We start from the raw sequence: 66,685 nt of genomic DNA, 5'->3' as shown, positions 1-66,685 counted from the left end.
TGGACCCAAAATATCAATGTTTTGTTCCCCGTACCACTTCGTTATCACTTTTGCCTTATGGCAAGGTGCTCCATTTTGCTGGAAAAGGCATTGTTCGTCACCAAACTGTTCCTGGATGGTTGGAAGAAGTTGCTCCCGGAGGATGTGTTGGTACCATTCTTTATTCATGGCTGTGTTCTTAGGCAAAATTCCCTTGGCTGAGAAGCAACCCCACACACGAATGGTCTCAGGATGCTTTACTGTTGGCATGACACAGGACTAATGGTAGCGCTCACCTTGTCTTCTCCGGACAAGCTTTTTTTCCGGATGCCCCAAACAATTGGAAAGGGGATTCATCAGAAAAAATGACTTTACCCCAGTTCTCAGCAGTCCAATCCCCGTACCTTTTGCAGAATATCAGTCTGTCCCTGATGTTTTTCCTGGAGAGAAGTGGCTTCTTCTTGACACCAGGCCATCCTCCAAAAGTCTTTGCCTCACTGTGTGTGCAGATGCACTCACACCTGCCTGCTGCCATTCCTGAGCAAGCTCTGTACTGGTGGTGCCCCGATCCCACAGCTGAATCAACTTTAGGAGACGGTCCTGGTGCTTGCTGGACTTTCTTGGGCGCACTGAAGCCTTCTTCAAAACAATTGAACCACACTCCTTGAAGTTCTTGATGATTCGGCCCAGCTCATGGTGCAGCACTTCTTCGGGATCCATAGACTTCCGGTTGACATGGTCTCCGATCGCAGCCCTCAGTTCTCGTCCCGGTTCTGGAAGGCGTTCTGCACAATCAATGGGTCATTGGCCAGCCTGTCATCCCCAGTCTAACGGCCAGTTGGAGTGAGCCAATCACCACCTGGGGCCAGCAACGTGTGTGGGTGGAATACACCCGCAACACCCTACCCTGCTCGGCCACTGGTCTCTTGCCCTTTGAGTGTTCCTTGGGATATCAGCCCCCACTCTTCCCCGAGCAAGAGGAAGAAGTCAGCATACCCTCTGCTCAGATGTTTGTCCGCCGCTGTCATTGTACCTGGAAGAGAGCCCGGTCCGCTCTTCTCAAGACCATCTCCAGATATTACTGACCTCTTTCTGCCCTTGACCTGCCCCCTGTGTTAAAATAAACCTTCTGAGATTCTAACTATCCACTTCCTGTGTCTGCATCTGGGTCTTATCCTGAGTCGTGATAATTTCCTTTAATAAAAGGTAGGCCTATGGCATACATACCCTTCATACCCCCTAAATTCGAGTGGATATAACCTAACAGCCCTTCACTGATATGGAGGTAGGCTATTTAAGGAGTGCATGGTGGGTGAAGAAATTGACCACAAATCTAAAGTCTAATTTCATCTTTCAAACAGGTAGGCCTACCTCTTATTTCTTAAATAGGAAGAAATAGGCTCCAACACAAAGCCCCCTTGTTGTTAGTAAAGTTTAATTAAAATGAAGACATTGAAATGAATTATGCCTACTCAAATGTGCCTAATTTCAGCACCAGGAGCTGCTGTTTTCCGATTGATTGCGCTGAGGCTGCTGCTTCAAGTTTCAGCCACACAATGTAAGTTACTCGAATCTGGCTTATTGTGAAGTCAATAACTGTGATACATACATTATGGGCAAGAAACATACTGTTTTTAATCAAATCAAATATAGTAGCAAGCTATCAAAATGTATCTCCGGTCCTACCGATCTTCGCACGCTCCTCAAACTGAACATAGTCTTTTGTAACGCTATTCAACTCTTAGGTCTGTAACCTGCTGGTTTTCTGTTCTACCTGATAATTAATTGCACCCACCTAAATCAGTCCCTGATTAAATCAAATCAAATCAAATTTTATTTGTCACATACACATGGTTAGCAGATGTTAATGCGAGTGTAGCGAAATGCTTGTGCTTCCAGTTCCGACAATGCAGTAATAACCAACAAGTAATCTAACTAACAATTCCAAAACTAATTTCTTATACACAATGTAAGGGGATAAAGAATATGTACATAAAGATATGAATGAGTGATGGTGCAGAGCAGCATAGGCAAGATACAGTAGATGGTATCGAGTACAGTATATACATATGAGATGAGTATGTTAACAAAGTGGCATAGTTAAAGTGGCTAGTGATACATGTATTACATAAGGATGCAGTAGATGATAGAGTACAGTATATACGTATACATATGAGATGAATAATGTAGGGTATGTAAACATTATATTAGGTAGCATTGTTTAAAGTGGCTAGTGATATATTTTACATCATTTCCCATCAACTTCCATTATTATGAAGTGGCTGGAGTTGAGTCAGTGTGTTGGCAGCAGCCACTCAATGTTAGTGGTTGCTGTTTAACAGTCTGATGGCCTTGAGATAGAAGCTGTTTTTCAGTCTCTCGGTCCCAGCTTTGATGCACCTGTACTGACCTCGCCTTCTGGATGATAGCGGGGTGAACAGGCAGTGGCTCGGGTGGGTGTTGTCCTTGATGATCTTTATGGCCTTCCTGTAACATCGGGTGGTGTAGGTGTCTTGGAGGGCAGGTAGTTTGCCCCCGGTGATACATTGTGCAGACCTCACTACCCTCTGGAGAGCCTTACGGTTGTGGGCGGAGCAGTTGCCGTACCAGGCGGTGATACAGCCCGCCAGGATGCTCTCGATTGTGCATCTGTAGAAGTTTGTGAGTGCTTTTGGTGACAAGCCGAATTTCTTCAGCCTCCTGAGGTTGAAGAGGCGCTGCTGCGCCTTCTTCACGATGCGGTCTGTGTGAGTGGACCAATTCAGTTTGTCTGTGATGTGTATGCCGAGGAACTTAAAACTTCCTACCCTCTCCACTACTGTTCCATCGATGTGGATAGGGGGGTGTTCCCTCTGCTGTTTCCTGAAGTCCACAATCATCTCCTTAGTTTTGTTGACGTTGAGTGTGAGGTTATTGTCCTGACACCACACTCCGAGGGCCCTCACCTCCTCCCTGTAGGCCGTCTCGTCGTTGTTGGTAATCAAGCCTACCACTGTTGTGTCGTCCGCAAACTTGATGATTGAGTTGGAGGCGTGCGTTGCCGCGCAGTCGTGGGTGAACAGGGAGTACAGGAGAGGGCTCAGAACGCAACCTTGTGGGTCCCCAGTGTTGAGGATCAACGGGGTGGAGATGTTGTTGCCTACCCTCACCACCTGGGGGCGGCCCGTCAGGAAGTCCAGTACCCAGATGCACAGGGCGGGGTCGAGACCCAGGGTCTCGAGCTTGATGACGAGCTTGGAGGGTACTATGGTGTTAAATGCCGTGCTGTAGTCGATGAACAGCATTCTCACATAGGTATTCCTCTTGTCCAGATGGGTTAGGGCAGTGTGCAGTGTGGTTGAGATTGCGTCGTCTGTGGACCTATTTGGGCGGTAAGCAAATAGGAGTGGGTCTAGGGTGTCAGGTAGGGTGGAGGTGATATGGTCCTTGACTAGTCTCTCAAAGCACTTCATGATGACGGAAGTGAGTGCTACGGGGCGGTAGTCGTTTAGCTCAGTTACCTTAGCTTTCTTGGGAACAGGAACTTTGGTGGCCCTCTTGATGCATGTGGGAACAGCAGACTGGTATAGGGATTGATTGAATATGTCCGTAAACACACCAGCCAGCTGGTCTGCGCATGCTCTGAGGGCGCGGCTGGGGATGTTGTCTGCGCCTGCAGCCTTGCAAGGGTTAACACGTTTAAATGTTTTACTCACCTCGGCTGCAGTGAAGGAGAGACATGTTTCCGTGACTGAGCTGGATTTCTTCTTGTAGTCTGTGATTGACTGTAGACCCTGCCACATACCTCTTCTGTCTGAGCCATTGAATTGAGATTCTACTTTGTCTCTATACTGACTCTTAGCTTGTTTGATAGCCTTACGGAGGGAATTGCTGCACTGTTTGTATTCGGTCATATTACCAGTCACCTTGCCCTGATTATAAGCAGTGGTTCGCGCTTTCAGTTTCACGCGAATGCTGCCATCAATCCACGGTTTCTGGTTAGGGAATGTTTTAATCGTTGCTATGGGAACGACATCTTCAACGCACGTTCTAATGAACTCACACACCGAATCAGCGTATTCGTCAATGTTGTTGCCTGACGCAATACGAAACATGTCCCAGTCCACGTGATGGAAGCAGTCTTGGAGTGTGGAATCAGCTTGGTCGGACCAGCGTTGGACAGACCTCAGCGTGGGAGCTTCTAGTTTTAGTTTCTGTCTGTAGGCAGGGATCAGCAAAATGGAGTCGTGGTCAGCTTTTCCGAAAGGGGTGCGGGGCAGGGCCTTATTTGCGTCCCGGAAGTTAGAATAACAGTGATCCAAGGTTTTGCCAGCCCTGGTAGCGCAATCGATATGCTGATACATTTTAGGGAGTCTTGTTTTCAGATTAGCCTTGTTAAAATCCCCAGCTACAATGAATGCAGCCTCAGGATGTATGGATTCCAGTTTGCAAAGAGTCAAATAAAGTTCGTTCAGAGCCATCGATGTGTCTGCTTGGGGGGGAATATATACGGCTGTGATTATAATCGAAGAGAATTCTCTTGGTAGATGATGCGGTCTACATTTGATTGTGAGGAATTCTAAATCAGGTGAACATAAGGATTTGAGTTCCTGTATGTTTCTGTGATCACACCACGTCTCATTAGCCATAAGTCATACGCCCCCGCCCCTCTTCTTACCAGAAAGGTGTTTGTTTCTGTCGGCGCGATGCGTGGAGAAACCCGCTGGCTGCACCGCCTCCGAAAGCGTCTCTCCAGTGAGCCATGTTTCCATGAAGCAAAGAACGTTACAGTCTCTGATGTCCCTCTGGAATGCTACCCTTGCTCGGATTTCATCAACCTTGTTGTCAAGAGACTGGACATTGGCGAGAAGAATGCTAGGAAGTGGGGCACGATGTGCCCGTCTCCGTAGTCTGACCAGAAGACCGCCTCGTTTCCCTCTTTTACGAAGTCGTTTTTTTGGGGTCGCCGGCTGGGATCCATTCCGTTGTCCTGGTTGAAAGGCAGAACATAGGATCCGCTTCGCGAAAGTCATATTCTTGGTCGTACTGATGGTGAGTTGACGCTGATCTTATATTCAGTAGTTCTTCTCGACTGTATGTAATGAAACCTAAGATGACCTAAGATGACCTTGGGTACTAATGTAAGAAATAACACGTAAAAAAAACAAAAAACTGCATAGTTTCCTAGGAACGCGAAGCGAGGCGGCCATCTCTGTCGGCGCCGGAATGAAAAACAATGAAAAAACGAAGTTGAACTGACTTCGAGGTCCAGAGTTGAGTTTGATGGGGCTATAGGCTAGTCCGCCCGCGCACCGTTTATGGAAGAAGCCTTTGAGTATCCTGTACTGCCATGGTAGGCCTACACAGCACAGCCATTGGTTAGGCAGCACACAAACATGCTTATGATCAGCAAGAGCAGAGCCCACCGGGAATCAGGGTTGGAATTTCCATTACAGTGTGTAATGCATCCTAGTTTTATTTATACCATCCCACCAGCTATCCCACAAATATACCTTTGTCCCGTGCTTCTCCGAGCATGCACTTTGTAGCCTATAGGCTATGGATCATTTGATTGAGGTCACACTAAATAGCCTATCGGTGCACTTGATGTTACATGCTCAGCGGAGAATCAGAGGTGAGGGGCGGCATCGGACACAAATGGATATTTAGCCCAATAAAAGCAACTAATTCTAAAACTAACTCTAAAATGAGAAATATTGAAATGTCATCAAGTACAAATTACATGAATCTCCACTGGACTAGATTGAAAAAATTTGAATCCCTCCCCTTGACTGAAATTGAAAAAGCATGACCCTCCCCCATTTCCTCCTAGTAAACATTCTGTTAATCTCAATCCATTCCTTAGAATAAAAATATATAATCAGTTGAGGTCCAGATTTGATAAAATGTAAAGTAATTGCTAGAAAATATTGGGGAAATTCAGCGTTTTATTAATTGCAGTATGAGAGTATACCACAGGGTGTCACTGGTGTCTTGCAATCCTTAAATCTAGTATAGGGCGCACTGTAGCCTAGACCTACTGAAACAGCGGTGATACATATACTTTTTTTTCTCCAATGCAGAATAATAATATTGACATCCGTTGTTAAAGACTTTTAAGTCTTCAATAGCCGATTTATGTCATGGTTATTCGTGCATTGTATTTTCTCACTCTCAATTGATAGCCTATGCCCAGACAGCATATACCGATGCTTGAATTAAAATCAATACCAGACCGTTACCAATAAGCATTTGATAATAGTATAGCCGGTGAAACAATATCCCAATAAAGACATGTACAATTCTGTTGAGGATGTCATACAGAGACAAAAAGTCCCCATATGTATTTATATTAAAATAGTTAAAGTCTTGAGTGTTCTCAATAATGATCTAATTAGGCTACAAAAGCACAAACACACGCATACAGACACGTGCTACATTTAATCCAGGAGCACATAAATAACAACGTTTGGCCTACTATTTGGCCTTGTTGAATTTATAATAGATCATGGAGTATTACCCATATTTAGGTATATCTATGGCTTAATGCAGAGACATATATTTAGATACATGGCCAAATGCATATCTCAATAAACTATGCAGCTTCTTTATTCATTAAAATGTTATTTGTCACATGCGCTGAATACAACAGGTGTAGTAAACCTTACAGTGAAATGCTTTAGCCTACAATTCATGTGAATGAATATGGATGGATAAACTACATTTGGATCTAGTAGTCTATGTCACATGATGAGCAACAAACTAAAACTGGACAGTTTTATCTCCATCTCTTCCTTCAAAGACTCAGTCATGGACACTCTTACTGACAGTTGTGTCTTCTTCTCGTGATGTATTGTTGTCTCTACCTTCTTGACTTTGTGTTGTTGTCTGTGCCCAATAATGTTTGTACTATGTTGTGTTGCTACCATGTTGAAGTCATGTTGCATTGCAACCATGCTGTGTTCTCGTGTGTTGCTGCCATGCTATATTGTTGTCTTAAGTCTCTCTTTATGTAGTGTTGTGGTGTCTCTTGTCGTGATGTGTATTTTGTCCTATATTTTTATTCCTAGCTCCGTCCCGGCAGGAGGCCCTTTTGCCTTTTGGTAGGCCGTCGTTGTAAATAAAAATCTGTTTCCTAGTTTAATAAATGTTAAAAGTAAAATGTATTAATTAAATGAGCACATGCAGATGTCCCTTTATCTAAAAAAATAGATATAGAATGGACTCGATTGATTCCGTTCCTTTTGTGTTTAATAGCGATTCGGATTGCAACTGTTTGAACGTGCAAATCAAAGCTATGATGGCCAGCCAATGAGGACACACTCCTAAATCCTGTTGGCTCTTACACTTCACACACTGCGCACGTCACCGTCGGATTACCCAATCGCAACATAAACACCTCATCTACTTTCTGTTTACTCTCAAAGTTTTTACTTTTGCGGCGAAAGACACACGAAAGTGATGATAATGTTTTATTATCTTAAAGATCGTCTTATGCATCGGAATGAAAGGGTAGCTTTTTATCTATAGATTTCAAACATTCAACAATATCAATTTCTCTAAAGCAGTCTGCTCAAATCAATGAGGACAACTTCGGAAATTCATCCTATTTGAACAACTTCATTCCCAAGATTTACAAGGTTGAAGAAGAGGATCCCTGTAATAATAACCTTTGAATATCTGCGAAATTAATCTGGGATTTCATTTTGCCATGTTTTAGTTTTAAAATAGGACATTTTCATTTTAGATAGACCATTTTTAAGGCGTGCACATTTTGAAGATTTGGGCTAATATAGGCCTACCCCAAAGGAAACGTGTATTGTTTTGTCTGTTGGTCGATTTGAGCAAAACTTTGCATTATTAGGCGTCTTGAGAGCGTGAGCATTGAGGATATTTTTTTTGACTAAACCATCACATTTACCTAGTCTCGGTTATGTTAGCAGTGGGGCAGATGGACGGGTCCCGACAGAGCGCTTTCCTCCTAAGCACCGCACCTTTAGCGGCTCTGCATAGCATGACGGAGATGAAGACCCCACTCTACCCAGCCTACACATTATCTTCCACCGGTCCGGCCTCTTCTACCTCACCTATTGCCACCTCTCCAAACCCCGGTGGCATCCCGATGTCCTCACCGGGGATCAAAACATCCTCCGGAATGTCATCTCTCGGATCGCTCCATCAATGCATTGCGCTAGGCACACCTCATGGAATAAACGACATCCTCAGTCGTCCTTCGGTCCTTGCCCCAGGAGCTGCTGCTGCCGTTGCTGCGTCCTCTTCTGCCGGCATCTTGTCCGGACTGCCCCGCTTCAGTAGCTTGAGCCCCCCGCCACCCCCTGGACTCTACTTCAGCCCCAGTGCTGTGGCAGTGGCTCGCTACCCCAAGCCCTTGACAGACCTTCCAGGCAGGACCCCGATATTCTGGCCAGGAGTCATGCAAAGCCCACATTGGAGAGACGCCAGATTCGCATGTTCACCGCGTAAGTTACTCGTCCACGTTTTTGAGCTATCTGAACTTCAATTTATCGTATTTTGATGCATGATGTAGGCCTATAGCTGGAGGGTTTATTAATTATTCCCCAGTAGCCTATGATATTTCATCCTAAAAACTGAAGCAGTTCTGACTTGAATGTTTAGCTGCAATGTGCATTAAAATGGACTAACAAAGGCTTATTTTTGAACAGCTCAAATTAAGTTGATTGTGATATTATAATGAGAATAGCCTAACAGTAGGCCCATCCCAACATCAAATACATGTTAATAGCCTAATATTGGCACTTTATATCAATGCATAACAATAGGCGACATTTCCTTTAATGAACTAGAAGCTTTATGTTTTACATTTTCAGATCAAAATTCTATACTGCTTGACAAAGATGGAAAAAGAAAGCACACACGTCCCACCTTCTCTGGGCAGCAAATATTTGCCCTAGAAAAGACTTTTGAACAAACGAAATATCTGGCTGGACCGGAGCGAGCACGACTGGCCTACTCGTTGGGAATGACAGAGAGCCAAGTAAAGGTAAGACCTATTCTGAAATAGTCTTTATAAAGTCCAATAAGATGTATAATATTGTTTAATAAGTAAACTCGTTAACCTCTCACTAAGGAGGAGCACAAAGGCCTCTTGCATCGTCTCTTCTACTCAATTAGAATTTGTCTCACGCTTTCCATTAATGTGCCTCATGCATTTTAGACAGTAATGTTTCTTTCGTTTCAATATTCATAAATATATAGATATCGCCTACACTTAAAGTCGAATAACAGTTGTCAAACAAATCTCAATTAAATCTCAATCTCAAATCTCCGACTGTATTGCATTTAATAATACATCTTTAAAGATAATTCCCAAATAATTGTTGTCATATTCACAACTATAAATATTTCTAACATATTAGTATGTATAACTAATAAATGAATAATACATTACACTATAATTTAACCAGACAATTTGTTAATTTATGTCATGGAAATGTGGAAATAATGGTAGCAAAGTCTTGCACAGCAGTATATAGAAAATGTGCATGTTTGCAAACAACATGGAAGGAGGCAAGTTAAACCTATGTTTTCTCCTTAGAAAAATATTGAGTCCCTCTTTCTGAATGCATTATTAGAATGACATATAACCTATTATCTGTTGACTTCACGTGACTTAGACATATGCCCTTTTACTTTGGCAGGCCAAGGCTACATTCATTATTTGTAAATGTCTGGTTGTTAATCAATATCTTTGCAATAGAGTCATGTGTAATCATATTATTTGTTGATTTCATGTAATCAACGAATATTAACCTTTTAGGTGTGGTTTCAAAACCGAAGAACGAAATGGAGAAAACGCCACGCGGCTGAGATGGCTTCGGCAAAGAAGAAGCAGGATTCGGAGACGGAGAGGCTGAACGGGGCCTCGGAGAATGAAGAGGATGATGATGATTATAACAAGCCGTTGGACCCTAACTCAGACGACGAGAAAATAACACAATTACTGAAAAAACACAAACCAAACTCCTCACTCCTTATTAATACATCAGAAAACGACAGTTCGTAGACAGACACGGGGAAAAATTCGTTTGATGAAACATTTAATCGTGGAACTGGTGCAGGTTGTGTCCCTTTTTTCGTCAACATTTTTAAATGAATAAGTTTGCACGAGGACGGAGGATCAAAGGAATAGACGCAATTGTGTAGTCTGCAACAGTGGCCAAAACATGGACACAATTTATAGAAGTTTGAACATTACGAAGATGATACTTACTTGTAAATAGAAACGTGAGTTGTATTCAATAGAAATTATATTACTGTGAATATTTATGTGTAAAAAACGTTTTTTTTGTATAGAAAGCACTGCTGAGTCTCTTCCTCTTAGTTGTTCTGACGTCTGACATCGTTACAGCTTTGTCAATTGCAAAAAGCATAGCCTATATTTTCATGTTTAGTTTTGTTTTTGAAACTTGACATATACATTGCATTTCATAGTGAAGTAATAAGATCCACCTGTTTGTAGGGACCAATTTTCAACCATTAGGGCTTCCAAAAAAATATCAGAACAAGCCTAACAGGCATCCCCGTTGGTTCTGTGGACTATACGAATCTTTTTTTTATATATATATATATTTACAAAATAAATGGAAATGAAATTAGCCACATATTTTAAGTGTAAAGAATACCGGTTGTGACGCAATTGAAGTACATTTGTAAAATAAATGCACATTGTGTGTTTCTCTAATGGTAAAATGGTTTCCCCTCACACTTTACTTAATTTATATAATATTTTAAGTTTGTAACAGTGATTGAATCCTGCAAAAATGTGTATCGCGGGTTCATATGTAATGCACTTTTTGAAAAAAAATAAAAGGTAAGATTAACGTTGCTTTACTCTGGATATACATAAAACAATTCAATTGCGTTCTTGGCAGTAATCACCTGATGGAGGACATAAAGGGGGAAAGAAGCATAGGAGGAAGCTCAAGTATTTGATTTAATTTCGTTTTATTTTATCTACCTATCAATTTCTATTTGTGCATGCTAACGAAAGACACCTGAATGTAAAATATGAATATGTAAATATATCATATTTGGAGATATGATAGTTACTATTCATCTTATTTGAGGGGTTATCTTTCTTAGCAGGGCGAAGTAAAGTGTGTTTCTATTTGTTTATGCAAATATTTCATATGTATGTATGATGATTATGATAATTATGATTATTATTGGTGATGATTATATTATGCCTCTATTCCTTCCAAGACATGCGATGATATAGGAACATCTATTGTTGCCTATAACCAATCTATAACAACAACAATAATGATTATTATTATTTATAATTATTAATATTTATAATAAAACCATAATAGCATCCACTCTCCAGTGCTTTTATCAAAAAATATTCTTCCCACTTTCCCTAGATTACTGAATCACAAAATAGAATTTTGAATTTCGAATCGAATAAGTAAGCCTTGACCACAGAGGGTCTGACTAGTAGCCTATTGTCTTGCATTTACAGCATCGCATATCGTCGATATTAATGAATTCAAATTGTGTATCTGGTTGAAATGGTTCTTTGTGTGATGGGGTGAAGATATATTCGATGGACAGAATGTGTTTCAACATTCCCAGTTAAAACATGGCCTGAAAAATTCATAATTAATTTATCTGGCGCGGAATCTAGAAAATTCATTCTGCAGTGTCTGTGCGTCTACAGATTCGCGTGATTACATCAGCATGTTATTTAAAATTGGAAATCTCACAACCGATGTACAAACATATCCAGTAAATATTTAATTGATCAGATGTGGATCGAAGATGCGGCATAGGAGACTCACTGTTGGTAAATACTGGATTTAAGACTTTAGTGAGCGGAGTCTGTGAATAGTGTCATCAAAATGTGGTCTTTATGATAGGTCTAGAGACAAATGCTAATTTCTAAATCTAATCTGCAGTTGTATTGTACATTTGCAATATAGTAGGCCTAATAGCAGGCCTACATCTATACAATGACAATTTTGAGAAGAAAAAAAAAAGTTCATGAAACTGAAAGAATACAACGATTTCTCAGATAGATATGTTTTCGAATGCAGAAATAATTAGTTGCTCCAACGTAAGCCTCTACGAAGTACTTGCTACCAGACAGAAGGACCTGTGGTTTATGGATGATACAGTACACTACTGAGGGCAGTCACGCAGTAAAAGGCATGTAGACTTGAAAGTTAGGCCTATGCGCACCAGTAGTCTGCTATTTGTATCATCACTTTATTCCGGGTAAGCCTTCATTGACTTTCCTAGTTAAATAAAGGTAATATATATATATGTCAGATCAAAATAGATGTATTGAAATCCTGCAGTTGTGCTACATCTTCAAGAGAGCGTGGACAGAGTGACAACTTAGTAAGCCAAAATACACTGCCACCACATTTTTAACACGATGTTGATTGATACAAGTAGACTGCAAAAGCCGACAATTATGATTTGTCTGTCTCAAACGAGAAATATTATTGTGGCATATTTAAGAACATATTTTAGAATTGAACTCCTGTGTATATTTAATGCCATTTATTAACAGCACTAGAGCATAACAGGAATGCAATAGTTCCAATCTTCATGTTTCTGTTTCACGCATGCACCTCTCCAAGTATTATAGGCCTACTTTTACAGATGTTCGGTCGTGTTGGCGGAATAGTCAAATAAAAATTGCACAGGTAAACATGGTTTTATATTTTCACTGAAATTATGTCACGGTCAAATGACAATTACCATGAAGACGTGAAACATCGGGGCCGTTCAAGAGTCGTCACTAGTTACCACAGCTTCAAGTCATAAACCCCGCTCATTTCGACAATTTCTCTAATTAAAATGTGATTTTAAATATAAGTGGATTTAACAAGTGACATCAATAAGGCATCATAGCTTTCAACTGGATTCACCTGGTCAGTTTGTCATGGAAAGAGCAGGTGTTCTTAATGTTTTGTATAATTGGTGTATATATAAACCCAGCAAAAAAGAAAAAAAGTCCTTTCACTGCCAACTGCGTTTATTTTCAGCAAACTTAACATGTCTAAATATTTGTATGAACATAACAAGATTCAACAACTGAGACATAAACTGAACAAGTTCCACAGACATGTGACTAACAGAAATAGAATAATGTGTCTCTGAACAAAGGGGGGTCAAAATCAAAAGTAACAGTAAGTATCTGGTGTGGCCACCAGCTGCATTAAGTACTGCAGTACATCTCCTCCTTATGGACTGCACCAGATTTGCCAGTTCTTGCTGTGAGATGTTACCCCACTCTTCCACCAAGGCACCTGCAAGTTCCTGGACATTTCTGGGGGGAATGGCCCAAGCCCTCACCCTCCATTCCAACAGGTCCCAGACGTGCTCAATGGGATTGAGATCCGGCCTCTTCGCTGGCCATGGCAGAACACTGACATTCCTGTCTTGCAGGAAATCACACATAGAATGAGCAGTATGGCTGGTGGCATTGTCATGCTGGAGGGTCATGTCAGGATGAGCCTGCAGGAAGGGTGCCACATGAAGGAGGAGAATGTCTTCCCTGTAACGCACAGCGTTGAGATTGCCTGCAATGACAACAAGCTCAGTCCGATGATGCTGTGACACACCGCCCCAGACCATGACGGACCCTCCACCTCCAAATCAATCCCGCTCCAGAGTACAGGCCTCGGTGTAATGCTCATTCCTTCAACGATAAACGCGAATCAAACCATCTCCCCTCGTGAGACAAAACCGAAGAGCACTTTTTGCCAGTCCTGTCTGGTCCAGCGACGGTGGGTTTGTGCCCACAGGCGACGTTGTTGCCGGTCATGTCTGGTGAGGACCTGCCTTACAACAGCCCTACAAGCCCTCAGTCCAGCCTCTCCCAGCCTATTGCGGACAGTCTGAGCACTGATGGAGGGATTGTGCGTTCCTGGTGTAACTCGGGCAGTTGTTGCCATCCTGTACCTGTCCTGCAGGTGTGAAGTTCGGATGTACTGATCCTGTGCAGGTGTTGTTACACTTGGTCTGCCACTGCGAGTATGATCAGCTGTCCGCCCTGTCTCCCTGTAGAGCTGTCTAGGCATCTTACAGTACGGCCATTGCAATTTATTGCCCTGGCCACATCTGCAGTCCTCATGCCTCCTTGCAGCATGCCTATGGCACATTCATGCAGATGAGCAGGGTCTCTGGGCATCTTTCTTATGGTGTTTTTCAGAGTCAGTAGAAAGGCCTCATTAGTGTCCTAAGTTTTCATAACTGTGACCTTAATTGCCTACTGTCTGTAATCTGTTAGTGTCTTAACGACCGTTTCACAGGTGCATGTTCATTAATTGTTTATGGTTCATTGAACGAGCATGGGAAACAGTGTTTAAACCCTTTACAATGATCTGTGAAGTTATTTGGATTTTTACAAATGATTTATTGTTATCTCTGTTGCCATGCACCTGCAAAAAGTCCTGTCACTATTAAAACCAATTTTTACCTTTGTGACTGTGCTAGTTAGTGGAAACCCTGTTCAAGTTAGAGGCCTTAACATTTGGCAATTTCTAAAGATTTGGCCAACAGTCCTACTAAAGATGTTTATGTTTGTAGGCTATCCCAATATAACTGGCATGCATTTTCTAAATGTCCTGGAGTCAAATACAGGCCACATAATGCTTTTTTCTTTGCAAAAGCCAATGTTTGACTTGATCCTTTTTACTCAATTACCCCCATTGCTCCTATCACTGTGCTCTTATTCCCCTTTTCTGTTCATACTGGCAGTGAAAATGAATTTCTTTGCACAAAACTGTGACTTCCTTGAAGGCATCCTATTAGTGGAAACCACCTCCAACCCAAAGTGTGATGCACGAGGACCATGCAACCTGAGAGAGAGCTCATGAGACCAGCAAGATGGTGACCAGCGTGAATAGTGGTTAGGATGACTAGCTACTCCGTTATTATTAAATTGAGTAGCTAGACCTTCTGCAGTGGCCACACTCAATGGAATTATTTTAGATGGAGGTTGCGGTATGGCAATGTCATGTCATGGCGCTGGGGAGATAGCTCCTCTATGTACCTGGCATTGCACACTGCCACATGGGTCAGTGCAGTGTGTGCTACTTGTCATTCTAAGCTGCTGCTACTTTTCAATTTCTTTTTATGGCTATAATATCAGTCAGCACAAAAAGCACTCAAAATGAGCTTTGTCCTGTCCACCTCCTCAAATGGATTTTGAATGAGTAATGAAATGCGGACTCACTCTGGGTGAGAACTAAAGAGTGCATGTTTTATTTTAAAAAATCGAGTTATTCTGAAAAGCAGCAACCAAAGTGGTTATCACTGGACATAGTTTTCATTTTGGCACGAAGTGGCCTCTCAATAAAACTGGTGGAAGAATAAGTGTTTGCACCCAAAATATTCTGACATTGGTGATTTTATTATTGTGAGATTTTTTACAAGATGTGATTTCTAGCACAATATGAGTGCTAGAGTGCTAAATATGAGCTGTTGATGCGCTGGTGAATGCTGGTTCTGTGGGTTCCAGGTGTCGAGATCACTGGTTCTGTGGGTTCCAGGTGTCGAGATCACTGGCTCTGCGGGTTCCAGGGGTGGTGAACACTGGTTCTTTGGGTTCCAGGGGTGGTGAACACTGGTTCTGTGTGTTCCAGGTGTGGAGAACACTGGTTCTGTGTGTTCCAGGTGTGGAGAACATGATTAGTTTTCCCCAGGGACTGGCAGCAGCATCTGCCGACTTATTGCTCTGCCAGCCTGCCTGCCAGCCTGCTCTCTGACAACACTCACCTACACCACTCTGCCAACCATGGCTGTCCTACTAGATCTGCCAGATGCTACTGGGTCTCCAGCTTCCCCAATAAAACACACCCTGGAGGAGAGGTTAATTGGTAGAGAAATAAATGCCCTGCTTCTAAAGAAGGCGTTTGTACACTCTGACCTATACAGTTTCACTATGCCTCAGCCCTTGTCTCAATGTACAGTGTATTATTGTTATATCAGAAAGTGAATATGTGGTAAAAAAAAAACATTTAGCTTGGAGCAATGTAATGTCATGATGACTAACTGCATGGTTCTGAAAATAACATTTTTTGGGAAGCTTTTTATTGAGGTTAAACAAAAAACCCAAATGGATTCATCATAATACCCAAAATATACAATACCATTTATGGTTTTAATTATGTTTTCATATCCCTACCTGTTGAAACCCCAATAAATAATTTGTTATTTAGTGGTCTGACTAATGTGTTAGCCTTAGCTTGCTATCTTCATAAAGAGCCCGTTGATGGGGCTCTCAGTTGACCATGTTCTACAAGAGATTGCACACAAAGACATGTGTCACAGGAGGCTGTGGATCCCACTCAGCTCACATTTGCCTGCAACCTTATCTCTCCCTTCTCCCGTTTGGAGGCTTGTGATAAGGAGCACCTTGGGAGCCCCAATTATACAAATCTATCCGGCCACACAGCAACCGACTGTCAGAGAGGACCAAAACAGGGGCTTTTCACAGTGTTCACATTAGAGACACATTCTCATCTTTATGTTATTATCTCTCCCCTGTTTCTTCACATTTATGCTTGAATCAAACCACAGTGTGTCCTAGAGCTCTGAATACACCTCGTTCCATAAGAATGTAGCTAATTCATTCTTGCAATGTTACATTGCTCAGTGAGCGTAGTAATCAGTGGCCCATAGAGTCTGGAAATAAAGTCAATGTTAATTGCTCTGTCTGCTTGAGCAAATAAATGGCAACTTATGTTGATGATTAACTCGATCCCACGATAGACAAGGGTTTATGCAGGTGGCAGGTGCCTTCACCTGGTGTGTGTGTGGTGTGTGCATGTATATTTCATCGATCAGATAACATCTACAGTCCTTAGCCTTTGTGGCCTTTTTAGTGTTGTGCCCACGTCCCCTGACTGTCTTCTGACTCTGTGTCTGGGGAAGACACACTGGGTGGGATGTTTTCTCAACGTCCCCTGACTGTCTCCTGACTCTGTGTCTGGGGAAGACACCCTGGGTGGGATGTTTCTCAAGTAGTTTTTCTGAGATAATCTCCTCCTCTCTCCTGTCAATGCCATCACTCTTATACTGGCTTATGAACAGATGTAGTTGCACAAATAGAGAGTTGTAAGTAAGCATGAAAACCATACTTAAAGCTAGGATCGTTAATTGAAACAATAACAAAGAGGACACTCCGCCTCAGTTTTGGTGAAAAGCTAAACGATGGGCCTGGAGAAATGTAAACACTCTCAAATTCATAGACAGAGGCAAAGACTGACCATCCGTGATATCAAAATGATAGTTTTAACCATGTTTTGAGACTAATATATATATGCATTGTTCACAAACATTAGAGCAAAACAAGCTTATATTTTGGGTTCTGATGGGGTAAGACAGTTTGAACTGAGCTTATGAGGCATCTCTAATCAAATCAAATTGTATTTGTCACATGCACTGAATACAACAGGTGTAGACTTTACTTACTTACGAGACCTTTCCCAGCAATGCAGAGTTAAAAAGTAAGATAAATTAGAAAAAAAAGGAAATAGTAAAACAATAAAATAACAATAAGTAGGTACTGAGTCAATATGTAGCGGTACAAAAATCAATGGGTATATATATTATTTAATTAATAAGTCCAAATATTGACGTAACAAGCAACTAAGGATTAAAGCTAATCCTTACTCAGTCAGATGACAACACAGGTTGTAGGTGTACTACTAATAACTCATTCTCAGACTGTTCTGTCTCTGAGCTTATGCTATTTTTAACACTGCTCTTATCAATGTTGCTTCTTATTAAAAAAAGGGACGTAAACTGTTGTGATTGATGAGGAGACTAAAGTTGGGAATGGCCTTGTTCAAAGAGCTCTGCGCAGAAGCTCGATACTTGATTAAAGACTTTGTGTCATTTCTCCTGCTTTGGAATAGAGGAATGAAGGCAGGGGGAAAGCTGGGCTAAGTAATGACAAAATGAGCACCTTCAGTGGACTGGCTGCGAAAAAACCTGCCCTCATCACCCAAGTCTTTCGCTCTGAATATTATTAGCAATAGCCGTGCTAATATAACCTGTTAACACTTATCATAGTCCACCAATAATAACCTCCTCAATCATATTTTAAAAGTCACGTCAAGCCAAGTGTAATTCATCTCTATGCAAATACATCAGTGCTCGCCCATTAGTGTATTGCTAAGGGGTTTTATTAAAATGCATTCTTTCCCTCTTCGTTTTTTACTAAGGACCAATAAAACACTAGCCCCTACTGCTCAAGAATTATAGCAACTATTACATGAACATATGGACAGCATGCACTCTGAAAATAACAAACAACAGATAAAGTGGCAGGGTCATGGTGGGGTGAAAACACTTAGGAAAATGGTGGTGAATTAATAGATTGTGCCCTGGCGTTCTGAGGAGGCCTTAGCCGAGTCTGCCATAGCGATCAAAGCCTGATTATACATTCATTTGGGGCTGGATCCCTGACGTAGGATACAAAGCCCTCACTCACCAAGGTGGAGTTATTGCCACCAAAAAGTGTAATGTGGTAATTAATAAATAAGTGATGAAGTGCATTCATAATGTGTTATGCCCTTAATTAATGGAATTAAAGCAGCAGTATGGTGCTGGATTCCTTTCATGTACTGATGGTCTTATGGAGTGTATATTATCTAGGTGTAGAGGGTGGAAGGAAGGGAATGAAAGTGTCCATTGGTTGGTGAAGGTTGAATCAGTTTCATGCAGAGTTCCCAGCAGTCTGGAGTTGTTAATTAGAGGTGTAATAGGAGTATTAGCTAAATTGATACATGTGTTGGAGGAGCCCAGGTAGGGGGGATCTGTTGTCTTCTGGCTGTCTGTTGGAATGGTCACACAATGCTGTTACAGTATGAGACTGCTCTTGTTTCATGTACTGTACATAATGATTGATGCTCAGTTAAACTATGAAATGGAATGACCCAGCCCAGTAACTGTCCTCCAATTGGTGATTGAGTTTCAGTGATTTAACGTGTTGTTCTTCGTGACTATGCTTCACGTTGGGCAGAGCTGCACAAATATACAGGATATTTGCATGCAACTCTGTTATTTCATGTCACAACAACATTACACACCAGTTTAGCAAACAATAACATTTTCTAAAACAAATAGCTTGATCTAATAAAGAATAAATGGTTTCTTTTCCATTTTATTGTTTTTTGAAACATTTTCATTGAGTAAGGCAGCTCCAAAATGCAACTGTTTCAGCCTCGCTTGGTGTTTTCTTTAGAGGAGGGGCAGACAGAGAAGTTACAGTGTGTAGGCATCGTTGATCTTCTCTGGTTGCACGTGATTGGCTCAGGGTAGGGGACACTATGTCCCCTATGACCTGCTGGGAGAGCTGGCCAGCAAAAGCCCATCTTCGGTGTTCCATTGATTTACAGTAGAAGTGCCCACCCAAGAAGGCTCATTGTCATTGGCCACAGATAAATCAACGTCTTATGCCCGGTAACTTTAATTGGACTGATCTGTCAACTTTATAGATAGAGAGTTGTTTACCTTGCACTGTTATCAAGTATTCAAGCAAGGTAGCTTAGCTAGATGAAACATGGCGACTTGCTTAGTTTTTTCCTAGCAAATAATTTTCAAACTTAGCGTTATGAAGGAAATGTAGAGCTAAAATGTATTGGTGCTCATAAGCCACCTACACGTTGAAATATAGACATCCATTAAAATAAGTAGAGTGGTTGGTGGTGGTTCATGGACATCTGTTTTGAGGTAGGCTAGCTATAATATCCATGCCAGTTATATAATCCAGGCTATCCATAATATCAGGTCTAGCTATATAATCCAGGCTAGCCATAATATCCAGTCTAGCTATATAATCCAGGCTAGCCATAATATCCAGGCTCGCTATATTATCCAGCCTAGCCATAATATCCAGTCGAGCTATAAAATCCAGGTTAGCCATGATATCCAAGCCAGCTATAATATCCTACTGTATAGGCTTCATGTACAGTGTCTTTGGAAAAATTTCAGACCCCTTGACCTTTTCCACATTTTGTTACGTTACAGTCTTATTCTAAAATTGATGAAATAAAAAAAATCCTCATCAATCTACACACAATACCCCATAATGTCAAAGTGAAAACAGTTTTTTAGACATTTAGCACATTTCTGAAAAAAAAACAGAAATAACTTATTTACATAAGTATCCCTTTTCCATTGATCATCCTTGAGATATTTCTACATCTTAATTGGAGTCCACAAGTGGTAAATTGAATTGGAAACCAAGGCATGAGGTCGAAGGAATTTTCCGTAGAGCTCCAAAACAGGATTGTGTCTAGGCACAGATCTGTAGATGGGTACCAAAACATGTCTGCAGCATTGAAAGTCCCCAAGAACACAGTGGCCTCCATCATTCTTAAATGGAAGAAGTTTGGAATCACCAAGACTCTTCCTAAAGCTGACCACCCTGCTGAGCAATCGGGGGAGAAGGGCCCTGGTCAGGGAGGTGACCAAGAACCCAATGGTCATTCTGACAGAGCTCTAAAGTTCCTCTGTGGAGATGGAAGAAACTTCCAGAAGGACAACCATCTCTGCAGCACTCCACCAATCAGGCCTTTATGGGAGAGTGGCCAGAGGGAAGCCCCTGCTCAGTAAAAAGCACATGAAATCCTGCTTGGAGTTTGCCAAAAGGCATCTAAAGACTCTCAGACCATGAGAAACAAGATTTTCTGGTCTGATGAAACCAAGGTTGAACTCTGTGGCCTGAATGCCAAACGTCACATCTGGAGGAAACCTGGCACCATTCCTACAGTGAAACATGGTGGTGGCAGCATCATGCTGTGGGGATGTTTTTCAGCGGCAGGGACTGGGAGACTGAAAGATGAACGGAGCAAAGTACAGAAAGGTTCACCTTCCAACAGGACCCCGACCATAAGCACACAGCCAAGACATCACAGGAGTGGCTTCGGGACAAGTCTCTGAATGTCCTTGAGTGGCCCAGACAGAGCCCGGACTTGAACCCGATCTAAAATCTCTGGAGCGACCTGGAAACAGGTGTGCAGCAACGCTCCCCATACAACCTGACAGCGCTTGAGAGGATCTGCGGAGAAGAATGGGAGAAACTCGCCAAATACAGGTGTGCCAAGCATGTAGCGTCATACCCAAGAAGACTCGAGGCTGTAATCGCTGCCAAAGATGCTTCAACAAAGTAAAGAGTCTGAATACTTATATAAATGTGATTTTTTTGTTTTGTATTTGTAATAATTTTGCAAACATTTCTAAAAACCTGTTTTTGCTTTGCCTTTATGGGGTATTGTGTGTAGATTGATGAGGGAAAAAAATCAATTTGTTACATTTTAGAATAAGGCTGTAACGTAACAAAATGTGGAAAAAGTCAAGTGGTCTGAATACTTTACGACGGCACTGTATTGTTGTTGTTTGATGGCAGACTGTAATACCCTTGGAACCACGTATAGAAGAAGGGTTAGTAATAAATATATCTGATGAATTTGGAAATGTGCAGTAACGTTACAAACGTTGCATATTGTTAACCTGGCCCCTATGTAACAGGTAGTCAGACACACGCAGTGTCGCAATATTGTCGACCAATTACTAGCTAGTTTACTCTATACAAGTATGCTCGACTACTGTGGTCTTCTGTGCAATAAGAGCTAAAAATATAGAAAATAGCCATAAACTGGTCATTACCCAAATGTTCTAATGTTTGTATGTGTGGCTCAAAACTCGTTTCTGGGATTGGTTATTAGTGCATTCAATGTGTATCCAGTGTAGTGTACTGCCGGTTTCGATGAATATCATGAGCTTTGTTGATTGAGTTTTCCCTCCCAATATTGTCATGTTAAAATCAGCACGGGTTATTCTAAGATCGAGGTATGTAATCCAGAACAGTTTCCCAATGCATGTGATCTCTGATTTATAGAGACATGAGCAAGTTTCTCATTCAATATCCAGAATTTTTACTTTAATAGTACATTTATCTTGGGGGGTGTTGATGGGGCGGGATTATCTGATTATCTGTCATTTAATGGTTGATCAAAGCCTCAAGATCCTGTCATAGCTGTGTGAGTGGTGAATTTTTCTTTTTTATGGAGTCATTCATTTAATCCGGATCATTAGCTTCTATACAGATCCTATGTTTTGACAAATGCAGCCTGTGAATTATGATACTGTGCCTCCCTCCCGGCCGTGACACCGCCGTCGTCAGTCTCCCTTCCTATCCCGCCGAATGCATCACATGATAAACAGGGAACTGCCCCGCCATATTATCTAAACGTGTTTCAGGGGGTGTCTCTACTCAGGCCCGTCCCTCCATTACTGTAGACGTCTCACTCAGTAGCGACCGCGGTGTCGCTGTGACACATGGCCAATGACAGCATTTTCATTGTGACTGTCGGTGCGTTTGGGGGAAACAGCATTAAATATTAGAGGCCCGGAAGAAAAATGAAGAAAAGGTGAACATCCCCAGTAGCCACAGAAATATTATTGTCACATCTGGTGCTGCTTTACATGTGCAGTGATGTTCTGGGAGGAATAAGAGATTCCCAAGATGCATTTGGTTGGTTTTAAAGGATGGCTAGCAATTTGTGTGTAGTCCCAAGGTTGCCGCTTCTACATGGATAACTGCATTTTGAAAATGGTGATTTAAAAATTAATTTTCTACAATTCTCTCTGTCCCCAAAGTATTATTGGTCTAATGTCTTTAGAGGGGCAATCAGCAGTAGAACCAATAACAACATGCCTCCCAGCCCCTGTTTCAGTAAAACGCTGAGGGATGGGGCTGGAGAAATGTAACCACTCTCAAATTCTTAGACAGAGCTTTGGATGCAAAGACTGACTGTCCATGATATAAAATTAGAGTTTTTTGAAGCTCCAGAATTTTGAATTTTGAAGCTCCAGAATATAGTGATTGTTTACATTTACTTAGTTTATAAACATTTGAGTACAACAAGCTTATATTTGGGGTTCTGATGGGGTACAACAGCTGAACTAAGCTCATGAGGCATTTATATACTGATTATACCAAACATCAGGAATGTCTTCCTAAAATTCAAATCAAATTGTATTTGTCATATGCGCTGAATACAGAATGTGTAGACCTTACAGTGAAATGCTTACATACAAGCCCTTAACCAACAATGCAGTTTAAGAAAAATACCTACAAAAAATAAGAAATAAAAGTAACAAATAATTGAAGAGCAGCAGTAAAATAACAATAGCGAGGCTATGTACATTGAGTTGCCCCCCCCCCCCCCCCCCTTTGCCCTCAAAAGAGCCTCAATTCGTTGAGGCACGGACTCTACAGCGTCCCGGTGGAAAACGTTCCACGCTAGCCGATGTTGACTCCAATGCTTCCCACAGTTGTGTCAAGTTGGCTGGTTGTCCTTTAGGTGGTGAACCATTCTTGATACACAGAGAAAACTGTTGAGTGTGAAAAACCCAGCAGCGTTGCATTTCTTGACACAAACCGGTGACCTGGCACCTACTACCACAACCCATTCAAAGGCACTTACTGTAAATCTTTTGTCTTGCTCATTCACCACCTGAATGGCACACATACACAATCCATGTCCCAATTCCCAAGGCTTAAAAATCATTATTTAACCTTTTACTGCAGTGTGCTAAATCAGGGTTACACAGAGTGTTTCTTGGTCGTCTTAAAGAAATCTACTTTGAAACAAAAGTATATACCTCACACACATGGTTATGAGCTTATAAATAGGAGGAGAAAAAAGGAGACAACTGAGTTTGTATCCCAGTATTACATTTTATATACAGTATATCACAGAACACTGAAATACAACAAAAGTGTTTGACATAGAAACACAGTATTTTGATCATTTTTAAAATTTGTATAATCTTTATTAATTGTAAAATTATATAAAAAAACATTAATAACATTCAACCCATGAGGCCAAAGAGGGCGCTTTTGGAAAGGGCTTCATCTACACTGATTGGAGTGGATTTAACAAGTGAAGTCAATAAGGGATCAGAGCTTTCACCTGGATTCACCTGGAAAGAGCAGGTTTTCTTAATGTTTTATGTACTCAGTGTAAATTACAGACATAGGATCTTGATTTGAGCCAGTTTGCTACAGCAGGAAAATAATCCTGCACAACAGCAAATGTGATGTGGATTATAATAAATGTACATTTTTTGTAGGGGTTGATCAAAGCAAATTAAGGGTACACTACATATCATTCATTTATAAATCCTAAAATGGATGTAGCAATTGATAAGTGCCCCTTTAAGAGTCCCTTTTACTGTGAAGAAGTCATCCCGACAAGTCCGGGTATTTTCAGGATGTAAATGGAATTGCCTCTACGCACCTCTACCATGTTATTGAACCAGCGGTGGAGACGATTTTCCTAATGTTCTATTTTTTGGCGACTTAAGGTAAATGTGGATGATTCACCCGTAGTTTTTCAGAGTTTATTGCTCTGGTGAGAGCTTAAGTGAGAGGCAGGAGCATGAACTCCAGACAGCCTCACTTTGTCAAGCGCTAATATCTAAAATGGTTCTTATGACCTACTTATGAAGTCAATCTGGGAGAATCTATTGATCTGAATGCCAAATCATAGGATGTCTGTCCATGCCAAATCAGGCCGGACCAAGGAGAGAGGGGAACTTAAGTACATGGTCCTGACCTCCTGGCTCTCCTCCCCGCGACTCCCCTCATGACCACTGCTCCAGACGCTCCCCAGTATCAAAGGGCAAAGGTCAAGAAACCCGCCCCAAGGTCACACGACATTAACATTTCTGAGCAGGTAATTTAATTTTCAAGACAACAGAGTATATACACAAAAATTATATGATTTTTTAAACAGTGGTGATTTCGTGTGGTGAGGGGGAGAGGTACATCTAATAAAACTCTGATTTAACTGCCAAAGTCTTTTCTCTGTTGCATTTAATCAATACTTAAGACTCGGGTCACCGGGAGAGACATTTCCATAATCAATGATAAGAGGTTCTCTAGTTCAGCAGGTTATTGTGCTCTCCCTACCTCCTCATTTTTCATATAGTTATTTATTGTCAGGCTGCCTGTCAGAGAAAGACTGCTGAGGAATCAAGGAGGTATCTCAGAGGACACTCAGCTGTGCCAGTTGCCTGGGAAACCAACCACTCACACTGTGTGTGTGGCCCTCTCAATCAGAGGTCAGGGTGAGATCACTGGTGCTGTGGACCTTGGATCTGGCGTAGTGAAGGCTTGTGATGACCTCATCTGACACTGAGCTTCTATGACCTCTCACTGTTGTCAAAGTAGCCATGTTGGTGGGACAGTTCTCTCTCAAACCAATGAATGGACAAAGCGGGTTTTGGCCAGAGGGTTAATGGTACCCAGGTAAAGCCACTCCTCTGCTAGGCACTTTAAATGTTTACATTTTAGTTATTTAGCAGATGTCATTTATCATGAGCAACTTGCATGAGCAATTAAGGATAAGTGCCTTGCTCAGATTTTTCAACTCGTCTTCTTGAGGATTCAAACCAGCAAACTTTTGGTTACTGACTCAACATTCTTAACCACTAGGCTACCTGCCTGTAGTGTGCCTTTGTATACGGCCCAGTACATCACTGGGGCCAAGCTTCCTGCCATCCAGGACCTATATACTAGGCGGTGTCAGAGGAAGGCCCAAAACATTGTCAAAGACTCCCGTCACCCAAGTCATAGACTGTTATCTCTGCTACCGCACGGCAAGTGGTACCGGAGCGTCAAGCCTAGGACCAAAAGGCTCCTTAACAGTTTCTACCCCCAAATAATAAGACTGCTGAACAATTAATCAAATGGCTACCCGGACAATTCACATTTACATTGACCCACACTTTACCCCTAGCTACCTGTACAAATGACCTCGACTAACCTGTACGCCCGCACATTCACTCAGTACAGGTACCCCCATATATAGCCCTGTTATTCTTATTTCATTGTGTTACTTTTTAAATTATTTTTTACTTTAGTTTATGGTAAATATTTTCTTAACTCTATTGCTTGAACTGCATTGTTGGTTAAGGGGTTGTAAGTAAGCATTTCACGGTAAGGTATATATTGTATTTGGTGCCAGTGACAAAATAAAATGTGATTTGATTGGTTGTTTAAGGTATGGATTGTATATACAGTCAGAATGTAGCTATGTATTCCTGCTTTGTGTCATCCCATACTGCAAGCCCCATGTCCTCTCTGTCGATTTGTTCTCAATGGACATTCTGTTGTTCTTTAGATTTTATTTAATTTTGTTCTATTTTACGATTGCCAATAAAACACACATTGAGGCCCTGAACTGTTCAACTCTAAAAGAGCTTCAACAAAACACCTCAGTCATTGGCCTGCCAATAAAAAATGAAAACCCATTTAACCCAGTGGAGGTATAGCCTTGTGTCTGCGGTCAGTCAATAAACCAAACTAGGCGGAGTGCAGGTCGGACCAAGCTGCACATGACTCTGTGGAGATGGCAAGGTCAGAGATGAAAGAGATCATAACCAAAGCTTCAACAGACAACAAAGAACAATCTGATTATAATATCAATATGTTTCCCTTTCTGTGTGGTCCTAGTTGTATCCCTTGGGCGGCAGGGTAGCCTAGTGGTTAGAGCGGTGGACTAGCAACCGGGAGTGTTGCAAGTTCAAATCCCCGAGCTGACAAGGTACAAATCTGTCGTTCTGCCCCTGAACAGGCAGTTAACCCACTGTTCCTAGGCTGTCATTGAAAATAAGAATTTGTTCTTAACTGACTTGCCTAGTTAAATAAAGGTAAAATAAATCTGTCAGGAGAGTGTTCAAAGAAGGTTGGAAAAGTCATGTTTTTCTTGCAGTTACAGAAGCTTAGATCGTAGAGGAAACAATAGAAATGTTTATGCAAATACATTTGGTGTATGGTGTGTGTGCTTGTGTGTCTATGTGTGGGCGGGTAGGACACTAAAGAGATCAGTGAACTTCTTTCGGCTTAGCATTTTCGAAAATCAACTGCAAGCCCAAATTACTTCATTAAGGCCAACAGTTTCTCTGTATATACAGAGAGAGAAACAAAGTACCGGACTTGGCTGTGTTTTTAGCATACTCTCTCGGGTATCTAGGTTAATGGGGCCTGCAGCTTTTACCTCATTGTGTGTGAGAGGAATGAGGATAGGGATCTACTGATTTACATTCTCTAGTCTTTACACACATCTCTGGAATCATTGATTAGTAAACCATACCAGATGATCTGTAGCAAGATGAGGTCACATGTCCTGCACTGTAACTAGAAACTAAGCCTCCATGATGCTGTATGATTACATTACAGAAGGATCTTCCCTGTTTGAGAGAGAAATAAGGAAATAGAGTTGAGGTTGGAGTTGCGGCCTGCCAGAGATACTTTGGCTTCTGTATAGAACCCAGTGGTAAGCAGAGCCAGAGCAGACACAGAGCAAAGACAGAGACACAGACGCCTCTTTTCTGCAGTCTGCACCTCCTCAGCTGCTTGGGGTGACATAACTAAAGAGGCATTAACACCCAGTTGCGACATTGCTAAACAAACGCCAGGGCTTTGGCGAGCATGGGAAAATGTCATTATAGCCTGCTGGGAGTGAATTGACCAGGAAAACAAGGCACAATTTGAGCCTTGTCCTGTAAAGTCGATCCCCCAGCCTATCTACGTGGACCTGACAACTTTCTATCATGTGTACTAACTTTCCCAGGCAGGATCTGGTCCATAAAAGGCACTGTTCCTCTCTGTGAGGTGATAAATCAAGCTGGCAGGGTCTTGCCTCTCTTCGCAGACACAACAAGTGGACAGACACAGCTCTTGTCTGTTCTCCGGCATGCAAGGCCCTGCAGGTCTGTCAAGGCTGTGGCAGAAAGTAGGCCACCGTCTCAATCCTGGGGTGTAATCATTACTCCAAACAGTTGCAAAACGTTCCATTTTGTAATTACACTCCTGCTCTGTTGACCTAGTCACTCACTGACCTTAAAGTACACAGGATAGATGTATTTGATATTTTTACTCAATACCTAGACTTGAATTTATAGGTGCTTGTTCATTTATTTAATTCATTAATTAAAAAAGGCCAAAACCAGACATAAATGTCAATGCTAGCTTAACGACTTCCTCTAAATGTTTATGGAAACTTCGAAATAATTGTACTACTCCAGTTAATATCATAAGAATATATATTTCTATAACAGTAGGCTATTACCAGCATTACTTTACAATTACATGTCAGATTGTCAGGGATCCCAGGTTGTCAGTTGTCCTGAGGTATCTCCATATGGCCTGGCTGCAACAGCGGTTGGCAGCTAATTCCCTGAGCCTCTTTGTTCATTAACGGCCTGTGTCTCCCTCCTTGCTGCTGCTGTCTCTAGCCTATGGAGACGCCCGTAAGGGGCCCCTTTGTAATCCTATAAAGTGGAAAAATATACATTTGTCGCAATTTGTCTCACAGCAGTGTAAGATGTTAAAGAGGGGTTTGATCACTGATCTCTGCCCACCACCAGCCCCAGGCCCCCAGGACACAGACTCAACAGCTGTCTGCCCCCCACTCCTACTACAGATCTATACTGTCTGGGAAAGTCATTGGAAGGGTTATGTATGGCCAACTTGTATTGTATTGTGTACTGGCAAGGTAAGGTAAACATTAATGTTACAGTGCCTCATAAACTTGAGATATTTATGAAATAACCAAAACTCTAGAATGCGATTGAAAAAAGAGACAACACAGCACATTGGTCTCTGTGGATTGTTTCTGTATTTAGTTTCAACCTGTCTCGTCTTTGAATGGACAGATCATTTTATATTTATTAATGTTTAATGTAAGTCTACTTTCTAGCTTTATACTTAATTAGTGAATTTAGTAAGAAATAAGGTAGAAGTCACATGGAATACAAAGTACAATGCAAGTCTATGAGGCATGGGCTGTATTTTTTTAAATTGTCAATTTGATTACCATACCAATTTAAGGACATTATAATATATATACTGTATTATGATAAATCAATTATCATGATAATGCCATAGGGAGAAGCAGGACAAAAAGGCATTCTTAAATCACACCATTATAGAATGACATACTTATAGATCACTCCATTTTCCTTCCAGAAGACACAAGACTCAGGGAAACACACATGAACACACACACACACACACACACACACACACACACACACACACACACACACACACACACACACACACACACACACACACACACACACACACACACACACACACACACACACACACACACACACACACACACACGCACGCACTTGATTTAACCGTAAGTTACCTCTATTTTCTTTTAAAATACAGGAGGTCAATATAAAGACACACTGGGACAGAAAGTAATTAGTACTAATTAATTCAATGTAGAATGAGCTTTCCAGAGTTACTGCAGTGGGGCTGTTGACTTATTGATTAATAGACAGATCATAACTCCAAACCGTGTTGCAAACAGCATGGATCTCCTGGAACGGTCCACATCTGTGACATGCTGACTCATGAGAATTAAAGATGTTTCATTGGTTTTTGTACCACAGAAATACTCAAAACTGCCAATCAGCGACATGTAGAACACAGAACAACATCAGCCTAGTTAAGGAGCTGTATAAATGGAGCAATCAATCTATCTATTGGTCAATCAGAGCTGCCCAATCCAGAGAGAGGTGTTTGGGCTGGTTCAATATATTGGATTAATGTAACAATGACCTTAAATAATTCAGTGTGCTGTATATGTTTGCGGGAAACGATGACAGGTGTGTAAAGGTGAAGCACTCCACAGTTCTCACAAAGCAATACTTCCCACTTTCTGAAATGTTTTATCACCGGGTCACTCTCAGGCTTTATAATGGTTCTATAAAGTCTGGTGACCTCACAGTTTCTCTATGTATCGCCAGTGACTTAAAGTGTGTTCAATCCAATCATCAGGTATTTATTGAGAGGGAAGCACAGAGCTGCTCGCTAAGTAAATTGAAATCTTTCCTCCCCCTTGGGATATCTTTTCAACTGAATTTGATGACTTGAAAATAGCCTCAGGATTTCATAGAGGCCAGGGATCATTTTCTTAATTGCCTAGGAATCTAAATGTATGTGTATTTCTTGAACCAAGATTTTAATTATTTTATGTAATTAAAAAAGTGAATTTTGTTTTAAGAGTTATCTTTGATCTTCTTTAGAGAAGAAAAAAACAATTGAACAATTTACATAATACTCTTTTGTTAAACATAAATGTAGACCACACAAGAAACAATCTACTTTATGTATATGGCTCACTTCTCACGTGATGTAAAGTGTGGGTTTGAACCAGATCTGTACACACACACACTCACTCAGCCAAGTGGAGTTCGTTCAGATCTTTATTTGAGTCAGTTTGCCACAGCAGGAAGTCCTGCAGCAACAGGAAATGTGAATTATTATGTATGTATAATGAATAGACATTTTTTGTAGTTAGGGCAAATAAAGTAAGACATTTTAAAGTGGAAACTAAATACTTCAGAGGCCTTTTTAATCCTTACATACACTACAAGCTACACATTATCAGTAACAAAAGAGTGATCACATTAAAATCCTACTTCTGTATCGAGCTCTGTGGCCCCCAAGGCTCTCAGCTGCAGCTGCATAAATGGGTTATGTATGACATGTAAACTATGCAGGTCAAAATGGGTAAGAGTCATGCTAGGCAAATAAATAGTGTGATGTAATACCACAAAGAGACTATCTCAGCCCCTCCAGATTCAACCCACACTTCATTACCAATGAGACATGTTTATCCCCATACAACTCTAATGTCCTCGTGTCCCCTATCAATGCTGAGGCATACATCAAATAATGGTAAATATACTATTCAAAAGGTGAACATTACAAGTGTAGGATCTTAAATGTATCACTCTTTTATTGCAGGAAATGCACATTTCTAGTGTATTTGAGTTTTAAAAAGGATTCTAAAGTTTGCCATTTCCACTTAGAAATTTCAGACTTGATTTGCCTTCATGAAAAATGTATTAACACCTTCAAAAATGTCCATTCATTATAATCCGATAATAATTCACATTTCCTGTCGCGGCAGGATTATTTTTGTGCTCTAGCTAACTGGCTCAAATTAAGATCCTACATCTGTAGTGTGTCTTTGGTGTGTTATATTGCAGAAAGATTGATCCTTATGATAAAATCGATACAGGATATTCTCTAGAAAGGTGTCAGCGTTTAGTATTATGGATCATTTGACAGATATGTGGCGGCTATTTTAAGATGAAAACGTTATGGTTTTGTCAATCGATGAAGGGGCCGCTCCTTTTCACACAGCATTCATCTTTTTAAGTGAAACAGGTCACACCCGATTCTCTGGATTTTCGAATGGTGAGGCATTGTGGGTATCTAAGTAATATCATATGCTTAAATGCTTTATTTTGCGTTTTGTCCCCTCTCACCCCTTGAGGGAGAGATAGGCTTACGCTCGTCCTGATTTAATATTTTGTCCAGGTCATTACCCTGGAGACAGCGAGAGAGAGTGAGAGAGGGAGAGGGAGAGGGAGAGGGAGAGGGAGAGGGAGAGGGAGAGGGAGAGGGAGCAAGAGGGGAAGAGAGAGGGAGAAATGGAGAGGGAGAGGGAGAGGAAGAGGGAGAGCAACAGCTAGAGGGGAGAGGAGAGGGTCAGGTGGTCTGACCCACACCCACTCCTCCTTTGCTTCATTCATCCCATCTCATCCATCTCACATCCTCATAAAACAAGTTTTCTTGTCAGATTCTTTGAGAATCAGTGATTGCTGTGTCTATTTGACAACCAGTTTCACACTGCCAAGGAGAAAAACGTCCACCGAAGCCATGGAGGATGAAACATTTCAGCACCTGCTAAGTAAATTTGACTTTGAGTTCATATTTGGCTGCTTTTGATAGTGCTTCCATTTCCATATGTTGACATGGTTCTCTCTCCATCTTGTGGTTTGAGACATGTAGACATTTAGATGAAGACATTAATGGTCCAGCACCTCCTTGTTGTTTTATAAACCAAGCGTGCAGACAGACAAGCCAATCTGAGATTGATTATGCCGATCCACTCCATTGATTGTCCTGCTGATCTCCTCTGAAGTGTGTAAAAAAATGACAAAAACACTTCCATTCCTATTTGTATTTATTATTTTCTCCCATGAAGAGGGGCGAGTGGTTGAATAATAGTTTTTTATTAATTTCATGGATTATTTGCTCATTATGCATTAATCATGGTGGCCCATCTGGAGGGTACAGGCGTGACTGTGTTAGAAACAACCATTCTGATCTCAATTAGATTATGCCTCTCCTCTCCATCTAGCCATAAATCACTTCTCCAAAGTGAAATTAACAGTTATTGGAGCGCATTAATAACCTGCATCTAGCATGAGGTAAGGGCAGCCACTGGAACTACCACCCATCTCACAACGTTGAAAACATCATTTTATTTGTGAAATATCAACATTCCACGCTAAGGTTGCACTGCAGATTTCTCTACCCCCGCAGACATGGGCTGCATGTGTGGCATGCAGTGTGTGCCGTGCGCGGCAGCTCAGCCTGACCACGGTCCATATAACCCACATAACAACCTCTCTGGATGGAATCCCCCAGGATAGGGGATGTCTTAATCCCAATATGTCATTAAAGAGATAATGGTTATTTGCTCTAGAAAATAGCGAATTATTATTTGCTTAAGAAATGTCAAAAATAATATTAAGATAGACATCAACAACACAATGTCATCATTATGGGCAATATGAATAATCCTCAGGGCAGTAAATCCAGAGGGATGAAACGTGTATTATACAGTGTCCTCTACCACAGGGGGGTATCTGAATGGTGTTTGGATAGTGAGGTATCCCCACACACTTCCACTGCCTCGGATGCAGTCAGTTGTGGCCTAGCCGAGTCGTGTTACTGCACAAGGGGCAACAGATAGTGAGATATGGGGGTCATTCTACTGATTACCCAGGTGAAAGCACAGGGGCCCTGTGATTTATGAACAGCACTTAAACCCTTTGTGTCGTGTACATCACATCTTTGATAGATTAGAAGTGTGACATTAAAATGGAAATTACTTCGTGGAGGCTTGACAAGGGATTGTAGGCAACCCCTGACCTCCCAGTGAGACCACAGGCTGACCGCGAAATCCCTCAGAGAGAGAGAGAGAGAGAGAGAGAAGAAAAAAGACAGAAGGAGAAAGAGAGAGATGAGAGTTAGAGAGAGAATTTAATTGAATTGAGAGAGAGAGGAGAGTTAGAGAGAGAAAGAAAGAGTGAGAGAGAGGAGATGTGGTAAGATATGCGGTGAAAGAGCGTAAATAATGTAGAACAATACCTGTTTGAGATCGATTAGATCAAGACCAATAGGTAACTCTTTATTTGGGTAGTCGATCTGTAGATGCTCTACAGACTATAACATCTACTAACATCTACTCAGTAACATCTACTAACCCTAACCCTAGCCCTAACCTCAACCCTTAACCTAACCCTAACTGTAACCTTTTATTTTTTTAAATTTTATTTTACCTTTATTTTACTAGGCAAGTCAGTTAAGAACAAATTCTTATTTTCAATGACGGCCTAGGAACAGTGGGTTAACTGCCTGTTCAGGGGCAGAACCTTGTCAGCTCAGGGATTTGAACTTGCAACCTTTCGGTTACTAGTCCAATGCTCTAACCACTAGGCTACACTGCCACCTTAGCAAGCAGTTGCTTATCAACAGATAGTTTGTTGATAGAGTGCATTCGGGAAGCATTCAGACCCTTTGACTTTTTCCACATTTTGTTAAGTTAAAGCCTTATTCTAAAATTGATTAAATAGTTTCCCCCCTCATCAATCTACACACAATGCTTCATAATGACAAAGCAAAAACAGGTATTTACAAATTTTTGCAAAGTACTCAGTACTTTGTTGAAGAACCTTTGGCAGCGATTACAGCCTCGAGTCTTCCTGGGTATGACTCTACAAGCTTGATACACCTGTATTTGGGGAGTTTCTCCTATTCTTCTCGGCAGATCCTCTCAAGCTCTGTCAAGTTGGATGGGGAGCGTTGCTGCACAGCTATTTTCAGGTCTCTCCAGAGATGTTCGATCGGGTTCAAGTCCGGGCTATGGCTGGGCCACTAAAGGACATTCAGAGACCCAAAATCATGTCCCAAAATCACTCCTCAAATCAAAATCAAATCAAATTTTATTTGTCACATACACATGGTTAGCAGATGTTAATGCGAGTGTAGCGAAATGCTTGTGCTTCTAGTTACGACAATGCAGTAATAACCAACAAGTAATCTAACTAACAATTCCAAAACTACTGTCCTATACACAAGTGTAAGGGGATAAAGAATATGCACATAAAGATATATGAATGAATGATGGTACAGAGCAGCATAGGCAAGGTACAGTAGATGGTATCGAGTACAGTATATACATATGAGATGAGTATATAAACAAAGTGGCATAGTTAAAGTGGCTAGTGATACATGTATTACATAAGGATGCAGTAGATGATATAGAGTACAGTATATATGTATAAATATGAGATGAATAATGTAGGGTATATAAACATTATATTAGGTAGCATTGTTTAAAGTGGCTAGTGATATATTTTACATCATTTCCCATCAATTCCCATTATTAAAGTGGCTGGAGTTGAGTCAGTGTGTTGGCAGCAGCCACTCAATGTTAGTGGTTGCTGTTTAACAGTCTGATGGCCTTGAGATAGAAGCTGTTTTTCAGTCTCCCGGTCCCAGCTTTGATGCACCTGTACTGACCTCGCCTTCTGGATGATAGCGGGGTGAACAGGCAGTGGCTCGGGTGGTTGTTGTCCTTGATGATCTTTATGGCCTTCCTGTAACATCGGGTGGTGTAGGTGTCCTGGAGGGCAGGTAGTTTGCCCCCGATGATGCGTTGTGCAGACCTCACTACCCTCTGGAGAGCCTTACGGTTGTGGGTGGAGCAGTTGCCGTACCAGGTGGTGATACAGCCCACCAGGATGCTCTCGATTGTGCATCTGTAGAAGTTTGTGAGTGCTTTTGGTGACAAGCCGAATTTCTTCAGCCTCCTGAGGTTGAAGAGGCGCTGCTGCGCCTTCTTCACGGTGCTGTCTGTGTGAGTGGACCAATTCAGTTTGTCTGTGATGTGTATGCCGAGGAACTTAAAACTTACTACCTTCTCCACTACTGTTCCATCGATGTGGATAGGGGGGTGTACCCTCTGCTGTTTCCTGAAGTCCACAATCATCTCCTTAGTTGTGTTGACGTTGAGTGTGAGGTTATTGTCCTGACACCACACTCCGAGGGCCCTCACCTCCTCCCTGTAGGCCGTCTCATCGTTGTTGGTAATCAAGCCTACCACTGTTGTGTCGTCCGCAAACTTGATGATTGAGTTGGAGGCGTGCATGGCCACGCAGTCGTGGGTGAACAGGGAGTACAGGAGAGGGCTCAGAACGCACCCTTGTGGGGCCCCAGTGTTGAGGATCAGCGGGGTGGAGATGTTGTTGCCTACCCTCACCACCTGGGGGCGGTCCGTCAGGAAGTCCAGTACCCAGTTGCACAGGGCGGGGTCGAGACCCAGGGTCTTGAGCTTGATGACGAGCTTGGAGGGTACTATGGTGTTAAATGCCGAGCTGTAGTCGATGAACAGCATTCTCACATAGGTATTCCTCTTGTCCAGATGGGTTAGGGCAGTGTGCAGTGTGGTTGAGATTGCATCGTCTGTGGACCTATTTGGGCGGTAAGCAAATTGGAGTGGGTCTAGGGTGTCAGGTAGGGTGGAGGTGATATGGTCCTTGACTAGTCTCTCAAAGCACTTAACATCTTATCCAGAGCGACTTACAAATTGGTGAATTCACCTTATGACATCCAGTGGAACAGCCACTTTACAATAGTGCATCTAAATCATTTAAGGGGGGGGTGAGAAGGATTACTTTATCCTATCCTAGGTATTCCTTAAAGAGGTGGGGTTTCAGGTGTCTCCGGAAGGTGGTGATTGACTCCGCTGTCCTGGGGTCGTGAGGGAGTTTGTTCCACCATTGGGGGGCCAGAGCAGCGAACAGTTTTGACTGGGCTGAGCGGGAACTGTACTTCCTCAGTGGTAGGGAGGCGAGCAGGCCAGAGGTGGATGAACGCAGTGCCCTTGTTTGGTTGTAGGGCCTGATCAGAGCCTGGAGGTACTGCGGTGCCGTTCCCCTCACAGCTCCGTAGGCAAGCACCATGGTCTTGTAGCGGATGCGAGCTTCAACTGGAAGCCAGTGGAGAGAGCGGAGGAGCGGGGTGACGTGAGAGAACTTGGGAAGGTTGAACACCAGACGGGCTGCGGCGTTCTGGACGAGTTGTAGGGGTTTAATGGCACAGGCAGGGAGCCCAGCCAACAGCGAGTTGCAGTAATCCAGACGGGAGATGACAAGTGCCTGGATTAGGACCTGCGCCGCTTCCTGTGTGAGGCAGGGTCATACTCTGCGGATGTTGTAGAGCATGAACCTACAGGAACGGGCCACTGCCTTGATGTTAGTTGAGAACGACAGGGTGTTGTCCAGGATCACGCCAAGGTTCTTAGCGCTCTGGGAGGAGGACACAATGGAGTTGTCAACCGTGATGGCGAGATCATGGAACGGGCAGTCCTTCCCCGGGAGGAAGAGCAGCTCCGTCTTGCCGAGGTTCAGCTTGAGGTGGTGATCTGTCATCCACACTGATATGTCTGCCAGACATGCAGAGATGCAATTCGCCACCTGGTCATCAGAAGGGGGAAAGGAGAAGATTAATTGTGTGTCGTCTGCATAGCAATGATAGGAGAGACCATGTGAGGTTATGACAGAGCCAAGTGACTTGGTGTATAGCGAGAATAGGAGAGGGCCTAGAAAAGAGCCCTGGGGGACACCAGTGGTGAGAGCGCGTGGCGAGGAGAGAGATTCTCGCCACGCCACCTGGTAGGAGCGACCTGTCAGGTAGGACGCAATCCAAGCGTGGGCCGCGCCGGAGATGCCCAACTCGGAGAGGGTGGAGAGGAGGATCTGATGGTTCACAGTATCGAAGGCAGCCGATAGGTCTAGAAGGATGAGAGCAGAGGAGAGAGAGTTAGCTTTAGCAGTGCGGAGCGCCTCCGTGATACAGAGAAGAGCAGTCTCAGTTGAATGACTAGTCTTGAAACCTGACTGATTTGGATCAAGAAGGTCATTCTGAGAGAGATAGCGGGAGAGCTGGCCAAGGACGGCACGTTCAAGAGTTTTGGACAGAAAAAAAAGAAGGCATACTGGTCTGTAGTTGTTGACATCGGAGGGATCGAGTGTAGGTTTTTTCAGAAGGGGTGCAACTCTCGCTCTCTTGAAGACGGAAGGGACATGGCCAGCGGTCAGGGATGAGTTGATGAGCGAGGTGAGGTAAGGGAGAAGGTCTCCGGAAATGGTCTGGAGAAGAGAGGAGGGGATAGGGTCAAGCGGGCAGGTTGTTGGGCGGCCGGCCGTCACAAGAAGCGAGATTTCATCTGGAGAGTGCTTCATGATGACGGAAGTGAGTGCTACGGGGCGGTAGTCGTTTAGCTCAGTTACCTAAGCTTTCTTGGGAACAGGAACAATGGTGGCCCTCTTGAAGCATGTGGGAACAGCAGACTGGTATTGGGATTGATTGAATATGTCCGTAAACACACCAGCCAGCTGGTCTGCGCATACTCTGAGGGCGCGGCTGGGGATGCTGTCTGGGCCTGCAGCCTTGCGAGGGTTAACACGTTTAAATGTTTTACTCACCTCGGCTGCAGTGAAGGAGAGTCCGCATGTTTCCGTTGCAGGCCGTGTCAGTGGCACTGTATTGTCCTCAAAGCGGGCAAAAAAGTTATTTAGTCTGCCTGGGAGCAAGACATCCTGGTCCGTGACTGGGCTGGTTTTCTTTTTGTAGTCCGTGGTTGACTGTAGACCCTGCCACATATCTCTTGTGTCTGAGCCGTTGAATTGAGATTCTACTTTGTCTCTATACTGACGCTTAGCTTGTTTGATAGCCTTGCGGAGGGAATAGCTGCACTGTTTGTATTCGGTCATGTTACCAGTCACCTTGCCCTGATTAAAAGCAGTGGTTCGTGCTTTCAGTTTCACGCAAATGCTGCCATCAATCCACAGTTTCTGGTTTGGGAATGTTTTAATCGTTGCTATGGGAACGACATCTTCAACGCACGTTCTAATGAACTCGCACACCGAATCAGCGTATTCGTCAATGTTGTTGTCTGACGCAATACGAAACATATCCCAGTCCACGTGATGGAAGCAGTCTTGGAGTGTGGAATCAGCTTGGTCGGACCAGCGTTGGACAGACGTCAGCGTGGGAGCTTCTTGTTTTAGTTTCTGTCTGTAGGCCACAGAAATGCTGCATCCACAGATGCTGCCACCACTATGCGTCACCGTAGGGATGGTGCCAGGTTTGTATCCAGATGTGACATTTGGCATTCAGGCCAAAGAGTTCAATCTTGGTTTCATTAGACCAGAGAATCTTGCTTCTCATGGTCTAAGAGTCTTTAGGGGCCGTTCGGCAAACTCCAACCGGGTGGTTATGTGCCTTTTACTGAGGACTGGCTTCCGTCTGGCCACTCTCCCATAAAGGCCTGATTGGCGGAATGCTGCAGAGATGGTTGTCCTTCTGGAAGGTTCTCCCATCTCCACAGAGGGACTCTGACCAAGTCCCTTCTCCCCCGATTGCACAGTTTGGCCGGGCGGCCAGTTCCAAACTTCTTCAATTTAAGAATGACGGAGGCCACTGTGTTCTTGGGGACCTTCAGTGCTGCAGAAATGTTTTAGTGCCCTTCCCCAGATCTGTGCCTCGACACAATCCTGTCTCGGATCGCTACGGACAATTCCTTCAACCTCATGGCTTGGATTTCTCTCTGACATGCACTGTCAACTGTGGGTCCTTATATAAACAGGTGTGTGCCTTTTCAAATCATGTCCAATCAATTTAATTTACCTCAGGTGGACTCCAATCAACTTGTAGAAACATTCCAAGGATGATCAATGGAAAAAGGATGCACCTGAGCTCAACTTCGAGTCTCATAGCAAAGGGTCTGAATACTTATGCAAAGAAGGTATTTCAGTTTTTTGATTGTTTTATAAATGAGCAAACATGTCTAAAAATCTGTTTTTGCTTCGTCATTATGGGTTATTGTGTGTAGATTGGTGAGGAATTTTAGAATAAGGCTGTAACGTAACAAAATGTGGAAAAAGTCAAGGGGTCTGAATACTTTCCGAATGCACTGTAGTATGACCATCTGTAGATCATCTATATGGGACTCTCCGGACTATCCAAATAAAGTGGGACCTCAATCTACCAATTGAACAATGATACATGAAGCCGGTACAGATGCAGGATTGCTCTTAATTTGACCCATATTGTCATAGCAAAATAATCGTGCAGCAACAGGATTTGAACTTTTAGTCCAAATGTTGCTTGATTTTTGGTTAGGCCAAAAGTAGGCAACATGAAAAGTGCAATACTGTTATTATAACCATATATATTCTCAGCAAGAAAAGAGTGATCAAATTAAGATCCTACATCTGTAGATGACATACAGTTTTAGTTAGTTATTATTTTCAGTTCTCTCTTGTTAAGAGCACTCCCTTGCAACCACAACTACTATATTTCACCAATTGTACTTGAGCTATTTCACCAGCTCAAAGAGATGACTTATTCCATTGTTTTAACAAGAGCAGAGCAGCACACTTCAATCAGTTTAACAAGACCTTTCAATCACATTGGATGAATGAGGAACAAGAGCCAGGAACCAGGAACCAGGGACATTGTACATTACTCAGAGAGAGAGAGAGAGAGAGAGAGAGAGAGAGAGAGAGAGAGAGAGAGAGAGAGAGAGAGAGAGAGAGAGAGAGAGAGAGAGAGAGAGAGAGAGAGAGAGAGAGAGATAGAGAGAGAGAACAAGCTAGGAAGAGAGGGAGAGAACAAGAGAGAATGAGAGAGAGTATGTGTGTGAGAGAAAGAGAGAATTAAAGGGCGATAAAGAACAAGATGGAGAGAAAGATTAATTATGGGACTGAGGAATTCCCCAAACTGCTGATTGTCATCTTACATCTGTCATGTGAACCAGAGGAGTCCCTTGTTCTTTCATTCTCTCCCAGCAGTCCTCTGACACCACCATCCTTAATTAATGACAACATTTCCATTAAACTACTGATTAAACAAATATATTAAACACACAGGCCCGAGTCAATAGACGCAGACATATTTAATCATGTTCTTAGTAATGATTACTCTTCCCATAATGAAATAATTATTTTCAGCAGCCGAGTTGGATTAATCTTTTGTCACTGTGCCATCAAAGAGAGAGATAAGGTGAGAGAGAGAGTTGCAGAAAGAGAGAGAAGGAGATGCAGAGAGAATTTTAGAGAAGGAGAGAGAGAGAGAGAGAGAGAGAGAGAGAGAGAGAGTTTGGAAGGCTAGCATATGAGTAACAGTGATAGAGAAAAAGCCATGTGAGAATTCGGGGGCCGCTTGTCTCTTTATGTGGAGTGGCAGGTGAAAAGTGGCTGTCAAAAATGCACTGGATATTTACTGTTTTGTTAATCAGCTGACTGGCTCTGAATAAAGGAGGAGAAACATGCATTGCCTGTCCATCCTCCTTTTCATCTGCTCCCTAAATGGGTCAGGGGATTGGAGAGTGCAGTTTATCCCCTCCATTCCCCCTGACAGAGAAACCATTTAAAGCTCACTGGCAAGTAGACAGCAGTCTGTCACCAGAGACAGTCTGTCACCAGCTCAAATCAACTCCACAAACGCCGCTTGCCTGTTTAGCCGTGGCCCTGTACAGTGCTCTGAGTTTCATTAAGTTGTCGCCCGCCTCACTCTCGTCTTACCGTATGTGAGCGATACATTAATATGACTCCCATGACTTCTCGCTCCATTTTATCTCAATAGTCATTATGATTAATCAAATATATTCTTGTTTCCGCTATAATTTCTTTAATTTCCTGCTCTTTTCAATATGGATATAGGTGATACATTGCATTTGCTCTGAAAGGACTCTCTCTGGAGCACATTACAAACATGAATGGAGATTTATACAGGTTAAGAACTGTCAGTATCACTGTAAAGCAAGCCCATTTTGAGCCCATTTCTTCCTGACACCTCCCAAAGCTCCTGGGAATCTCTTTTCCAAACAGTGGGATGAGGAGATCACCATCCCCCGGCTTGTGATCGAGCGAGGTCAGAGGTTAATGACTTTGTGTTTACCATCCAACCTGCTCTTTGATAACAGGACAGCCCTACCGTTCCCATTTTTCCACTGTTTCAATAAAGACGCTCAGTGTAGCAGCAGGAAGCAACATAGAATGTGACACCAAAGATGGCTTTGTGCGGAGAAAACGCACCCACAATCTGGAGGGAGAGTGAGAACCACTAATATTTATTCATGATAGAGAGAAAGTAGTGGCTTGTTGGCACAGGCTACTTCATTTCCATGCTGTTATAGACTGCTTGCCCCAGCCCAGGAGCTCTGTCTATCTCCAAATAGATGAACCTGTCTCACATACTACCTTTCCTTGTCATCCTGTCTTTCTACTCTTCAAAGCTCCTCTTGCATCCACCGCCTGCTTGTTATTCTCAGTAATGGGGTTGAGGAGCCAAGGTGAATATATTATATCATAATCATATTACATCATCACAATAGGTTTGAAAAATAAGGAAATTAGCTAATGAACGAATATCTTAAGAATATGATTAGCAATGTGTTGGAGTACTTCGACCTGAGAGCTGATGAATCACGGGAAACTAAAGTTGTTTCACTCATTTCAGTTCTGAATGCATGGGAACCAAACATCATTGACAACGTTCCGCATGATAAATGTGATGATGATGATTGCTCTGGCTCGCAGGATTAGATTTGGACACTGAATCACTTGTGTGAGAGAGAGGATAGATAAGGCAGACGGAGACCTGTGGCGTAAAACGCTGGATATATTGACTACCAGTCTGTCCACTGACAACAACTGCAGTGCTTCTCACCATTACGGTAGCCTTATCAGAGTCTTGCAAGGCTGTACATCTCACTAACTAGAGGGGCAACTGGCCATAGAGTCCAGTGGAATTTTCTCTGTGAAATTTGTCAGTGTAATTGGTGTTGTTTGAGCTGCTGTCTAAAGACATTACAACAGACAGATACACAAAGCCAGACACACATGGATAAACATAGCCATTAGAATGTTAAAGGTTCAACAGGCACTCTGAAGGAATCTCTTCATTCGGTTCAAATGTCAGAGGTGTATCTTAGCATTTACTAGAGCTGGGCAATATGGACAAAAATCCATATCACTATAAATTGACTGAAGTATCACAATAATGATTAATGGAACACAGTGGTGTAGTAAAGTGGTGTAGTAAAATTAAAATACTTTAAAGTACTACTTAAGTAGTTTTTTGGGGTATCTGTACTTTACTATTTATATTTTTGATGACTTTTAGTTTTACTTCAATACATTCCTGAAGAAAATAAGGAACTTTGTACTCCATACATTTTCCCTGACACCCAAAAGTACTCGTTACATTTTGAATGCTTAGCAGGACAGGAAAATGGTCTAATTCACACACATAAAGAGATCCCTGGTCATCCCTACTCTATCTGATCTGGCAGACTCATTAAACAGAAATGCTTTGTTTGTAAATTGTTTCTGGGTGTTGGAGTATGCCCCCTGGCTATCTGTAAATAAATAAAAAATGTGAAAATCGTGCCGTCTGGTTTGCTTAATTTAAGGAATTTGAAATTATTTATACTTTTACTTTTGATACTAGGTATATCTAAAATCAAATATTTTTTTAAACTTATACTCAAGTAGGAGTTTACTGGGTGACTTTCACTTTTACTTGAGTCATTTTCTATTAAGGTATCTTTACTTTTAGTCAAGTATGACAAATGGGTACTTTTTCCACCACTGATGGAACGATAAGTTTATAACATAAGTGTGAACCAGTTACTTTTTATATTACCTTTAAAACTACTACTATTACTTTTGGTATTTGGTATTTTATTAGGATCCCCATTAGCTGTTGCAAAAGTACTCATCCTGGGGTCCACACAAAACATGAAACATAATACAGAATGACATAATACAGAACATCATTAGACAATAACAGCTCAAGGACAGAACTACATACATTTTTAAAAAGGCACACGTAGCCTACCTATCAATGCATCCACACAAACTATCTAGGTCAAATAGGGGAGAGTCGTTGTGCCATGAGGTGTTGCTTTATCTGTTTTTTTTAAACCAGATTTGCTGTTTGTTTGAGCAACATGAGATGGAAGGAAGTTCCATACAATAAAGGCTCTATATAATACTGTATGTTTTCTTGAATTTGTTCTGGATTTGGGTACTATGAAAATACCCCTGGTGTCAAGAATGTTGTTGTTATCAATTGTCCCATTAGCCATAGCCCATAATAGCAGAGGTATTTCATTTCAAACTTCACATTCCTCTAGTAAATGCTACTTTTTATATCAGTAAAAAGTTCTCGATAAATGGTTGCACTGGTCGGTATCGACAATTTTCAGTTTGCAGTCCCAGCTCAATCATTTACTCCAACCCTCTACCTGAAAAGTTCAACTGAATCTGCTTCAGCAGCCTTTCCCTTGGCTACATGTCAGAAAAACTCCAAGGAGTGCATCGTTAATGACATGTTTGATTTGCACCTCAAACGGGATAGTTTCCTTCTTCAACCTGAAGTTGTTCAATTTCCCTCTTCCTGGTCAAATATATTGCCATTTAAACATAAAAAAGAGGCCATTGAGTTAGTCATTACAAAACTCCATCATGTCTACCACTACTGGTAGCCAGCCAAGCCGTGAATCACATCTGGCCAGGGTCAACAGTGGAGTTTCTCCCTAACATGGCGGCATGCTGTGTCTCTTTGACTGTCATCAGTTTGCTTTTGTCCACAGAAGGCCAGCAGGCATTGTTAGGAACTAGACTGTCATTAACATGATGATACTGCCATATAGTGTAGTACATACGAGAGACTGAGAAACAGCTTCTATCACCAGGCTATCACCAGGCCATCAGACTGTTGAACAGCCATCACTAGCCGGCTACCTGCCGAGTACTCAGCCCTGCACCTTGAGACTAATACCCCATGTATTATATAGATGTATAGAAAGATATATAGAAAGCTGGTCACCTCATATTCTGTTAATATACTGTTGTATATACTTTATTCTTGACATACAGTAGCCCACCCGAATATACCTACTACTGTAATACTGTTTTCTTTTCCAAATGATATACGGTCTTTACACACCACGTATATAGTGTTGAAGTTGAAAGTTTACATACACTTAGGTTGGAGTCATTAATACTCGTTTTCAACCCCTCCACAAATTTCTTGTTAACTAACTATAGTTTGGGCAAGTCGGTTAGGACTACTTTGTGCATGACAGAAGTCATTTTTCCAACAATCTTTTACAGACAGATTATTTCACTTACAATTCACTGTATCACAATTCCAGTGGGTCAGAAGTTTACATACACTAAGTTGACTGTGCCTTTAAACAGCTTGGAAAATTCCAGAAAATTATGTAATGGCTGTAGAAGTTTCAGATAGGCTAATTGACATCATTTGAGTCAATTGGAGGTGTACCTGTGGATGTATTTCAAGGCCTACCTTCAAAATCAGTGCCTCTTTGCTTGACATCATGGGAAAATCAAAAAAGAAATCAGCCAAGACCTCAGAAAAAAAATTGTAGACCTCCACAAGTCTGGTTCATCCTTGGGAGGAATTTTCAAGCATAAACACCATGTGACCACGCAGCTGTCATACCGCTCAGGAAGGAGAGGCGTTCTGTCTCCTGGAGATGAACGTACTTCGGTGCGAAAAGTGCAATTCAATCCCAGAACAACAGCAAAGGACCGTGTGAAGATGCTGGAGGAAACATCTATATCCACAGTAAAATGAGTCCTATATCAACATAACCTGAATGGTAGCTCAGCAAGGAAGAAGCCAAAACCGCCATAAAAAAGCCAGACTACGGTTTGCAACTGCACATGGAGACAAAGATTGTACTTTTTGGAGAAATGTCCTCTGGTCTGAAGACATACAAATATAACTGTTTGGCCATAATGACCATTGTGGAGGAAAAATGGGGAGGCTTGCAAGCCAAAGAACACCATCCCAAACGTGAAGCATGGGGAGGGGGGTGGCAGCATCATGTTTTGGGGTTGCTTTGCTGCAGGAGGGACTGGTGCACTTCACAAAATAGATGGCATCATGAGGGGTGAACATTATGTGGATATATTGAAGCAACATCTCAAGACATCAGTCAGGAAGTTAAAGCTTGGTTATAAATGGGTCTTCCAAATGGACAATGACACCGAGCATATTTCTGAAGTTGTTGCAAATGGCTTAAGGACAACAAAGTCAAGGTACTGGAGTGGCCATCACAAAGCCCTGAACTCAACCCCATAAAAAATTTGTTGGCAGAACTGAAAAAGCGTATGCGAGCAAGGAGGCCTACAAACCTGACTCAGTTACACCAACTCTGTCAGGAGGAATGGGCCAAAATTCACCCAATTTATTGTGGGAAACTTTTGGAAGGCTACCTGAAACATTTGACCCAAGTTAAACAATTTAAAGGCAATGCTACCAAGTACTAATTAAGTGTATGTAAACTTCTGACCCACTGGGATTGTGATTAAATAAATAAAATCATTCTCTCTCCTATTATTCTGACATTTCACATTCTTATAATAAAGTGGTGGTCCTAACTGACCTAAAACAGGGAATTCTTACTGGGATTAAATGTCAGGAATTATGAAAAACTGAGTTTAAATGTAGTTGGCTAAGGTGTATGTAAACTTCCGACTTCAACTGTATATGCAGTGTCAAATCAGGCGATATCAGGCGGTGTGAAGTGAAGGCCCGGAAAACGGTTAAAGACTTCAGCCACCCAAGCCATAGACTGTTCTCTCTGCTTCCGCACAGCAAGCAGTACCGGTGCATTAAGTATGGAACCAAAAGGACCATGATCAGCTTCTATCCTCAAGCCATAAGACTGCTAAATAGCTAACAAAATGGCTACACAGACTATTCATTTTTTATTTTTGCACTTTCTCTATGCACACTCACATACACTGACGCTCCAACACACACATAACATGCACACACATTTATACTGACTCAACACACTCGCACACACACACAATCATAATCTATGCTGCTGCTACTCTGTTTATCATACATCCTGATGCCTAGTCACCTAACGCCTATACACATCTACACTACCGTTTGCTACACTACCATTTGCGGTCACTTAGAAATGTCCTTGTTTTTGAAAGTAAAGCACATTTTTTGTCCATTAAAATAACATTGATTAGAAATACAGTGTAGACATTGTTAATATGTTGTAAATGACTATTGTAGCTGGAAACGGCAGATTTTTTAAAATGGAATATCTATATAGGCGTACAGAGGGCCATTATCAGCAACCATCACTCCTGTGTTCCAATGGAACGTTGTGTTAGCAAATCCAAGGTTAGCATTTTAAAAGGCTAATTGATCATTAGAAAACCCTTTTGCAATTATGTTAGAATAGCTGAAAACTGTTGTTCTGATGAAAAAAGCAATACAATTGTCATTCTTTAAACTGGCAGATTATCTGGATCATCAGCATTTGTGAGTTTGATTACAGACTCAAAATGGGCAAAAACAAAGCACTTTCTTCTGAAACTCATCAGTCTATTCTTGTTCTGAGAAATGAAGGCTATTCCATGCGAGAAATTGCCAAGAAACTGAAGATATTGTACAACACTGTGTACAACTCCCTTTACAGAACAGATCAAACTGGCTCTAACCAGAATAGAAAGAGGATTGGGAGGCCCCGGTGCACAACTGAGCAAGAGGACAAGTACATTAGAGTGTCTAGTTTGAGAAACAGATGCCTCACAAGTCCTCAACTGGCAGCTTCATTAAATAATACCCGCAAAACACCAGTCTCAATGTCAACATTGAAGAGGTGACTCCGGGATGCTGGCCTTCTAAGCAGAGTTGCAAAGAAAAAGCCATATCACAGACTGGCCAATAAAAATAAAAGATTAAGATGGGCGAAAGAACACAGACACTGGACAGAGGAACTCTGACTAGAAGGCCAGCATCCCGGAGTCACCTCTTCACTGTTGACGTTGAGACTGGTGTTTTGCGGGTACATAGGCGTAAGGCCGAGACAATAAGAAGACACAGTGGAAGAATAAATTCAACCACACCTTTATTTCATCACAACACTGGAGAGCAACATCTGTCCGGTGAAGTCCACAAAGCATATTGGATTTAACAAGCAGTTACAAGACCTACAGCATTGTCAAGCAAGTTAATGTTTCTGATATTTCTGACCATGGAGAGTTACGCTATGGCAAGTTGTAAAGAATAAAGGAGCTACATCCAATTTTCCAGCACTATTTCAACTTCAACATTTCAACATCTTCAACTCACCTATGTTTAGTCTAAAACAGTGACAACTAAAAGACAACAACAATTATTTCATCCAATTAACGTAATCAACATTTTGTAACGAAAATGCCTGAGGTCAGGAGGCAGGTACAGTCTGTGAGTTTAATAGTAACAAACATAGAGTGAATACAAAAATAGGAGTAGCGTCTAAACATGAAAACAGGAAACAATACTACCTAATGGGTGATACAACGGAGTGCTAGATAAAGGGGAAGTAATCAGGGAGTGATGGAGTCCAGGTGTGCCTCATGATGGGGCGCAGGTGTACATAATGATGGTTGCCAGGTGTGTGTAATGATGGATTCCCAGGACCGGTGGTTAGTAAACCGGTGACGTCGAGTGCCGGAGCAGGGGAGCGGGAGTATACGTGACAGTACCCCGGAGGACAGGGAGCAGGCACTGGTTCCCTCTCCAGAGCCTGGCGTATGACCATGTCTATGTCCCAAAGGACGGGCGCAACGATTCGGGAGGGCGGTATGATGGGCGCAATCAGGACCGGAACGTCTCCCAAATCGTGGAGAAGGGACAGGGCATCGGCTTTGATATTGTTTGAACCTGGGCAGTATGACAGGGTGAAGTTGAATCTGGTAAAGAAAAAGTCCCATCTTGCTTGGCACAGATTCAACCGCCTCACTGTCCGTGTGTAATCAATTTGCACTTTATTTATTACAAGATTTAGTTGAGGTTTAGGGTTTAGTGAATCAATTGTCCCGAATACAATTATTTTAGTTTTGGAAATATTTAGGACTTACTTATTACTTGCAACCCACTCTGAAACTAACTGAAGCTCTTTGTCAAGCGTTGCAGTCATTTCAGTCGCTGTAGTAGCTTTTGTGTACTGTGTTGAGTCCTCCGCATACATAGACACACAGGCTTTACTCAAAGCCAGTGGTATGTCGTTAGTAAAGATTGAAAAAAGTAACGGGCCTAGACAGCTGCCTTGGGGAATTCCTGATTCTACCTGGATTATGTTGGAGAGGCTTCCATTAAAGAACACACTCTGTGTTCTGTTAAATAGGTAACTTTTATCCACAATATAGCAGGGGGTGTAAAGCCATAACACATATATTTTTCCAGCAGCAGACTATGATCGATAATGTCAAAAGCTGCACTAAAATCTAACAAAACAGCCCCCACAATATTTTTCTCATTAATTTCTCTCAGACAATCATCAATCATTTGTGTAAGTGCTGTACTTGTTGAATGTCCTTTCCTATACGTGTGCTGAAAGTCTGTTATCAATTTGTTTACTATAAAATAACATTTTATCTGGTCAAACACAATTCTTTCCAAAAGTTTACTAAGGGTTGGTAATAGGCTATTTGAGCTATTACAGCAAAAATTCTAGATCACCTATATTCAGAGACACACACAGATGCGTACAAAGCTCTCCCTCACCCTCCATTTGGTAAATCCGACCACAATTCTATCCTCCTGATTCCTGCTTACAAGCAAAAATTAAAGCAGGAAGCATCAGTGATTCGGTCTATAAAAAAGTGGTCAGGTGAAGCAGATACTAAACTACAGGACTGTTTTGCTATCACAGACTTGAACATGTTCCGGGATTCTTCCGATGGCATTGAGGAGTACACCACATCAGTCACTGGCTTTATCAATAAGTGCGTAAGGTCCAGTACATCACTGGGGCAAAGATGCCTGCCATCCAGGACCTCTACACCAGGCGATGTCAGAGGAAGGGCCTAAAAATTGTCAAAGATCCCAGCCACCCCAGTCATAGACTGTTCTCTCTACTACCGCATGGCAAGCAGTACCGAAGTGCCAAGTATAGGACAAAAAGACTTCTCAACAGTTTTTACCCCCAAGCCATAAGACTCCTGAACAGGTAATCAAATGGCTACCCAGACTATTTGTATTGTGTGCCTCCCCCAACCCCTCTTTTACGCTGCTGCTATTCTCTGTTTATCATATATGTATAGTCACTTTAACTATACATTCATGTACATACTACCTCAATTGGCCAGACCAACCAGTGCCCCCGCACATTGGCTAACTGGGCTGTCTGCATTGTGTCCCACAACCCACCACCTGCCAACCCCTCTTTTACGCTACAGGGACTCTCTGTTTATCATATATGCATAGTCACATTAACCATATCTACATGTACATACTACCTCAATCAGCCCGACTAACCGGTGCTGGTATATAGCCTGGCTACTGTTATAGCCTCGCTAGTGTATATAGCCTCGCTACTGTTATAGCCTCGCTAGTGTATATAGCCTCGCTACTGTATATAGCCTCGCTACTGTTATAGCCTCGCTAGTGTATATAGCCTCGCTACTGTATATAGCCTCGCGACTGTTATAGCCTCGCTAGTGTACATAGCCTCGCTACTGTTATAGCCTCGCTAGTGTATATAGCCTCGCTACTGTATATAGCCTCGCTACTGTATATAGCGTCGCTACTGTATATAGCCTCGCTACTGTTATAGCCTCGCTACTGTATATAGCCTCGCTACTGTATATAGCCTCGCTACTGTTATAGCCTCGCTACTGTATATAGCCTCGCTACTGTATATAGCCTCGCTACTGTTATAGCCTCGCTACTGTTATAGCCTCGCTACTGTTATAGCCTCGCTAGTGTATATTGCCTCGCTACTGTTATTTTTCACTGTCTTTTTTTACTGTTGTTTTAATTTCTTTACTTACCTATTGTTCACCTAATACCTTTTTTTGCACTGTTGGTTAGAGCCTGTAAGTAAGCATTTCACTGTACCTGTTGTATTCGGCGCACGTGACAAATAAACTTTGATTTGATTTGATTTACTATTAGGTAGCGGAATTACTTTCGTTTCCCTCCAGGGCTGGGAGTACACACTTTCTAGTAGGCTTAATAGAAAATATGGCAAATAGGAGTGGCAATATCATCTGCTATTATCCTCAGTATTTTTACATCCAAGTCAGACCCCGGTAGCTTGTCATTGTTGATAGACAACAATAATTGTATCACCTTTTCCACACTCACTTTATGGATTTCAAAATTACAATGCTTGTCTTTCATAATTTGGGCAGATATACTTGGATGTGTAGTGTCAGTGTTTGTTGCTGCATGTCATGCCTACATATTCTATTCTCCTCAAAAATCATTAAAGTAGTTGGCAATATCCATCGGTTTTGTGATGAATGAGCCATCTGATTCAATGAATGATGGAGCTGAGTTTGTCTGTTTTCCCAAAATGTAATTTAAGGTGCTCCAATGCCTTTTTACTATCAATCTTTGTCATTTATCTGTTTCATAGTGTAGTTTATTCTTCTTTTTATTCAGATTAGTTACATGTTTTCTCAATTTGCAATATGTTTGCCAATCGGTTGGGCAGCCAGACTTATTTGCCATTCCTTTTGCCTCATCCCTCTCAACCATACAACGTTTCAATTCCACGGGGAATTAACCGTTTTTACAATCATTTACTTAATGGGTGCATGCTTATTAGTAGCTGGAATGAGCAATGTCATAAATGTGTCAAGTGCAGCGTCTGTTTGCTCCTCATTACACATAACAAACCAACAAATATTCTTTACATCAACAACATAGGAATCACTACAAAACTTCTTGTATGACCTCATATATACCATATTAGGCCTGCCTTTGGAACTTTAGTACGCACATGGATAAACATTTTGTGGATTACCTTGACGTTGTGACAGGCCGGCACCCACACCCATTTCTGAGGCGTCCACCTCCACCATTAAGGGCAGCGTAGGATCTGCGTGTTTTAGCAACGGGTGGAGGTGAAATGTCCCTTCAGTAGGCGGAAGGTCTCATCGGCTGCAGGATTCCACACCAACTTTCGGGGACCAACTTTGAGGAGAGAGGTGAGAGAAGAGGTGATGGAACTGAAGTTCCTAATGAAGCGGCGGTATAAGTTAGCAAACCCCAAAAGCCGTTGTAGTGTCTTTATGGTGGTTGGGACAAGCCATGACCGGACCGGATCTACTTTCCTCTCCTCCATAACCACACCCTGCGGGCTGATCCGATATCCCAAGAAGGAGATGGCGGCCTGATGGAACTTCCCCGCTTTGACGTGCAGATGATTTGCCGGGAGGTGTTCCAGGACTACCTGGATGTGGGTGATGTACTCCTCCAAGGTGGCCGAGTAGATCAGGATGTCATTGATATACACGACCACCTGACGCCCAAGCAGGTCCCGAAACACCTCGTTCACGAATGCCTAGAACACTGATGGACCATTAGCTAATCCATAAGGAATCACCAAGTACTCGTAGTGCCTAGACATTGTGCTGAAGGCCGTCTTCCATTCATCAAATAGTAGGCACTCCGCAGGTCCAGCTTGGTAAAAACCCAGCCCTGCGAAGCTGTTCAATGGCGGCCGGCACCAATGGGAGGGGGTAGCGGTACATGGTGGTTATGGCATTGAGACCTCTGTAGTCAATACATGGACGAAGACGCCTCTTGCAATGGAGGAGTACACTGAGGAGTACATGAAATCCACTGCTCCACTATCTCCTTTCTGGGATACTTCATTGCTGAAGGGAATGTTCAAATGAATCCTGAAAAGGTGAGAGTGGTGGTGGATTGGCCCCAACCCACATCCAGATTGCAGCTGCATGTTTCCTGGGATTTGCTCATTTCTACCGCTACTTCATTCGGGGCTACAGCACCCTGGCGGTTCCCCTCTCTGCACTCACTTCTCCCAAGGTGCCGTTCACATGGTCCCCAGCTGTTCACAGGGCGTTTTTGGACCTTAAGCATCGGTTTACTAGAGCCCCCAACCTCATCCTTTCCGGACCCGTCCCGTCAGTTCGTGGTTAAAATTCGACACTTCTGATGTTGGAATGGGGGCCATCCTGTCCTAGTGGTCTGCCCAGGACCAAAAACTGCATCCCTGTGCCTTCCTGTCCCACCATCTCAACCCTGCTGAGAGAAACTACGATGTAAGAAATCAGGAACTTCTGGCAGTCAGGATGGCATTGGAGGAGTGGAGGTACTGGCGGGAAGGGGCGGAACATCCTTTTTTTGGGTGTGGACAGACCGTTAGAATTTAGAATATCTCTGCACCGCCAAGTGCCTTAACTCTAGGCAGGCCCGTTGGCCTCTGTTATTTACCAGGTTCAATTTCACCATTTCCTACCACCCAGGGTCCAAGAATGTGAAGCCGGATGCTCTCTCTCGTCTGCATAGTTTTTCTGCCACGCCTTCTGACTCTGAGGCCATCCTCCCTACCTCATGTCTTGCAGCTACAGTTGTCTGGGGTATTAAGAGCCTGGTTCGCAAAACACAAAGTTCCCAGCCGGAACCTGGGTGGGTGCCGGCTAACTGGATGTTTGCCCCTGATTCGGCCCGATTGCAGGTCCTGGAATGGACTCATTTCTCCAAGCTCACCTGTCATTCGGCTCCCGTCGAACCCTGGCCTTCCTCCGACAACACTTCTGGTTGCCCACTATGGTTCCTGACGTCTCAGTGTCCGTTGCCACATGCATGTGTGTGCTCAGAATAAGACTCTGCGGCAAACTCCGGCTGGCCTCCTTCAGCCTCGCCCTGTTCCTCATTGCCCCTGGTCCCATATACCCCTGGATTTTGTCACTGGGCTTCCTCCGCCAGAGAGCAACACCACTATCCTGACAGTAGTGGATAGGTTCTTTAAAGCCGCCCATTTCATTCCTCTCCCCAAGTTACCTTCATCCATGAAGAAGGCCCAGCTCATGGTGCAGCACGTCTTCCAAATCCATGGACTCCCTGTTGACATTGTCGCTGATCGTGGTCCTCAATTCTTGTCCTGATTCTGGAAGACGTTCTGCACCCTCATTGGGTCGTCGGCCAGCCTGTCCTCCGGGTTTCATCCCCAATCCAACGACCAGTCTGTTGGACTAGCTTTTATTGGTCCTTTCCCCCAATTTTATTGGTCCTTTCCCCATCTCTAAAGTCTTTAGTCCCACTGCTGTTAATCTTCTGTTGCCCTGTACCCTCCGTATACATCCCACTTTTCATGTGTCCAGGATTAAGCCCTTTGTCTCCTGTTTCCAGGACCACCCCTCCTCCCCGTCTCAGCGACGGCCATCCGGCATACACGGTAAGACACCTCCTGAGTGTTTGACCTTTGGGTAGGGGTTTCCAGTACCTGGTTGTCTGGGAGGGTTATGGCCTGGAGGAGAGGTGTTGGGTCCCCGCTAAGGACATCCTGGACCTGGCCCTCAACACTGACCTTCACCGCCAGCACCCCGGTCAACCAGGTATGTGCCCAGGTAGGACTCCAGGTGACGTCTCTGGGGGGGGTCCTGTCACATCCTGATCTGTTTCATCTGTCTTCATGCTTGTCTCCACCCACCTCCAGGTGTTGCCTATCTTCCCCATTATCCCCAGTACATTTATACCTGTGTTCTTAGTTAGTTTGTTGCCAGTTTGTCTTGCCCTGTCAAGCCCACCATGTTTTTTCTGTGCTCCTCTTTTCCTAGGCTCTCTTTTGTAGCCCTCCCGGTTCCAACCTTTTCTGCCTGCCCTGACACTGAGCCTGCCTGTCTGACCATTCAGCCTGCCCTGACCTCAAATCGCTGACCTGGACAGACTGCTGAATGGGCCGGGGTGCTGGCTCACTGGGTCGACTCATGGTAGAAGATCCTATGCTCATTGGGGGTGATACCCTTTAAGGAAGGTCTAGGACCTCATCCATAGCCGTTGTCAGTTGCGCCACTGGTCGTGGTGTTGGCGAAGTAGGTCCCCCTATTTTCCAACCATCTGGGAGATGTCTTGGTTTGCTGCTGTTTACATTCTGTGAGCTAGTATTCTGTAATGAAGATGCAGGAAGCCAGGAAGCAGGTGCAGTCTGTGAGTTTAATAGGAACGAACATGGAGTGAATACAAAAATAGGAGTAGCGTCTAAACATGAAAACAGGAAACAATACTACCTAATGGGTGATACAACGGAGTGCTAGATAAAGGGGAAGTAATCAGGGAGTGATGGAGTCCAGGTGTGCCTCGTGATGGGGCGCAGGTGTGCGTAATGATGGTTGCCAGGTGTGTGTAATGATGGGTTGCCAGGACCGGTGGTTGGTGGACCGGCGACGTCGAGCGCCAGAGTGGGGGAGTGGGAGTAGATGTGACGTATTTGATGTGGCTGTCCATGGTACTGATTTCTCTCTCTCTGTGTGTGTGTGTGTGTGCGTGTGTCTGTGTATTTGTGTGTGTGTGTGTGTGTGTGTGTGTGTGTGTGTGTGTGTGTGTGTGTGTGTGTGTGTGTGTGTGTGTGTGTGTATACGTGCATGCTTGCAAGTAGAAAAAACATGTTGTCTCACCTTACATGTAGAGAAATGCCAATGCCACCCTCCCCTTTTCCATGTTCCCGAAACAGTGCACACTTTTAGTTTTTGTTGGCCTAGGCTACCTGGCTAAAATGCTTGCTCACTAGCCAAACTTCCTTTCATGGGCAACAATGAGCCAGCTAGTTAACATTAGCTTACTACATCTAGCTACATATTGAACTTTAATCATTTCAGACAAGAATCGCCGTCAGAATCGTTGTTATAGTTTTTGGCCAGTACTGAGAATTAAGTGAAACCTCAAGTCCAAATCCCTATCTCCATCCATTGCTAATTTAGGGAAGGATCAATTTTAGTTATCTTTTTAACCACCGGAGGAAACCACACAACGAGATCCAACCATTCAATTATTTTTCTGTCAAAGACGTTTGGTTTTTGATGTGATTGTTGTGAAGCCAAACCCAACCTGGCTTCCCTTGACACTTTTTTATTATTATTATTTAATTATTTGTGTATTTGGATTTACTTGACATTTTACTGAACTAGCAACAAGCATTTTGCTGCACCTGACATAACACCTGCAAATCTACGTATGCGACCAATAAACGTTGGTTTGATTAAATATAGCATGCATCGGCACAACTGTGTATGTGTTGGGAATTAATCATGCTGTAATAAGTACATAAAGATTGGACCAACTACGCCCATACATGAGGCACATATAATGAGGAGACATACAGTATCAATAGTATTTTCTAATCTCTTAAAGAGAGCCTCTTGTTTATGGATTGTGTGTCTTCCTAGAGCATTATCAGAGTCCCAGTCATCCTCAGGGCAGCCTAAGGAACCACGATATAGAGTTAATCATTACATCTCAACTCCTACCCTCATTGATTACCTACATAGTAAAGCCTCTGGAACAGTCAATCTTGCCTTCGATGCAGATTGCAGTGGCAGAGCAGTCGCCTCAGCCCTTAAAAGTGCTTTCATTTTGTGCGGTTGTGCTAAAGAAGTATTGATCTGCCCATTGGCTCGACTCAAGAATTTTGTGCCGAGTCGGTCTTCAGCATAACCGTGCTATATCAAATATGGTTTTAGCACCCGCGTAAACTTTCTCTGTCTAACACACACACACACACACACACGAGCACACACACACACACACACACACACACACACACACACACACACACACACACACACACACACACACACACACACACACACACACACACACACACACACACACACACACACACACACACACACACACACACACACACACACACACACACACACACACACACACCACAGGAGGTTGGTGGCACCATCATTGGGGAGGATGGGCTCGTGGTAATGGCTGGAGCCATTGAGTTTTCATTAAAGTTTTACTTTTAGTTTTCTTGCTACTTGTGAGGTTTCATCTGTCTGTCTGATGTGACCTGTATGTGAAGTGGACTGGATAGGCAGAATACATTACTTTAACTGAGCCTGATGATGAACTATATTCCCATGCTGAAACCCTATCCTGAAGCATATACTGTCGACCATCTAAGAATCTGTCTTTTCACAATCACAGAATCCCATTTGTATCTTAACCCTGATAGTAGGTGATTGGCTGTGAACAACAAGCATTTCTGCATTTGTTTGCAAGCATCAGCACCTTATGACATTCTATTATATCAGTATATCACATTATCTACCACTGACAATCAAATATGCTTGATTAATTTAATTTTGCAGTGTTTAATTTTATTTCAATGTCTTAAGTGCCCCTTCCATTTATCAAGAATACAGCTTCAGGCTAATCAATTATGTGGAATGGCCAGCAGTCACAGACAGAGCTAGTCTTTCCTGAACAGCAGCAGGGTTACATTCTCCAGTTGTAAATCTGAAAGGTTTTAATGGTGAACACCGTATCATTCAACCCAGGACCCTTTAAAATATGGACCAAAGAAGATGTACATTTTATTTAAATAATCCTCAGACAAAAAAAGAGGGAAATTAGCATTTACTTGCTTTTTCCAAGTCAAGAAAAGCAGGTTAGTGTTTCAGGCCAAGGTTACATACTGGAGATGACAGTGCATGTTCCTCAGAGTGGAGTCTGTGTTGACCCACAGCTGTTTGAATAGGGCCACACCACCTCCACTCACTGAGTGTTACAATGACTCTTTGCTTAGTTTCAAGAGAACAAGCCCTGCACCATCTCAAAGTGCTGTCCACAACTGTCAGGTGACAACTCAATAAACTTTCCAGTGACTGCAACTAAATGACAAACACCCACATAACAGAGAAAGCTGACTTTTTGAAAGCTACAGTATACAATGATTGTACAAAACATTAAGAACAACTTTCTAATATTGAGTTACACCCTCTTTTCGTCAGGGGATGGACTCTACAAGGTGTCGAAAGCATTCCACAGCATCCCACAGTTGTGTCAAGTTTGCTGGATGTCTTTTGGGTGGTGGACCATTCTTGACATACACAGCAAATTGTTGAGCTTGAAAAACCCAGCAGTGTTGCAGTTCTTGACACACTCAAACCAGTGCACCTGGCACCAAATACCATACCCCCATTCAAAGGCACTTAAATATTTTGTCTTGCCCATTCACCCTCTAAATAGCACACATTCACAATACGTCTCAAGGCTTAAAAACCCTTCTTTAACCTGTCTCCTCTCCTTCTTCTACACTGATTGAAGTGGATTTAACAGGTGACATCAATAAGTGATGATAGCTTTCACCTGGATTCACCTCGTCATGGAAAGAGAAGGTGTTCTTAATGTTTTGTACACTCAGTGTATTTCTCTATTCCCAAAAAGACAACTTCACTTTAATCTCTACTTAAACCACAAAAAAGTCCAGTGCTTTCTCGATAAAGAACATCTCTTTTGCCATGGTATTTTCCTCTCTAACATCCTAAAAGTGATCACCGTCTGTGTCTGCTGCAGGATGATTTGAGTAGCTAAGCCTTTAGATGACAGTATCTCCTTATGCTTTCAGCTCTGGTTTTTAAGATGTAAAAGCTTTGTTATCGATGTGCTAACTTAAAATATGTTCTCCCCCCCTCCGTCTCCCTTGAGACATTAAGCAAATGTGCAAAACGGTTAATCTATCTTGATTAATATTTCCTCCCAGGAAATGAGTTACAGGGTTTTAAATTCCCTGCTATTCCACTGCCGACACAGTTAAGAAATAAGTTGGAGTACTTATTTAAATATTTTGCAATTTATAGCTCTGAATTTCTGGTTTCCTATCATATCAGCCAACTAATATACATACCTTGGTTTGGATGGAACAGATAATTTTATTAATCTAATTTATTAGGTAATTGTCTGACATGAAACTATTCAAAGTCAGATATAACAGGAAGAACAAGCATGATAGTAATGCTTCATGATTTCCCCATATATTTTTATGGATAGTAGTTTAATTGCAATCTTTGATGTTGAATTAATATTACATAGTCTCCAATAGTATGATGAATCAATATTACATTGTCTCCAATAGTATGGTGAATCAATATTACATTGTCTCCAATAGTATGGTGAATCAATATTACATTGTCTCCAATAGTATGGTGAATCAATATTACATTGTCTCCAATAGTATGGTGAATCAATATTACATAGTCTCCAAAAGGCTGTATGGTGAAAATTAGAAGCACAATAAAGACAGATACGTCATGATTATGACAATAATTCTAAATCCATAATGATTCTTCTTCTATTGGAAGTCTTCCTTCACAGGATCCAGACACACCACTTTCATCTGTTTTTGTTTATGTTGGTCTCAGCCAGGCCAGAAGTAGGTTTGAGGAGTTAGTGAGTTCAACTCAGGATAACCGGTCATATGAAAGTGGCTTACCTTTTAGCCAGATACATTTTTATGGCAACGAATCCTTCTGAACTAACCTGCTCCGGGACAGGTTAATTTACGTCTAACTCCACTTATCCTGAATGAAATGACTGAGTCATGAGTTGAGGACCAATGAACTATACATATTACATACAGTTGAAGTCAGAAGTTTACATACACCTTAGCGAAATACATTTAAACTCAGTTTTTCACAATTCCTGACATTTAATCCTAGTAAAAATTCCCTGTTTTAGGCCAGTTAGGATCACCACTTTATTTTAAGAATGTGAAATGTCAGAATAATAGTAGAGAGAATGATTTATTTCAGCTTTAATTTCTTTCATCACATTCCCAGTGGGTCAGAAGTTTACATACACTCAATTAGTATTTGGTAGCATTGCCTTTAAATTGTTTAACTTGGGTCAAATGTTTCGGGTAGCCTTCCACAAGCTTCCCACAATAAGTTGGGTGAATATTGGCCCATTCCTCCTGACAGAGCTGGTGTAACTGAGTCAGGTTTGTAGGCCTCCTTGCTCGCACATGCTATTTCAGTTCTGACAACACATGTTCTATAGAATTGAGGTTAGGGCTTTGTGATGGCCACTCCAATAGCTTGACTTTGTTGTCCTTAAGCCATTTTGCCACAACTTTGGAAGTATGCTTGGGGTGATTGTCCATTTGGAAGACCATTTTGCGACCAAGCTTTAACTTCCTGACTGATGTCTTAAGATGTTTCTTCAATATATCAACATAATTTTCAATCCCTCATGATGCCATCTATTTTGTGAAGCGCACCAGTCCCTCCTGCAGCAAGCACCCCCACAACATGATGCTGCCACCCCCGTGCTTCACGGTTGGGATGGTGTTCTTCCGCTTACAAGCCTCCTTATTTTTCCTCCAAACATAACAATGGTCATTATGGCCAAACAGTTCTATTTTTGTTTCATCAGACCAGAGGACATTTCTCCAAAAAGTACAATCTTTGTCCTTCATGTGCAGTTGCAAACCGTAGTCTGGCTTTTTTAAGGCGGTTTTGGAGCAGTGGCTTCTTCCTTGTTGAGTGGCCTTTCAGGGTATGTTGACATAGGACTCATTTTTACTGTGGATATAGATACTTTTAGCATCTTCAAAAGGTCCTTTGCTGTTGTTCTGGGATTGATTTGCACTTTTCGCACCAAAGGATGTTCATCTCTGGGAGACAGGACGCGTCTCCTTCCTGAGCAGTATGACAGCTGCGTGGTCCCATAATGTTTATACTTGCATACTATTGTTTGTATAGATGAACGCGGTACCTACAGGCGTTTGGAAATTGCTCCCAAGGATGAACCAGACTTGTGGAGGTCTACAATTTTTTTTCTGAGGTCTTGGCTGATTTATTTTGATTTTCCCATGATGCCAAGCAAAGAGAGACAGAGTTTGAAGGTAGGCCTTGAAATACATCCACAGGTACACCTCCAATTGACTCAAATGATGTCAATTAGCCTATCAGAAGCTTCTAAAGCCATGACATAATTTTCTGGTATTTTCCAAGCTGTTTAAAGGCAGTCAACTTAGTGTATGCAAACTTCTGACCTGCTGGAATTGTGATACAGTGAATTGTAAGTGAAATAATCTGTCTGTAAACAATTGTTGGAAAAATGACTTGTGTCATGCACAAAGTAGATGTCCTAACCGAACTTGGTTTGTTAACAAGAAATTTGTGGAGTGGTTGAAAAACGAGTTTTAGTGACTCCAACCTAAGTGTATGTAAACTTCCGACTTCAACTGTATATAATATATATATATATATATATATATATATATATATATATATAAAAAATCTCAGCAAAAAAAGAAACGTCCTCTCACTGACAACTGCGTGTATTTTCAGCAAACTTAACATGTGTAAATATTTGTACGACCATAACAAGATTCAACAACTGAGACACAAACTGAACAAGTTCCACAGACATGTGACTAACAGAAGTGGAATAATGTGTCCCTGAATAAAGGGGGGTCAAAATAAAAAGTAACAGTCCGTTTCTGGTGTGGCCACCAGCTGCATTAAGTACTGCAGTACATCTCCTCCTCAAGGACTGCACCAGATTTGCCAGGTCTTGCTGTAAGATGTTACCCCACTCTTACACCAAAGCACCTGCAAGGTCCTGGACATTTCTGGGAGGAATGGCCCTAGCCCTCAACCTCCAATCCAGCAGGTCCCAGAAGTGCTCAATGGGATTGAGATCCGAGCTCTTCGCTGGCCGTGGCAGAACACTGACATTCCTGTCTTGCAGGAAATCACACACAGAACGAGCAGTCTGGCTGGTGGCATTGTCATGTTGGAGGGTCATGTCAGGATGAGCCTGCAGGAAGGGTACCACATAAGGGAGGAGGATGTCTTCCCTGTAACGCACAGCGTTGAGATTGCCTGCAATGAGAAAAAGCTCAGTCCGATGACGCTGTAACACACCGCCCCAGACCATGATGGACCCTCCACCTCCAAATTGGGTCCGCTCCAGAGTACAGGCCTCGGTGTAATGCTCATTCCTTCGACGATAAACGCGAATCCGACCATCACCCCTGGTGAGACAACACGCGACTCGTCAGTGAAGAGCACTTTTTGCCAGTCCTGTCTGGTCCAGCGATGGTGGGTTTGTGCCTATAAGCGACGTTGTTGCCAGTGATGTCTGGTGAGGACCTGCCTTACCACAGCCATACAAGCCCTCAGTCCAGCCTCTCTCAGCCTATTGCAGACAGTCTGAGCATTGACGGAGGGATTGTGCATTTCTGGTGTAACTCGGGCAGTTGTTGTTGGCATACTGTCTGTACCTGTCCCTCAGGTGTGATGTTCGGATTTACCATTCCTGTGGAGGTGATGTGTGTAACAACTGCTGATCCTGTGCAGGTGTTGTGTGGTCTGCCACTGCGAGGACGATCAGCTGTCCGTCTTGTCTCCCTGTAGCGCTGTCTTAATCATCTCACAGTACGAATATTGCAATTTATTGCCCTGGCCACATCTGCAGTCCTCATGCCTCCTTGCAGCATGCCTAAGTCATGTTCACGCAGATAAGCAGGGTCCCTGGGCATTTTTCTTTTGGTGTTTTTCAGAGTCAGTAGAAAAGCCTCTTTAGTTTTCATAACTGTGACCTTAATTGCCTACCGTCTGTAAGCTGTTGGTGTCTTAACATCTGTTCCACGGGTGCATGTTCAATAATTGTTTATGGTTCATTGAACAAGCATGGGAAACAGTGTGTCGACCCTTTACAATGAAGATCTGTGTTATTTGGATTTTTACAAATTATCTTTAAAATACAGGGTCCTGAAAAAGGGACATTTATTTTTTTGCTGAGTTTATATATATGTATATATGTGGAATAATCAGGAAGGTGATAGAGTACAGGTGTGCCTGATGATGAGGCGCAGGTGTGCATAATGATGGCCAGGGCCGGTGGTTAGTAAACCGGCTTTGTCGAACGCCGGCGGGGAGGAGTAGGAGTAGACGTGACAAATTGTATCGATAGGAGTGGGAAAAAGGTGCATGTGTTGAAAAGCACACCAAAGCACACCAAAGCACACCAAAGACAACATTAAGCATTAAGCAACGATAAGTAATAAAATAAATACGGCACTTCTAAAAGCTGGTTAGCTTTAGAAAACCCTGAGTAGATCTAGCTTGCTTGGTAGGATACCCCTCAGGAGAGGAGCAGCAGGATTGTTCACCTTGTCCTTGGGCTTATCTGATGTTTAAAACTGAGATGTAATAGTGCCATGAGTAAATTCCATTTAATATGCCCCACTGTATCTGAACTAAAAAAATCTGTCAAGCAAAAAAGCCTTAATAGACCTGTGTAGGCTGGTAATGCAGCAGTATTGTTTCCCTCTGATTAGGACAAAATCTGTCCCAGGGGACCACCCATCCTTCAGCTGTTTCATCTGCATTAGCCTACTCTTCCCCTTGTTTAATCTGGTCCCTGCTCAGGTATTTAGAATAAATCAATGGGGATACATGATTGTTTAATGATTTTCGGAAGGAGATCTCTTTGACCACATCTGCATGATTTAGAATGACTAATTCCACTTGATACACCACTGTGGGACACATGCATCCTTGCCAGAGAATGTCTGCATAGAGAGAGAGGGAGAGAGTGAGAGAGAGAGAGAGAGAGAGAGAGAGAGAGAGAGAGAGAGAGAGAGAGAGAGAGAGAGAGAATGACAGAGAGAATGACTGAGAGAGAGAGAATGAGAGAGAGAGAATGAGAGAGAGTGAGAGAATGACAGAGAGAATGACTGAGAGAGAGAGAATGAGAGAGAGTGAGAGAACGACAGAGAGAGAGAGAGAGAGTTAGGTGTCTTGGTTTGTGTATGTTGGTGTATGCATTGGTGTGTGTATTGGTGTGTGTGTGTTGGTGAATGCATTGGTGGGTGTTTGTGTTTTTGTGAAGCGATTGCTAAAGGTTACGAAGAAAGTAGGAAATAATAAATGTACTTCTGTGTGTGTTATGGAGAGGGACAATGTGTAGAGCAGGGCTCTCGAACCCAGTTCATGGAGAGCTACAGTCCTGTGCGTAGGTTTTCACTCCAACCCTGTTCCTGGAGAGCTACAGTCCTGTAGGTTTCACTCCAACCCTGTTCTCGGAGAGCTACAGTCCTGTAGGTTTTCACTCCAACCCAGTTCCTGGCGAGTTACAGTCCTGTAGGTTTTCTTTTCTCCAAAATACACATTTAATGATAAAACCATGCATGAAATGATGGCTTGCTACATATATTCAAAACTCCAACCCAAAGATTCACAATATTACAGTAGTGGGCTGATATAGTGTATTTAAAACCCATACCATACTTTTATTAATTATACCTGTACCTGGCGTGGTCTTTTGTGAGATAAACAGATGAATGAACCACATGTTAACATGCACATGGCTGGTGTTCATTTAATACCATGCCAGTTACAGGTTCATTCATTATTCCAGCAGGTCTGTTTGTAATGATGCTATGGCTCCAGGGTAGCAGGGCAGTCACTGTGACACAGTGGCCTTGTTGATGTGACACCTTAATTTCACTGGAAGCTGATCATGGGTCTGCCAGTTGCCACTTGTCTCGGCCCAGGTCTGCTTTATGCGTAACCTCCCAGATAAAGCTGCTGACGATAGGTGCTTCACCTGAACCTCCCAGATGAAGCTGCTGACGATAGGTGCTTCCCTGACCCTCCCAGATAAAGCTGCTGACGATAGGTGCTTCACCTGAACCTCCCAGATGAAGCTGCTGACAATAGGTGCTTCCCTGACCCTCCCAGATAAAGCTGCTGACGATAGGTGCTTCACCTGAACCTCCCAGATGAAGCTGCTGACAATAGGTGCTTCCCTGACCCTCCCAGATGAAGCTGCTGACGATAGGTGCTTCACCTGAACCTCCCAGATGAAGCTGCTGACAATAGGTGCTTCCCTGACCCTCCCAGATAAAGCTGCTGATGATAGGTGCTTCACCTGAACCTCCCAGATGAAGCTGCTGATGATAGGTGCTTCACCTGAACCTCCCAGATAAAGCTGCTGATGATAGGTGCTTCACCTGAACCTCCCAGATAAAGCTGCTGATGATAGGTGCTTCACCTGAACCTCCCAGATGAAGCTGCTGACAATAGGTGCTTCCCTGAACCTCCCAGATAAAGCTGCTGACGATAGGTGCTTCACCTGAACATCACAGCGGCAGTTAGATTAGTGCAGAATAGGGTGCTTCTCTGTGTCTTATCGCAGGTAGCCTAGTGGTTAAGAGCGTTGGGACAGTAACCGAAGGGTCGCTGGTTTGAATCCCTGAGGTGACTAGGTGAAAATCTGCCGATGTGCTCTTCATAAAGGGGCGGCAGTGTAGCCTACTGGTTAGAGCGTTGGACTAGTAACCAAAAGGTTGCAAGTTCAAATCCCTGAGCTGACAATCTGTCATTCTGCCCCTGAACAGGCAGTTAACCCACTGTTCCTAGGCTGTCATTGAAAATAAGAATTTGTTCTTAACTGACTTACCTAGTAAAATAAAGGTAAAATTTAAAAAAGGCACTTAACCCTAATTGCTCTGGATAAGAGCATTGGCCAAGTGACCTAATCTTAAATGTAGCTGTGTTGAGAAAATATAAAGCCACCAACCCCCGTAAAATAAATGGAAATAATACACATACATGGATATATTTCTATTTCCAATCAGCAGCTTTGCTCTGAGTCACACAGCCTTTGGATGTTATCCCATATTCCCATAGGAAGCCTGTTCTCAATGTGCTACAGCGTAGTTGTAAAGTGTTAGGTTAAGTGACCAAGGCTGGTCTGGCTTGGTCTGTCACCCCTGTTTACCTGTAGACATGCCTTGAAGCTGGGGTTAAATGGCCAATAATAAAACTTGTAAGGTAGAAAGCAGCCCCTCTCCACTATTGCCATTTCACCTCATCTGCTCCTGGCAATCACAGGGGTGGCATTGGAGATAGTTAGTGCTATCTGGGACCCCTGGGATGTCCATACCCCCTAAACCCTAACCCTAAAGGATTCTGCATATATACAGTGCCTTGCGAAAGTATTCGGCCCCCTTGAACTTTGCGACCTTTTGCCACATTTCAGGCTTTAAACATAGAGATATAAAACTGTATTTTTTTGTGAAGAATCAACAACAAGTGGGACACAATCATGAAGTGGAACGACATTTATTGGATATTTCAAACTTTTTTAACAAATCAAAAACTGAAAAATTGGGCGTGCAAAATTATTCAGCCCCCTTAAGTTAATACTTTTAATACTTTAAAAAAAAAATACTTTTAATACTTAGTGCCACCTTTTGCTGCGATTACAGCTGTAAGTCGCTTGGGGTATGTCTCTATCAGTTTTGCACATCGAGAGACTGAAATTTTTTCCCATTCCTCCTTGCAAAACAGCTCGAGCTCAGTGAGGTTGGATGGAGAGCATTTGTGAACAGCAGTTTTCAGTTCTTTCCACAGATTCTCGATTGGATTCAGGTCTTGACTTTGACTTGGCCATTCTAACACCTGGATATGTTTATTTTTGAACCATTCCATTGTAGATTTTGCTTTATGTTTTGGATCGTTGTCTTGTTGGAAGACAAATCTCCGTCCCAGTCTCAGGTCTTTTGCAGACTCCATCAGGTTTTCTTCCAGAATGGTCCTGTATTTGGCTCCATCCTTCTTCCCATCAATTTTAACCATCTTCCCTGTCCCTGCTGAAGAAAAGCAGGCCCAAACCATGATGCTGCCACCACCATGTTTGACAGTGGGGATGGTGTGTTCATGGTGATGGGCTGTGTTGCTTTTACGCCAAACATAACAGTTTGCATTGTTGCCAGAAAGTTCAATTTTGGTTTCATCTGACCAGAGCACCTTCTTCCACATGTTTGGTGTGTCTCCCAGGTGGCTTGTGGCAAACTTTAAACAACACTTTTTATGGATATCTTTAAGAAATGGCTTTCTTCTTGCCACTCTTCCATAAGGCCCAGATTTGTGCAATATACGACTGATTGTTGTCCTATGGACAGAGTCTCCCACCTCAGCTGTAGATCTCTGCAGTTCATCCAGAGTGATCATGGGCCTCTTGGCTGCGTCTCTGATCAGTCTTCTCCTTGTATGAGCTGAAAGTTTAGAGGGACGGCCAGGTCTTGGTAGATTTGCAGTGGTCTGATACTCCTTCCATTTCAACATTATCGCTTGCACAGTGCTCCTTGGGATGTTTAAAGCTTGGGAAATCTTTTTGTATCCAAATCCGGCTTTAAACTTCTTCACAACAGTATCTCGGACCTGCCTGGTGTGTTCCTTGTTCTTCATGATGCTCTCTGCGCTTTTAACGGACCTCTGAGACTATCACAGTGCAGGTGCATTTATACGGAGACTTGATTACACACAGGTGGATTGTATTTATCATCATTAGTCAATTAGGTCAACATTGGATCATTCAGAGATCCTCACTGAACTTCTGGAGAGAGTTTGCTGCACTGAAAGTAAAGGGGCTGAATAATTTTGCACGCCCAATTTTTCAGTTTTTGATTTGTTAAAAAAGTTTGAAATATCCAATAAATGTCGTTCCATTTCATGATTGTGTCCCACTTGTTGTTGATTCTTCACAAAAAGTACAGTTTTATATCTTTATGTTTGAAGCCTAAAATGTGGCCAAAGGTCTCAAAGTTCAAGGGGGCCGAATACTTTCGCAAGGCACTGTAGGTTCATTTTGTCATCAGTTTGTCAGCAGAATTCGGCAAAGTGAGGTAAATGTCGG

The 66,685-nt window shown here is 42.6% G+C and overlaps 1 protein-coding gene across 1 annotated transcript; it reads left to right on the top strand.

Annotated features, from left to right (window-relative positions):
• Positions 1–7,891: 7,891 nt before the first annotated feature.
• Positions 7,892–10,616, top strand: LOC135548292 (homeobox protein Nkx-6.1-like). Its single transcript, XM_064977745.1, has 3 exons — positions 7,892–8,438; positions 8,808–8,980; positions 9,758–10,616. Exons 1-3 carry the CDS (start codon positions 7,892–7,894, stop codon positions 10,001–10,003), a joined length of 966 nt encoding a protein of 321 aa, XP_064833817.1. The 3' UTR covers positions 10,004–10,616.
• Positions 10,617–66,685: the final 56,069 nt, after the last annotated feature.

The sequence above is a fragment of the Oncorhynchus masou genome, chromosome 11 (genome assembly GCF_036934945.1).
Source record: "Oncorhynchus masou masou isolate Uvic2021 chromosome 11, UVic_Omas_1.1, whole genome shotgun sequence".
Lineage (NCBI taxonomy): Eukaryota > Metazoa > Chordata > Actinopteri > Salmoniformes > Salmonidae > Oncorhynchus > Oncorhynchus masou.
The sequence above is the reverse complement of the archived record's forward strand: the minus strand, read 5'-3'. Positions and strand labels throughout refer to the sequence as shown.

Coding starts and splice junctions, on each gene's coding strand:
- LOC135548292 (XM_064977745.1), top strand. CDS start 7,892: ATGTTAGCAGTGGGGCAGATGGACGGGTCCCGACAGAGCGCTTTCCTC. Junction 8,439..8,807: donor CAGATTCGCATGTTCACCGC/GTAAGTTACTCG, acceptor TTACATTTTCAG/ATCAAAATTCTATACTGCTT. Junction 8,981..9,757: donor TGACAGAGAGCCAAGTAAAG/GTAAGACCTATT, acceptor TTAACCTTTTAG/GTGTGGTTTCAAAACCGAAG.